Source organism: Salvia miltiorrhiza, chromosome 8 (assembly GCF_028751815.1).
Source record: "Salvia miltiorrhiza cultivar Shanhuang (shh) chromosome 8, IMPLAD_Smil_shh, whole genome shotgun sequence".
Classification (NCBI taxonomy): Eukaryota; Viridiplantae; Streptophyta; class Magnoliopsida; order Lamiales; family Lamiaceae; genus Salvia; species Salvia miltiorrhiza.
In genome coordinates this window covers 34,579,533-34,651,330 of record NC_080394.1, presented here as the reverse complement: position 1 = coordinate 34,651,330, position 71,798 = coordinate 34,579,533, and the positions used below count along the sequence as shown (strand labels likewise).

General features: G+C 36.6%; 5 protein-coding genes and 2 long non-coding RNA genes across 9 annotated transcripts; all 7 read right to left on the bottom strand.

Annotated features, from left to right (window-relative positions):
• Window positions 1-5,864: 5,864 nt before the first annotated feature.
• LOC130998385 (uncharacterized) lies at window positions 5,865-7,362 on the bottom strand. The gene is made up of 2 exons (XM_057923804.1): window positions 6,290-7,362; window positions 5,865-6,216 (listed from the first exon to the last, which is right to left on the bottom strand). Exons 1-2 carry the CDS (start codon window positions 7,360-7,362, stop codon window positions 5,865-5,867), a joined length of 1,425 nt encoding a protein of 474 aa, XP_057779787.1.
• Window positions 7,363-10,408: 3,046 nt separating this feature from the next.
• LOC130998383 (GDSL esterase/lipase At5g03810-like) lies at window positions 10,409-12,445 on the bottom strand. Its single transcript, XM_057923803.1, has 5 exons — window positions 12,367-12,445; window positions 11,605-11,733; window positions 11,403-11,533; window positions 10,846-11,335; window positions 10,409-10,770 (listed from the first exon to the last, which is right to left on the bottom strand). Exons 1-5 carry the CDS (start codon window positions 12,443-12,445, stop codon window positions 10,577-10,579), a joined length of 1,023 nt encoding a protein of 340 aa, XP_057779786.1. The 3' UTR covers window positions 10,409-10,576.
• A 5,545-nt stretch (window positions 12,446-17,990) lies between these two features.
• Window positions 17,991-19,152, bottom strand: LOC130997893 (uncharacterized). Of its 2 annotated transcripts, none has more exons than XR_009093244.1 (3): window positions 18,745-19,151; window positions 18,487-18,645; window positions 17,991-18,369 (listed from the first exon to the last, which is right to left on the bottom strand). It is a non-coding gene; the product is annotated as an uncharacterized LOC130997893 (long non-coding RNA). The 2 variants fall into 2 exon arrangements; XR_009093243.1 differs by having other exon boundaries at window positions 17,992-18,369; window positions 18,487-18,672; window positions 18,745-19,152.
• Window positions 19,153-26,615: 7,463 nt separating this feature from the next.
• Window positions 26,616-28,850, bottom strand: LOC130997891 (DNA-directed RNA polymerases II, IV and V subunit 12). Of its 2 annotated transcripts, XR_009093242.1 has the most exons (4): window positions 28,424-28,850; window positions 28,214-28,306; window positions 26,715-26,836; window positions 26,616-26,675 (listed from the first exon to the last, which is right to left on the bottom strand). XR_009093242.1 is itself a non-coding variant. In XM_057923323.1 (3 exons), the coding sequence occupies exons 1-3, from the start codon at window positions 28,461-28,463 to the stop codon at window positions 26,814-26,816; spliced, it is 156 nt and encodes a 51-aa protein (XP_057779306.1). In that variant the 5' UTR covers window positions 28,464-28,850; the 3' UTR covers window positions 26,623-26,813. The 2 variants fall into 2 exon arrangements, 1 of the variants encoding a protein (XP_057779306.1); XM_057923323.1 differs by having other exon boundaries at window positions 26,623-26,836.
• A 1,679-nt stretch (window positions 28,851-30,529) lies between these two features.
• LOC130997890 (DNA-directed RNA polymerases II, IV and V subunit 12-like) lies at window positions 30,530-31,672 on the bottom strand. Its single transcript, XM_057923322.1, has 2 exons — window positions 31,562-31,672; window positions 30,530-31,444 (listed from the first exon to the last, which is right to left on the bottom strand). The coding sequence occupies exons 1-2, from the start codon at window positions 31,599-31,601 to the stop codon at window positions 31,251-31,253; spliced, it is 234 nt and encodes a 77-aa protein (XP_057779305.1). The 5' UTR covers window positions 31,602-31,672; the 3' UTR covers window positions 30,530-31,250.
• A 367-nt stretch (window positions 31,673-32,039) lies between these two features.
• LOC130997889 (uncharacterized) lies at window positions 32,040-34,504 on the bottom strand. Its single transcript, XR_009093241.1, has 2 exons — window positions 33,313-34,504; window positions 32,040-33,236 (listed from the first exon to the last, which is right to left on the bottom strand). It is a non-coding gene; the product is annotated as an uncharacterized LOC130997889 (long non-coding RNA).
• Window positions 34,505-56,737: 22,233 nt separating this feature from the next.
• On the bottom strand, window positions 56,738-61,656 carry LOC130997888 (threonine dehydratase 1 biosynthetic, chloroplastic-like). Its single transcript, XM_057923320.1, has 8 exons — window positions 60,892-61,656; window positions 60,354-60,533; window positions 59,792-60,268; window positions 58,483-58,731; window positions 58,322-58,395; window positions 58,072-58,189; window positions 57,323-57,457; window positions 56,738-57,196 (listed from the first exon to the last, which is right to left on the bottom strand). The coding sequence occupies exons 1-8, from the start codon at window positions 61,354-61,356 to the stop codon at window positions 57,056-57,058; spliced, it is 1,839 nt and encodes a 612-aa protein (XP_057779303.1). The 5' UTR covers window positions 61,357-61,656; the 3' UTR covers window positions 56,738-57,055.
• Window positions 61,657-71,798: the final 10,142 nt, after the last annotated feature.

Below are 71,798 nucleotides of genomic sequence, written 5' to 3'. Positions count from 1 at the left end.
TATCTATAATCCAGATTTAACAACTTCGAATTTATTTAAATGAATATCAATCATAAAATTTAAATATACGACGTTTCAAATTTGTTCTTACTATTTTTCACTATAAATAACATTCTCATATGTATATATGAAAAGTGAGAGATAAAGAGGGGGCCGCTCAGAAGAGTTGGGGCTTGGGAGCTAGATGTGAGAGGGGTTTGGAGAAAGAAAGAAAACACCTGACATTTAAGAATTAAGACTATTTTAATTACACTGGTGAGTGGTGAATTCCCTCAGTCCAACCTCCAAATGAATATTTATCTTTTTCACTTACAAAACTCAACTTTTGTTTTATGAGTTAATTAATAGATCAATCTATATATTTTCATTTAGTAAAAGTAGGAGGGGTATCAACAAAATATGATGGACTTGCATGCAATATATGTATTTATGCATGCAAAGTCTGTTAGGCAGTTCGAAGAGGCCGGTGCATAGAGTTTTGTAACGTTAGTTAAGCACGGTGCATGAGGAGCTGTTACAGCTGATATCTTTTATTGTTTCTTATATACTCCATTCGTTTCATAAAAACAGATATATTTTTCCTTTTTTATCTGTCTCATAAAAATATACATACTCCATTTATAAGTAATAATTCTCCCACTAAACATCACACACTACAATTTACAGAATTTCTTAAAACTCGTGTTGTCTCATACTATGCATGTTTTTATTAGATGAAGAGAGTATATTGTATCTTCACATTCTTGTGTGTGTGGATTGTGTGCTTCAGTTTTAATTTGATTGAGAGAAAGAAGAGTGAATCAGATAAAAAAAGAGAGAATATTGAGCTAAGAGATATAGCTTGAGAGTTCTTTGTTCTCGTTTGATTTGTACTTTGTATTTCTTCTTCTCCGAGTGGTAATACACATCTTTGTTTATGCTTCATGGACATAGGCTACGGTCGAACTACGTAACTCCGGTGTCTTGCGTAATTTCATTTCTATTTCTTATTTTCTTTAGTTCGTTGTTCATCATCTTGGTGCCGATTTCCTTAGCAAGTGGTGCCTTATGCAGGAATGGGGGTTAGATCAGAAAAGATAGGATGATTAAGTTCAAGGTTAAGAAATTCACGGGCAAGAATGACAATTATTCGTTTTAAAAAAAAAGTTTTCAAAAAGAATGACAATTATTCTACATGTTTAAAAAACTTATGTTTATCGAATTAATAAAAAACAGTGTAAGTTATTCTAGATAAAGTGACAATACTTATGAATAAAAGTAATAGTTATAAAAATGATAATTATCTATATATAATAAGGTTATTGGCACCTAAATACACGAACTTTGCGTCAATTTTGATTTTTTTTATGAACTTTGAAAGTTGTCAAAAAATACACGAACTTTTAGAATTGTCAAAAATACATGAATTTTGGCTCATTTTGTTTTTTCCTACAAAATATATTGTTATAAAAAATTATATAAATAATTCTTTTATAATTAACTAGCTAGCTTAATTAAATTAAGTAATGATATATGACAATCGATATGGATATGAATTGACGAAGGACCCGTTGGATATAAAGACCCAAGAATCCGACGTATATGAGTAGGCAACAGTCTCCCTAGATCGAGAATCTAGTTTGATCAACCCCTAAGGGCATGTTTGATAGCCCTAAATAAAGCAAAATAGATAAATAATCATGTTTTATCTAAGTGTTTGATAGCAATATTGATTAACAAGAAGGCCTGCATTAAGGGAGAGGCCCGCTCTTATATCATTGTTCCACTGAGAAATTTAATATCTCCTCCCCCTGGTATTATTTATCTAGGTATTATTTATCTAAGTTTTATTTATCACCCTTTATCTCAATTTTATATCAAACACACCCTAAGAGCGTAGAAACCTCGACCCGTTGGCTATAGAATCAGCCAAGAAACTCGGTATATATGGATGAACGCCACAAGACCTTGCTCAAGTGTCTTGATAAGTTCTAAAACAAGTGAAAAACTCAACAAAAGATAATTCAACTCACTAAGCAAAAATGCTAATTTTTGTTTATATCAATGGTGTGTCCAAAACATATGATTTACAAGACTATTTATAGGCTCAAAAATGACTTTTGAGAGCCTAACACTAATATCAATATTTAAGACTCTTAAATCACATAATTACACACTAAAATGTAACCACAAATGACTCTTCAACTTGGCTGCACTTTTTGGTCGAAAATTCTACTTATTTTCTCTTCAATTGGGCTTCAAAAATCATATGTGTAATGATCCCACACTTCAAGTTGGAACAAGCCCATCAACTTGAATAATATTCACCATTTGGCCCAATGTAGATTGGTCTTGGACTTGGGCTTTAATTTGAGCAACTAAAACTAACATGGACTCCTTTATTTGTTGTGTAGTTGGCCCCTTTTTTTTATTAACTCAATAACCTGACTTGTAGTCGATAAGCTGCCCGGCACTGCTCACATCAACAATTATTCATGGTGACATGATTTTTTTTAAAAAATATATTTCTTAATTAAAATGACATCATTTAAAAAAAATTAAATAAAATTACTTGGATCATTTATTATATACTCGACACTGTATGCCTTGATGATAAGCAGCTTTGCAAAACTTCTTAAGGCATAGCCGCCCTACAATGTCCGCAATATTCAGATACTCGTCAAAAGTATCCACATAAACACACATGTGGCTAGTTGCCGCATAGCCACCGTGCATTTCTGCAACGGACTGAGCGACACCCGGCCCGTAGCATCTCGCTCCATGCGGAAGTAAGCATCCACCCCTTGCACACCATCAACGATGCACAAAAATAACTCCTTCTGCATCAGAAAACGACGTCTGAAAAATATTGGGCCATACACTGGGTCGTCGTTAATCTTGTAGAAGTCGTTGATGGGCGGCCTCATGATCACGATATACAAAGCCCTTGTTGGAGATAACTCTTTGGGGTGCTTGGTTTGTGAAAAATTCTTCGACAATTTCTTGTTATTTTTTTTCATTTCCCCATCGAATGAAGAAGCAGAGATCAATGAAGCCATTTTGAGAGAGGGAAGAAAAATTGATGAAAGAATAGAAGAGAAATGAAGAAGCATATGTAGAGAAAGTGTGAAGATTAAATAGAAGAGAAAAAAAAAATCGATCAAAGGAGTCATTTCATACGTACTGTTGCCTTTTTTCAAATTTAAAATCTTATTTTTTGGTTTAATAGGCGAGTGTAATACACATCTTTTTTAAAGGAGAACAAACTCGACTCGTCCAATCGAGTCAAGCGACACTGCATTGATTGACTCATCCACTCGGGTGACTCGAGTTATCTAATGTGGATGATTTTATTACTTTTATTTGGTATTTTAATAGCAGTATAAACTCAACTCTATTGTATAATAATTATAAATTTTCCAAAAATCAACTTCATACTTCCTCCGTCCACCAATTCAAGGCCTACTTACCTTTCTAGTTCGTTCACCAACTCAAGGCCTATCTATTTTTAGTAACTTTTTATTAATTTTTTAATTGTGGGTCCCAATAAACAATATACTTTTTCTACACTCAACTAATAAACAATACATTTTGTGGGTCCATTTTTCCACTCAACTAATAAATATTACACTTTGTGGGTCCCTTTCTCCACTCAACTAATAAAAATACATTTTTCTCTTAAAACTCGTGTTTTGCCTCCTAAGCCTTGAATTAGTGGACGGAGGGAGTACATTTCACTCAATAAAAAAAACATTTTTATATTTCCTAATATTGAATTATCTTTTTTTAACATAATCATATCATATATATTTAGAAGTTCTTTCTTGATAGTTGATAGTATTTAATTATAATTAATTCCAATTAACATAGAATAAATTATATATTTTAAAGTATATTTTGATTGTTAAAGTCTGAAAGAATAATTAATTATTAATTTATTAAAAAGCTTGTTGAATAATGAATCATGATTGATGATAAATGATGAGACCGAAGTGTAGGGTGTGTTTGCTTTTTATCCCTCTAAATGAAGGGATAACAAAAATTTATGTCTTTAAATATCTCATTTTATATCTCACATTTTACACAAAAGAGAAGTTCTCCATTTTTCCTTCCTTATTTTTACTGTGAAAATAAGGAAGGAAAAATGGAGAACTTCTCATTTGTGTAAAATGTGGGATAAGAAATGAGACATTTAAAGTCATAAATTTTGATTATCCCTCATTTTCCCTATATGGGATCCTCTGTCCCAAAATATAGTGTGTACCACATGTACCACTCTTCATTTCTTTATATTTTAAAATTATTTTTTATTCAATTTTAATTTATTATGCTTTTATATAATATAAAGATAATTAACAAGGGTTCACTCATCCATTTAGGGTTTATAATTATTTTTTATTTATTTATTTGAATTAATAATAGATTATTGGGGCGGAATTTAAAGTACCCACTTTGGTTAGTTATCTTACAAAATTACCCACTCATATAAGATGTCTTATAAAACTACACACTTTGCAATTGATGGTGATAGGTTTGCATCGTTTTCCGTAAAAGTTCTTACACTTTTCTTACACAAGTACAGTTGTGTAAGAAAATGTGTAAGAGAGGTAGTTAAATATGACTCTAAATCTGAGGAAATGACATTATTTGCTAACTTACGTCATTATTTGTAACCCTAAAATGCCTTAAGTTCGAAAAAATAAGGACAGATTTTCATGTTATTAAACATCTATAAGAAAGTTGAAAAAAAATTAAATGAAGCGTATTATGAAACAAGTTTTTTTTTTTGAAGCTAATACAACAATTACCCGCCTGTTAATCGTAGCCGTTAACAGTAGCCGGTTGGAAATGGATCCCGGCGGCTACTGTGACCGGCTAGGATTAACAGGCGGGTAAATACTTCATTAGCTTTAAAAAAACTTCTAGTTTCATAAAACTCTTGATTTTAAATTTTTAAACAGACCTAATTTTTATTATTATTATAAACTTAAAGGGTGATTGGACAATTCACGGGTACAATGCAGCTTTTTAGGGTGGGAATCTCTTTGCAGTAAATTCACGAGAAGGAGATTGACAAAATAAACTCAATAAGTCTAAATTTATTTAGTTTATTTGATTGTATATGAATTAATATTGTAACACATAAAATAATAGCAAATGGTGGATAAAAAAAATTACAAAATCATATATTATGAATCAATGAAACATAATACACCTTACCACCAAGTACCCGCCAGAAATATGTAGCCGGCTGCCGTAGCCGTGGGTAAGAAATTACTCACGGCTATAGCGGACGGCTACTCATTACTGGCGGGTAAGTTATTAAATGTTTTTAAATTTTTCATATCATTTTATATAATATTCATATTTTTTTACCCTTAATTTACTACTATTTCTTCTATTTATACACGAAACCTATTTTTTTTTAATTATAAGCTTAAAGGGTGATTGGACAATTCATATGGCTACAATGCAGCTTTATAGGGTGGGAATCTCTTTGCAGTAAATTCACAAGAAGGAGATTGACAAAATAAACTCAATAAGTCTAAATTTATTTAGTTTATTTGATTGAATATGAATTAATATTGTAACACATAAAATAATAGCAAATGGTGGATAAAAAAAATTACAAAATCATATATTATGAATCAATGAAACATAATACACCTTACCACCAAGTACCCGCCAGAAATATGTAGCCGGCTGCCATAGCCGTGGGTAAGAAACTACTCACGGCTACAGCGGACGGCTACTAAGTACTGGCGGGTAAGTTATTAAATGTTTTTAAAATAATTTTTCATATCATTTTATATAATATTCGTATTTTTTACCATTAATTTACTACTATTTCTTCTATTTATACACGAAAACCTATTTTTTTTTAATTATAAGCTTAAAGGGCGATTGGACAATACATATTTGCACGATCGACGTGTGTGACCAGACCCGCCACAGAGACCACACGTTTTGGGTGCTCGTTTCTTGCTACTAGTTGATGCCTCCGCTGTTGATGTGTTTTGAGTCGGCCTTTCACCTGCGGATCGAACTCGAGTTTCCTTTGGACGACCAGCTTGTCGCCGAGAGAGATTTGGTAAAACAAGCTGAGATGCAATTTGGAAAGGAATATTCCAATTCTCTATGGGAGGCAAGTGGTTAACGTCACGAGAGTATGTGTCAACTAGTGAACTGCTCCAGTAGTAAGAGTGCACGTAATCCTCCACTGACTCGTTCGCCTCACTGCAAAAAAAAACGATTATACATATTGATCATTTAATAATGGTAATTGAGGTCATGAATAGAAATGACATACGTAATGGCTGCAATCGCATGAGAACACGGCATCTGGTCCAGGTCGAATTCGTTGCATTCACAGCTCTGCTTTTGAAGGTCAACCATATAATGGCGACCACTAGCACGAACCCTGTATTTTCTCTCGGTGGTCCTCTTGGCTGTGTAACGATGACTTTTTACAAGTTCTGCACTGAGCTTCTGTTTTGCCTCCGGAGTCAGATTTTCATCGCTCTCTTGTGCGGCCGCAAACCTGTCGTTGAACCACTGTTCGATAACTAATCTGACTGCCTCCAACATCGAGCAAATGGGAAGACGCCTGGCCCACAACAAACGTGCATTAAAACTCTCGGCGGCATTGGATGTAAGGAAACTGTAACGGGACACAGGACATTGTGATCGTGCCCACTTCTCCGGTCCTACGCGCAATAACTTCTCGTACGCCTTTGGCTTCAGAACAGCCATGGCTGACATTGCACGCGTGTAATCTGATTGCTCGTAGGCGTATGCAGTATGGCGGAAAAGCTCAGCAACACCGGGCCCGCAACCCTTGATCTTGTTCAACAAGTGGTAGTAGCAAATACCGTGAGTAGCATTTGAAAACTCGCTCTTCACAGCATTAGCGATGGAGACATGCGCATCACATACAATAAGTAAGTTATCGGGCTCGCCGCAAGCACCTCTCAGATGTGACATAAACCACTTCCACGACTCATCATTCTCGATCGGACCGACACCGATCGCCAAGGGAAAAACTGTCTCGTTTCCGTCTTTTGTCACGGCGACAAACAAAATGCCACTATTTTTTCCCTTCAGGTGTGTGCCGTCAACCACAATCACTGGTCGAAGGTGAAAGTAGAAAGGTGAGATGGAAGCCGCAAGAGCAACAAACAAATGTTTGAACCGGCAGTCTATGTCTACTTCCAAACCAATCAAGGTGTCAGGATTCGCTTCCTTCAGGGCATACAGATATCTTGGGAGCAGGAGGAACGAATCATCAACTCGACCGTATATCATCTCCATCCCGAGATTTCTTGCACGCAGCGCGACATCATATTTGATTTTGATGCCGAAATCGCGTACTAACTCAGCCATGATGGATTTCGGCTTAATGACCTCTCCATCATCGCGTATTCTGTTTGCCACAAACGCTGCAACCACCTTCGAGTGCGCCTTGATTTTTTTAATTAGCTGTGCGCAAGTCCCCTTCGCATGAATGCTCTTTCAACTTATGCACTCTCCACATCCCTCGGCCGTGACTAGACGCACGAAGATCGAAATTGCAGTTGTCAGAGTGCTTGCACGAGAAATAGACTCGTCCCGGATCTGAACGGACAACTTTTGTCTCAGTGCCTCGCTTCATGTTCCACAAACCAACAGCAATGATCAGGTCGTCTTTGCTGTTGTAAAAAGAATTCTTCTGCAGATCATCAACTCTAGAAGGGTCACTCTCGCGAGCAACCAGCGAAGCCGAGGCGTCCACTGGAATCAAGGGAACTAACCAATTAGTTAGATCACCGGTCTCGACTGTCGGATCTCCGTCACGTGTTGTACTTTGTCGGATCCAATCTGCTCGCTCGGTCTCCGTGAAATTGATTAGATCGTTGTCTAATAAATCCCTAGAGGCATCAGAAGCAGTGCCCACCTCGAGCGCAGGGTCAAATTCTTCGTCATCTTCCTCAGAATCATCATCGTCTCCTGATGCAACCGAGGCTTCAGCTTCGTGCTCAGGTTCATCATCTGTCCGCACATTGTTCAATCTCCCACATACTTCATTAAGCCTTTCGGTTTGATTCCATGCAGATTCGTCTAGCGGTTGTCCATCCCATGTAAAATATTGTCGTGGAGGCGAGCTCTGGACACCATGAAACGACGTATGATGATACGGCGTCTCATACTGACTGCATTGTGCTTCATCTACGTGTCCCGAAGGTTCAGCAAAATCAAAAGTAGGGATGTAGGCTTCTGCTTCAATCGGACCGTTGTAGTGCTCAACGTACACCATGGGATAGTCGACAGTTGCCAACAAGGCTTCCATGTCATCGTCTGTGGCCAAGCCACATTTCGTCTCCCTACCAAATAGATTGGTCGCCAAATAATACAATTGGTAGCTCGAGCTCAACGAATGCGTCCTCATAATATTGTTGATGCTGCACATCAGGCTCTCAATAGTTTCGTTGACGAGGGGAAGGACCTCTGTAGCCCCACCAACATAGTATATACCATCGACGAGTCCGTTGTATCTCACATATATGTATCTAACGAATTCCATCTATAAAAACACATAAAATGTGGTATTAAAATATGCATAAACGCTTTAAAAATTCTCATAAATATAACATAAAACATTCAAACTATTAATTACACAAACAATATATGAGAAAATCACCTCTTCAAGTAGAATTTGAACACCAATTGCACCAACTATCGCACAAACCACTTCTCAAATCTTGAGGGTTTCAATTTCTCAATTTTTTAACTGAATACTCTTTCTACGAGTATTTGGATTTATGTTTTCTCATTCACAAATGCAGCCCTATTATAGACTAATATTAGATTCCTTTGTACAAATTCACGTGAAATGTATTGTTCATTCATTCAGTACACTTCAATATATTATTCAATGTGCAATCAAATGCATGCAGAAAGTGAGCATTAAAGCCTCATTACAATCCAAATTTGTGCAGTCACCTTATCTCTTATTTCATGTGGACATGTACTTTTTTGACTAAAACATTAACAAAAAAATAGAAATACACAAAAAAGGGATACATATGTTACTTTCAAACATTCATAACAAGGTAAAATATTTTACAACCATATGTATTACTTCAAAATGATTTTTTTGTCCCAAAAAAAATATTAGCCGCCACGAAATCGTAGCCGGCGTCACTAGCCGTGGGTGAAAAATTTCACACGGCTAGTACGACCGGCTATGAAGTTCTGGCGGCTAATTGTTTTTTAGAGCTCAAATATTTTTTTGTTCAAATTCCAGGAGTTTCAAGTGTTTTCTTCAAAAATAGCCTATTATTTTATGTGTTTACTGTATTATTTTGTGTTCAATCAAATCATGCATAAAGTGAGTATTATTACCCCACTATAATCCAATTTTTTGCAGATTCAGTATCTCTCATATTTCACATCAATGTATACTTCTTGTAATATAAAAAAAATAAAATTAAAAATTTAAATAAAAACTCTAAAATAAGGTATTCGTGTTATAATATAACATTACTAAGAGGGCTAAAAAATTCACTATTATGTATATTATGCAACAAAAAAATATTATGAAACAAATGGCGTAATTAGCCGCCGGAATTTCATAGCCGCTGTACAGTAGCCGTGTATGTTTTGGACCGGCGGCTACTGTTCACGGCTATGAATTTCCGGCGGCTAATTATGCCATTGATTTCAGAATATTTTTTTGTTGCATAATATACATAATAGTGAAATTTTTAGTCCTCTTACTAATGTTTTTATAACGCAAACGTAAGCTAATTTTTTTATAACTTTTCAAACATACAGTATACATTAGATTGTGAAAGTGACGTGAGTTGGGCAATTATTGTCTCTTCATCAGATTTTTAACTTGTGAAAGTGACGTGAGTGAGACATTTTACAAAAAACGAAGCATGTCAGGCTTACTTTTACAAAAAACCAAGCATGTCAGGCTTTGACTTTTTGACTTTGGCTTGGGTGGGTAGTTTTGTAAGACAACTTATAAAAGTGGGTAGATTCGCCTATTCACAGTAGATTATTTGGGTTCATTAATTCAAAGTTGGGGTATATAACTTTTTAAATTTTAATTTTTCAATGATAAATACTAATTACAGTTTATAATATAATAATAATTTTTATTTTTATAAAAACTAATTTACAAAACAAAGAAATGAAGAGTGGTACACGTGGTACACACAATATTGTGGGACAGTGGATCCCATCTGCATTTTCCCATCCATCAAAGTGAACACACCCTTATACTATAAAAGGAAGAATTTTGATTTAATTGATTTAAAAATGTCGCGCACCATTTCCTTACTCGCTGAATAATTATGGCATTAAGATCTGCTCATAGATTATAGTTATAGAAGAAGTAGAGCCGAGAGAGATTAATTCGATGATAGTAGCTACTTATAATTAACAAACATATATCATCTTATTGAGGAGGCTAGCAACACATACATACACAAGTGGAATTTTTTTTTTTTTTTTTTTTTTTTTTTTTTTTTTTGAGGAATACACAAGTGGAATTAATATCACATTCTTGTTGATAACCAAACTATGAAAACAGAGTTATGGTAGGTAGTAATTAAGATATAAGGTCAAATCCCTGTTCCAGAAGAGCCTGTGCCAATTTCTCATTAGCTGCTTGGGAGGGGTGAAACCCATCCCAGAACACATACTGCGTCGCGTTCGAGCATGTCCCCATCGATCCTGCGTTGCACAGAATCGATGTTTCAACCGTACCTGTTCCACAACATGCTCTCCTCGCTTCAAGGAATCCTGCAAATCACCACATTAACTCCACTTAGTTGTTTCCCAGATGAAAAAATGATTATGATATTGTAATTTACACACCAGCGTCGCTGGGGTTGGAAATCAAGTCTAGCAGAGGCTGGTAGATGTCGAAGACCACGAGTTTGAGGCCAGGCAAGCTGGCCTTGAGATTCTGAGAGGTGGAGTTCAATTTGTGGTTAAAGGCAACGGCGTCGTTGTTGAGCCTCGCCACGCACTCATTGCCTCCTCCCCCGAATAAGGTTATTGCCGCCGGCAGGCATCCCGCCGGTGGTAGACTCGTGACTCCGATTCTTCGCACTCCGAGTTTGTACAGATTCTGTATGAAGGAAGAGTAGGATTTCAACAGGATGTTGGAGAAGTTGTCGGGAGAGTAGAGTCTGTTGAGGAAGGGATTGATGTAGTAATTCTGTATGAAATCACTGCTCCCTGCGCTCAGGAGGTGGATTCCGCCTGAGAATATGTCGTCGGCTTTGCTCCTTCCCACCATGTTCACCACCTTGCTCTGCCACTCCTTGTAGTTTTGCAGCTGCCGCGTCAATGTTACAGCCCTCTGCAACAAAATTCAACTCAACTCTTTTGACTTTGTGTGTACTATTATGAAGGTGGAAGCAACATACATATAGCTGGGCTGTTCTGTCATAGTAGCCGGAAGCAGCCGACGCGAAGTTGACGCCGGTGAGGACCTTATTCCCTGTGGCTTCATGGCTGAGGTACGCCGGCGGATACGAGCTGAAGCCCAAGTACTCAGCTGCATGCACACAAATTTAATTAATGAGAGAGAGAGAGGGGTAGCGGTGTGGTTGTGGAAAGTAAAGTTACCAGTGAAGTCAGTGGCGAGCTTGCCGTTGCAGAACCTTCCAGTAGGGGCATGGGTGACATAATCTCTTCCATAAGGAAGGAAGTTTGCTTTGATTAACGTATCCAAGTTGTTGTTGTTTCCGACATCATCTTTAATGAATCAATCGGTTTGTGTCTGTTGCAATAAAGCGAATTCAATTTGTCATTATCAGGATGACATACAACTCCTACACACCGTGGCGTATCACCAAAATAAAGTTCAGTTTCAACTTTTTTTCTTATTTTGGACAAGTTTGTTTATGGGTTCAAGATTTAAGCAAGCCGTTTTTAAGCGAGAGAAACAGAATTCCAGTGCAAACGCAGCCAGTTGCTTTGAGCTACTTCTAATGATCGGTTGATATAGCCTACAATTCAAATTAATACTCCCTTGGTTCTAACTATGTAAGCTGATTGAGTTTTGCACACAGATTTAAAAAGTTATTGAATAAGAAAATTATACAAGTAACTCTAAGATATGCCCATATTTGTTATTTGATAATTCATTAATACTAAAATTAATTAAAGAGTTGGATAAAAGTATGTTAGTAAATAAATTAAAAATACATCAATTTTATAGAAACCAACTTATATATTTTGCACATTTTAAAAAGAAAAAAAAGCAAAATCTTTATAATTAAGACAAATGGAGTACATTTCTCTTTATTTATTTATTTTTTCTTTGACAGATAATTCAAGTGTTATGATACTCCCAAAATCATCGCATTGTGTAAGAAGAAAGGTCACCCGTGTGCATGTGTTGGCCTAGCGGTAGGACGTTAATGTCTAAGATCCGACTCCGAGGTCCTGAATTCAAGTCATTCATTGCGCAATCTTTAAATTTTTTTATTTACTTATGTAATTTATCAAAAAAAAAATCACCCAAGTTGTGATTGGATCAACGGGTATAGAATCCACTAAGAATCCACTAAGATGATAATTTAAACTTTATATTAATATATATGTGTGTATGTGTGTGTGATGAAAGTAACTTAGTAGTATTATTTTGTTAACTAATTTTTTAAAAAAATTGTAGCTTAAGTGTTTCTCTCCTTTATAAGAATTAGCATAAATGATGTGCATTCACACAAAAAAAGAAATTATTTTAATAAATAATCTTGTATAAGTGTAAATTTATATTTTATAAAATATCATTAGAAAATAAAACATATTAGAGTATTTCCACGTCAGCTGAGGAGTTAGTTAGCTAAAGTTGTTAGTTGAGAAAGTTAGAAGTTAGTTAGTTGTTAGTAGCTTAATTTATATCTATTTGTATCTATGGAGTTAGCTTTAGCGATGGTTGTATATATACGGTTGTAGTTCTTTATTCATGTAATTTCAGTTTTCATATTTTTTATAATGAATTCAGAAAATCTCTCTCAATCTCTCTGGCTCAGCTTATGCTAACATGGTGGTGTTTAAAGTCAAGCTTAATCCTGATTATACTCTTGACAACTTAAAAACTCGATTGGTGGCAAGGGATTTTTTGAACAGCTGGCAGGTGTGGATTTCTTAGAACCGTTTAGTCCAGTGGTAAAGTCAGCTTAGATTGGTATTTTCTTTGACAGCAACTAAAGAATGGCAGATCCAACAATTAGATATTAATAATGTCTTTCTCAATGGGGGCACTAACATATACTCCCTATATATGGCCCAGCATGTAGGATTTGAAGATCACATCCAAACTATGTTTATAAATTGAAAAAGGCTATATATGGCTTGAAGCAAGCTCCTCGTGCCTGGTATGACACTCTAAAGGCTGAAATTTGCTCTCTTGGTTTCATCAGGCCAGCCTCTGATTTCTCTATATTTTATCAAAACAAAGGTGATTCCCTTACCATCATTCTAGTGTATGTAGATGACATACTTATTACTGGTAATGATCCTGCCTTTGTCAGTTCTATTATCACTCATTTGCATTAGAAATTCTCTGTAAAACATCTCGACACTGTCAATTACTTTCTAGGCATTGAGGTCCAAGATTCTACAGGCAGCTTTACACTATGTCAACAGAAATATCTTCATGAGCTGCTTACAAAAATCAAAATGCTTGACTTTAATCCCTGCTCTACCCCTATGAACCCAACTATTAAACTCTCTAAGGCCACTGGTTCTCCATTTGAGGATGCTACTTTGTATAGAAGCACAATTGGTGCATTTCAATACTTAACTCTCACCAAACCTGATATAGCTTACTTAGTTAATAAGCTCAGTCAATTCTTGGCTGCTCCTATTGATCAGCATTGGAGTGCTTGCAAATGGCTGCTCTGGTATCTCAAGGGCACATATTCTCTTAAGCTTTATTTTCATCCTGCTTCTTCATCACAGCTGGTCAGTTACCCTGATGCTGACTGGGCTAGTTGTGTTGATGATAGAAGATCTACTGGTGGACATTGCATCTTTATAGGCCCAAATCGGCCCAAATCTCCTTACTTGGTCAGCTAAGAAACAAGATGTTGTTTCTAGGACTAGGAGTAGTGTTGAGTCCAAGTATCGCAATTTAGCTATAGCCACCACAGATGTTGCTTGGGTACAAGCTCTTTGTTCTGAACTTGGGATCAAGCTATCTAGTATTCCCAAAATTGGTGTAACAACATAAGCGCCATTTCTCTTACTAGTAACCCCGTTTTCCACGCTCGAACAAAACATATTGAGATTGATATTCATTATGTTCATGAAAAAGTGTTAGATGGCACAATAGAGGTTGGTCATGTGCCTTCTTTGGATCAGCTTGCTGATATTTTCATCAAGCCTTGTGATGACTCTTGGTTTAAACTGCTTCGAGCTAGCTCGGTTAAATCTGCATGATTCTAGCTTTCCAAACTCTAACACCAGCTGAGTTTCAAGGGGGTGTATTAGAGTATTTCCACGTCAGCTAAGTAGTTAGTTAGCTAAAGTTGTTAGTTGAGAAAGTTAGAAGTTAGTTAGTTGTTAGCAGCTCAATTTATATCTATTTATATCTATAGGAGTTAGCTTTAGCAATGGTTGTATATATACAGTTGTAGTTCTTCATTCATGTAATTTCAGTTTTCATATTTTTGATAATGAAATAAGAAAATCTCTCTGGCTCAGCTTATGCTAACAAAACACGACCAAAAAGAAAAAAAAAATTGATATGAAATTCATGTTTAGTTTTTAGGTTTCATCTTTACATAATTAATTTTAATTTATGGATTCTAGTCAAACTTAACTTCTTATAAAGCTACTCCATTCGTCCGACAAAAGTATGTCACTTTGATTGGGTACATGTTTTAATAACATGGATGTTGATTTTTATGTAGTGGAGAAAAATGGTTGCACCATTGTATGAAATGAGTGTTTTTTTTTTTTTTTTTTTAATAAGGGCTATTTATAAGGATAAATGATAAGGAAAAAGTGCGGAGACATGTTTTAAAAACATAAGTGTTATACTTTTCACGAACGTTAAAAATGGCAAAAGTGACATACTTTTGGCAAACAGAGAGAGTATTAAATAAATAATTTATTTTGTAATTCTAAATTATTAAGTTTATAGAGTGAAAAATACTGACCAATGTGGATGAAGAGTTCTAATGGATACTAGTACTTAAATACTCCCTTTGTCCCCTAAATAACTTCCTAATAGGGGACGACACATGTTTTAAGAAAAGTTGTTAAGTGTATTGATAGTGGAGAAACAATATATAATTAGCATTCAAAATGGTGAAAATGTGTTATAATTAGTATTGATAATGGTGAAAGGTTGAAAAGTAAGAATAAATAAGTGGTGGGGTAATGTCCCAAAATGGATAGGAAGTTATTTGGGAGATGTCCCAAAGAAGAAATATATGAAGATATTTAGGGGACGAAGGAATTATGTTGGGTCCTGGAAGGTCACTGAACTGGTGTATGGGGGGAGAAATACACCAGTAGGTTATTTTAAAACTTTTGCAATAACTGAAGTTAGTATCTCAACTGATACTAAAAAGTGTTGACTGAAGTGAGTCAGTGAAAAGTAAGATCAGTTAAGAATAGGGTGAAGACTGATATTGATAGTATTTCATCACGCCGGGTTTCCAAAATACTAAACATACTTGATTCATCACGCCGGGTTTCCAAAATTTAATAAATATTTGAAAACTAAAATTCTTAAGTCAAGGACACCAACAATATCCTTACTCGATTTTCTTTATTAATTGGATAACCAATTAAATCATAAATACTTTTATTGCATAATGCAATGCAATTTCATGTCATGCTTAAAGCATATGATAAGTAATTACTTAAAATATACACATAATAATAATATAATATCATTACGTAAATTATCTTTAAAATAATTAATCAAACTAATATGATAGTCTAATTAAATAAAATGATGCAGTCCCTTTAAATGAAAATCTGCACAGCCCAAGCTAATTAAGCAATAACAGGGCCCATCTTTTAAATAACTGAAACTAAATTAAGGCCCAGCATTTTCTTTTTTAAAAATAAAAAAAAACGGCCCAAGTGGTTAAGCCCAAAGCCCATCCCAACTCCAAACCTTATTAACACCTTTCTTCAACACACCCACACACACACAAACACACGCACCCAGCGGTTGCGCCGCCCAGCCTCCCTCTTCCTCCTTCTCTCTTCCGGCAGACGACGACAGCCACCGCCGGACACGCCGCCGCCCCCTGACTCTCCTCTCCCTCGCCTCTACTCTCTCTTCCTCTGAATCTCCGGTGCACAGCAGCAACAAGCCACTGTCACCATCAAAGGACTCCCTCTATTTCCAAGCAACGACGATGAGACCGCCGCCGCTCTGAGCCCTAGCCCCCACATCGCCGACTCTCCTGCTCGATTCCCGGCGACCGCAGCTCCTTCCACGGCCGCAGCCCTCAACCACTCTCACCCCCGACCTATCCTCTTCCTTTGACTCCGGCGACTCAGGGCAGCGAAGGCTGCCGCCGACCGCGTCTCCCCTCTCTCACCGAACCCGGCGAAAACAGCCTCCACGTTGCCTCCGCCTTCCTCCTTGGCGACGGCGAGGCGCCGCCGCCTCCCTCGGCTCTCTCAGCCTTCCCCTGTTCACAAACCCAGCAGCCCAGCAGCAGGAGTTAACTACCGTCACCGGCCGCCGCGCACCACTCTCTTTCCGAAACATCCGGCGATCAGCCATGACAGCCTCCGCCGACGACACACCCTCACCCTTCCCGACTCAAACGCTCCAAAACACCCAGATTTGACAAGCAAAAATCAAAACTCAAGACTCCATCTTTTATCCTTTTTCTTTCGTATAAAATTGACATGCTTCATGTATATAAGTATATATATAAACAGAGATGTATATGTATTTCTTGTATTGGCTCAGTGTGATAATGTTATGCTTGGTCTGAAATGAATGGATGAATGCATATGTTTCTCCGATTGGAGCTTTTGACTTTATTAAAACTCAAGAAGTTAACATAAGTTGAAGATAGAAACCTTTTTGAAAGAATTCAGCTGGTTTGTTGCCGGGGAGAAATCTGCCGATGAAAAATTGTTGCTGGGTGAGAAATTTGGTGAATGGGGGCTTCTTTTGAAAGAATAGATGGGAATAGTAAATGGCTACGTAGATACACCCTTTCCACACATTTTTTTTTTATCAAAATTAAATATCCAGGAGGTTATTGAATGGATTGGGCTCAATAGTGGCTCAATGGGCTTCATCCTCACCACTTCATAGCAATTAAAACTAGGTAAAAAAAAAATATGAAATCAAAGCCCAACACACATAAATGATTAAAGTCCACTATAGACTTTAATTTAAATCTTGTAAAAATTCATACAATTATATGTAAAATATTTTAGATATTCACATACTCATATTTAAATTAATATGCAATGCACACAAATTTAAATAACTTAAATATTTACAAAAACTTTTGTAAATCATTTTTGTTGGAAATAAATAAATTCGTTTTCTTTATCCGGCGTGAATCACCTTAACTACTAAGTTCAAAATTTACTCTAAACTTAGCTATAAGGAAACGGGGTATTACAGTTAAACCAAGCTAGCAAGTAGCAACAATGTTCATCCTCAAAGCATTTAATAGTTAATACACTTGCATAAATAAATATTGTGTAGCTCGGCGAAGGCAGGATTCTTACAGTAGAGCCATTAAATATTAATTCTCAATATATCAATAATCACTTAAATTCTCATAGTCACATCTTGGTGCCTAAAGATAAAATGCTATCTCTTTCCGTTAAAAGATTCCGTAACGTCCCAACTTTGTAAATACATGAAACTTATAGTATAGAACGTTCTACAATGATCAAGATAGTGATTTTGACTATATTTAAAATTATAATAGAACTGTTATACATAGATACTCAATAAATTAGTATCCCGACTTGTGGCATAAAGATAAAATATTACTCTTGATACGAATTTTAGTTAACAGATTCTTGTCGTCCCAAGGCTATTAATTCATACTATTAATTTGGAGTAATAAAGTAGTCACATTGCCACAGAAAGATAAATTACTACCCCATAAATTAATACCTATTTCACTTCAAACACTCAGTCGTCCAACCCCAAATTGTAGAACTTATACCACAAATTACAGAATTATTGTATGTACCATGATTTAAGATGTGAAATCGAAACGATAAGAGAAACGAAAAACAGGCAACAATAAGGCAGAATAAGAAAAAGGGAAATAGTAATACTTCTGCGGGTGCGTTTCTTGTAGAGGATGCGATAACCACATTCACGGCACTGGATCACATCCCCTGGCTTCAGCGTGTTCTCCTGCCCACAATCTGCAAAGCCCATAGTTCAATTTTGTCATTCAAACAAATCAAAGGAAGCGAATAAAACAAAAATTAAACGCATGGAATTGAAACAAACGAGAGCCCCTATTCGAGTAATAGGATCACCTCCGCAGATGTAGTTTACGGGTTCGGGCTGCGGATCCATAGTGGATTGAACGGAAATGTGGATTTAGGTTTTGAAGTCGTCGCGCGCTGAGCAGAGAATGAGAGGTGGGTGGGGTTTAATACCAAGTCGTGCCCTGGCCTAAGGGTTTAATCACAAATCTGCCAAAATAATGCCAAAAAAACACACTGACAAGAAACATCCACATTAACAAGCAGACAAATAATTATATGGAGGACGCTAGAATTTAAGATGCATACTAGGGAAGAAGCCGAGATCTGGAGCCGTCGTTTGAAACCCGGACGGCGGCGGCTGGATACGGGCTATGTTGAAGGAGGCGGCGGAGCATTCATTGTCGGCGAGGAAGGAGGCGACGCCGCGTGGAGCGACGCAGTGCCTAGATGTGAGGGCGGAGTGGGTGGATTGGGGATGTAGGGCTTTACCGCCGTTCTGTCGCGAAATCAGATAGGTCGAGGGAGATGGGATTAAGAAATAGAGGGTGAGGCAGAGGGAGAGAGATGAAGAGGGAGAGCATCGGCAGCCGTGGCTTGTGGAGAATACTTGAATTGTAGAAAATGTTTGAGGCGTTGAATCTGGAAAGTGAGAACGGCGGATCTGTAATGAGATTAGGGTAGAATTTTGGGAGAAGTGGAGAACACTCTAGAATTCAAAGGCAACGGCTGAAACCCTAAAAATGAATGCCTCTCTGCATTTATATTATGCTGTGTTTATTGAATAATAAATATTGTGGTTGGGGCTCTCGAAAATAGCTTTTATATTGAATGTTGTATACTCTATATCTGCCATATATTAAAATGTTAATAAATAGTAGGATAATATATTTAGTTGGGTTCGAAAATTAGTTCGGACTTTCCTCTTAAGTGTGGCCCAAACAAAAAAAAAATTACACTTTTATTTAGTGGAGTTCATGGAGTTTGCTCTAATAAATTTATTTTTCTATATTTTTTCTTCAATTTATTGATTGAATTAAGAGCATCCATAGTGAGTGATTGAGTAAGCTCTCTTTACAGTTTACTCTATAGAGTAGGGGATCATTTCTAAGTAAGGAGCCCACAATGGAATGACTCATTCTTTTTAGTTTTAATTTTATATTTTTCATTTAATTTTAATTGTACAAATTTAAATAACACAATTTACTTCAAATTAAAATTGCATTAATTTTAAAAACCTATAAATTATATAAAAAAATTACATAAAACTTAAAAATTTAAAAACATAGCCTAAAATTATTAATATATGCAAATTTGAGTAAAAATACCGATTTGCTATATTAATTCAACCAAAATTGCCACCAAAACTGTTACTCCAATTCAAGTTCCATTTGCTATATTAATTCGAATTTGGGTAAAATAGGTGAGAAATTGGAATCAGAGGTGGAAAGTAATAATGTGACCGTTTAAAAAATTTGAATTTAACTTTTTATTTTTATTTTAATTAAAGCGTGCACTACACGCACTCCACAATAGGGAGAATGAGCCTTACTCAAAAAATCGAATAATACTCGAGTCTATGCCAATCCACAGTGGACTTACTTGATCTCTCCCTTATTCGAGTAATGAAGAACGAGTCACCATTGTGGATGCTCGAATGGTTTTTATGTGAATTGATATGTTTGTGAAGTAATTGGCTCAATGTATTCTAAATTGTTTAGAAACTGATATTTATATTCTTTCTCTCCAATTGAGTTATTAATTGTATTTAACTCATATATAAAAAATGTGTACCTATTTTTGTATTAAAATAGGGAATTCTACATGGAGTTAAATTATGAACATGTATCCAGTTGGATTTAAAAATAAGGAGCTACACATTTGGATTTAAATTATACTCCCTCTATCTGCGATGTGGTTTTCAAATTGTGGACGACGCAAATTTTTTAAAAAATGGTGAATAGATAATAGCGGATATTGTAATTAATGGAGTTTGGGTTTCACTATTGTTGTGAGTGGAAGTTTGTGGATCCTACTTCTATAAATGAAAGTGGAAAAAATATCGCGGACATATCAAAATGACAAATGTGGAAACAATATCGCGGACGGAGGGAATAAATGTTTGCAATTTCTCGTTAGTAAATAATATTAGAATTCTTTATATCATGTCATAAATATTAATATGAGTATAATATGTAAATATAATTTAGAATGCTTTATTGGATGTGTAGAACCACTTTCGGATAATGCATCTTATATTATTTACTAATATTTACTAATTTCAACTTCTAGACTGTTGATTTGAGTTTCTTTTTTTATGAAGATCTAAATCTATAATTTGTAATTTAGTTGTATATTATATTTTTTATACAAGTATGTACTCCATTCATCCCACAAAATCTTGATGTATTTCTAAATATAGTAACAATTAGTTAAAAAATAAGGATTCTTAATTACCTATTTTATCACTTTAATTATTATCTACAAACTTTTCTACTTTATCACTTTTTTACTTTATTACTTACACACTTAAAATATTAATCTACAATTTCTTAATTCTCGTGCCAAAAATAAATGCATCAAGGAGTATTAGTTATAGCATATTTAATTTTTAAATATGTTAATTATACAATATTTGCTAAGTACTTTTTTGTAGTTTTACATTATTTTAAAACATTTTTTTAGTAAAATTGACTTGTGACTGATCCAAAAAAGAAAAATTGACTTGTGATTAAGTGGCAGGGGAAGTGAAGGAAATTTGCGGGCACGGCTGGGGGATGGGGAAACGTGGGGAAGACAAATTTGTGTGGTTGTTTTTGGGGTGGAGTGGTGGGGTAGGGTGGTGGTGTAGGTTTGACCGTTTGAGTTAATTTGTTTGTTGTTAGGTTTTTTATTTAAATTTTTTTCAATTATACTTTTTAAATTTTATTTATTTATATTTTCATTAAAAGTAAAGTATATTTATGCAAAATTTTATTATATTTAATATAATTTTATTTATGTGGCTAACATTAATCTTTTATTAAATAATATGATTGTTTAGAGATATTAACATTACATATGTGTGTATGTCACGTGCGCGCGCGTATCATATGATTTTGTGATATTTTAATTAATTTTAACATTATTTGTACATTAAAGTATATAACTATAACTATTGTTTAATTTTTTTTATCCATTATAAACTATTATATTTATTTGTGATATTTTAAATTTATATTTAAATTATATAAAATATTAGTTTACTCAAATTAATTGTGATATTTCTCACTAGCAGTATTATTATATACATATTTTGCTGCATGAGTATGTGATTTCTTAAATTTATGATTGACTTAGTATGCTTGGTAAATTTGTTAAATCTAAATACAGTTGTTAACAAAATTATAATTTTTGCTATTTATATTTGCAGGTCATGAATGTGCTTCGTCATCTGATATTATTGAGAATCATGAAGATAGTCTTGCTGATGATGCTGAAAATACCATGGAACCTATTATTATTGATGATAGTAGTTCAAATTCTAACGCACGAAAATATTCTTTTGTTGGATCTTCATCTTCACGTTTTAATTATATTGTTCGTTGTATGAAGTCAAAGAGAGTTGATAGCGAAGGTTGTTGTTTATTGTTAAACTAGCATTTGCATCTTCAACATGCACATAAAAATATTTTTTAGTTTTATATTTATATAAAATTAATACTAATTTAATTATTATACTTATTAATATAGTAAAAAAATATTTTTAATTAAATATATACTGAATTGAATATTGAAAAAATAAAAAAAAATCACAATTATAAAATTTGATATTATGAAAAACAAAAACAAAAAAATAAGTTAAAAAAATTAAAAATAAAATACTAATTAAAAAGAACTAAGAATATATTTATTCAAAAAAGATGAGAGGGGAGAGAGAAATTTATAAAATTTTAATATTTAAATAAATTTAATTTTTACATTTCAAATCAAATATTTTCATAAAATAGTATCATATTAAAGCTCTTATCGTGATCTTTAATTTGATATGCATATTAAATATTTTATTATTAATCGAATTTCAAAATTTTGGAAAAATGTAACAACAAATAAGAAGTTAAAGAAAATGAAAATAAGAAGAAAAATATATAGTTCAAACATAAACCTTCAATTTTATTATAACTACAAAATTGCCACTCAATTTTGAAATTGATTTCAAACTGAAAACTCCCCTTTAAATATATTACCATTTGTTACGAATTATATGTTATGTAGAAATAGTGCATACAAATAATATTTTCTAAAGTTTCAATATTTTCTTTTGGGACTGTGCAGATAGTGCTGTGGCCAGTGTTTTTTTTTTTTTTTAAAGAGTACTATGGCCAGTGTTGTGAAAAGCGCTAAGAGGCGGCAGAGATCAAGCCTTGATTTTACGCTAAAGGGTGGTGTGAGCTTTTTTGAGGCGGTTATGTAACTTCCACTATATTTGCATTATAATACATGTATTTTTTTTTTTCAAAACGCCAATCAAGCTGCAACTTTTAGAATACTTGGGGCTCATGAGGCGCAACTTTTTGAGGTTTGAGGATTCCTAATCCTCATTAAATATATTAATCTATAAGTATAACTTTGCATGATTAAAATAACCAGTGACCGAACCAGTTAATGGACCGGTTAATCGGTTAACCGCATTAAACGATTAATTCTACATTTCTGAATTTGTTCGAACAAACACATTGCAAATTTTATCCAACAGGGTTACGAATTCATCCAACATGATTACGAATTGTGAAAAATAATTTTTTGCTACCTTTGGGATTCGAACTCAGGACCACGAATTCATCCAAAAGGGTTACGAATCAACCGTAGATCTTGATGATCTAAGGGCTGAAAATCATTTATATTTTATATACTTAAGAGTGTTTTTATTATAGCCCTCCCCTATATATATATATATATATATATATATATATATATATATACACAAACACACACACATAGAGACAGAGAGAGAGAGATTTTATTTTCACCAATGGTGAAAATAAAATCAGGCCAGCTCACCGGGTTTCGGGGTAGCTCTATCGGATTTCGGGTTAATCGGGTGTGGGCTAATCGGGCTGAGGATTTTGTCGAATTATAAATTTTCAATCCTAACCTTAAACGTTTGGGTTTCCGGCTAGCCCATCGGGCTAATCGGGTTAAAAGCGTAAAGATAAAATAATCTTTTTTATTTTGTTATTCTTAATGATATAATGTATATAATATACATAGAAATCAAATATTAAATTATATAGCAAGCATGAAATGCAAAAATATAAGATGTTGAAGAAAAAAAGTCGAGATTACATAACATATAAAATAAGTTAGTGACAATAAAATATTTCAACTTTTTTTTAAATAATAAAATATCCATCAATAATTTGAACTCATAGAATCAACGCATCTCAAAAATACAAAAAAGTAAAATGATGTGACTTTATTATATTTTGTCATTTTTTAATTTTTATATCTAAATATTTTATGTTACGTATCCGGGTTTCGGGCTAGCCCATCGGATTAGTCGGGCCGACCCTACCGGGTGTCGGACTATTCGATTGCGGGCTAATCGGGTTGTAATTTTTATCAGGTTGAAAATTTTCAACCCTAACCCTCTCGAGTTGACGGGTTAATCGGGCTAGCTCACGGATTTCGAGCTGGACTGACATCCCTATTCACCATCCAAGTTAATTCTTTTATATATATACTATCATCTAAATTATTATTTTTTTTAGTAATTTTCACCATCTTACATATATATCTACGAATTACACAATATATTTTTTTTTATATACTTAGAGAGAGAATAGCGAAAACTCCTAAAAAGGCACTAAATCACACGCTTTCTCGCCAATTTGCAATTAAGGTAACAATTGTTTGGTCTTATTATGAATGTGAGATAAATAATTATGAACGGTGTATTCACTGTTCCAATCCATGAAGAAGATATCTGCAAATCTTCATGGATGAGATTGTATATAAAATCTTTCATTTTTTCTCATATAATTATTCAAAAACTTTGCAAATTTTATACCGAAAAGATACATCTTGCCAGCGGCATCGCCATTCACCGGCGACAATAGCACCACCACCGCCCTTTCTCTCCACTTCTGCTTCATCTGACAATAGTAATTCCACCGTCGTTCGATGGTTACAACTGTAAAAAAGAGGTTCTTTTGTCTTACTCGCATGAACTATTTTAACAGTAAATTGACTGTTGAGATTATATTTGCATTTATGGACTTAAGAATACAATTTTTTTTAGGGCAAAGAGACTTTGGCTTCAAGACTTTGTGTATACACACACGCACACACATTATTGTTATTGTATCTGTAATCCGAAAAGGAAATTAGACATTATTAATGGGATGAAGGGAGTATAAAAGAATTAATTTAAATGATAATTTGTTGAAGGTTGGTATTTTTTTATTGAAACTATTTGAGACTTAATAAATTCGAATGGTAATGAATTAAAACTTATTTAATGATTAATTATTTATTAATTATAATATTTATTTTGTAGTTGATTTGTGATGGTATACTTTAATTAGTGTCTATAAATAATTTATAAAGAAATAAAATTATTTTAAAAATCATCAATATTGTACAAATAGTTTCAATAAAAAAAATATTTGCATTCAAAAAATTGTCATCAATTTTTTTTGTATTAGTTATTACTGTATTTGCTATTACTAATATATTAGCGTGTTTTAGTATATTAGTTAGTTAAGTTTAACAATTTACTGTGATTTGTTCTATTATTACATTAAAAGTTTAACAATTTACAGTGATTTGTTCTATTAGTTTGAAGTTTATGTTATTTTCGTCTCATTTTTGTTTCTAATTAGATAAGCTTTAATATTGAATTTGAGTCAATCCTCGCATTAAAGTAAATTACGAACTATTAATAATGAAATTAATTTATTTGTTTAGAAGATAAAACAATTTCTAAAATAATATGCATGGAAGTATGTCTTTATATGCTTTTAACATACTTGCTATTGAATTAATGAAATTGCAAACAATTAAGTGATTAATTCTAATTCTAAACTCATTATGGTTCTACTTACATATAAATACGAACGAGCATAATGCTCAAAAAAATTGGCTCAGGGGTGCCCCCGCACCCTTATGTAGATATTTGCATACGTCGTACTTCAATAAATTTTGTAACTCCTAATAACAAATGCTGGATCCGCGACTGTTTATGTTGTACTATCTTATAATCTAATTGTATGATATGAAAGTCTTTTGTTTTTTCTGTTTCCATATTTTGTATTATGTAATGTAAATTTTCATTTTCATTTATTTACTTTGTATTTTGTGTTATATCACTTAAATATATATTAAAAATTATATATTGCTATTATTATATATGATAAATACGTATTAATAATCGGACCGTGCGGAGCACGGGTATAATACTAGTTTTGGTGAAAGCCTCAACCTTAATGGAAGTAACCTTGAGAGTGGTGGTGCTGAAATTGAAATCGATTAATCATCCATCACTACTTCCAACACCTCAAATTTTAATCTTCTGACTTGTAACCCAGCGCTGTGCATGTTGTGCCTTTACTTTTCTTTATGTAAATTGAAATATAACTTGAATTTTTATGTACTTTGTTGCATGGCAGGTAAATATGTATTTATTCAGGTTTACGATTTGTATTTCTCTATAATTTAATGTTTATCAATTAAATGTAGTTAGTTTTAATAATATGTTTTGTCTCTCTCACATTGCATAGGTCTCACAGAAATTGTAATTTACCATTAAGAGCCAAAACTACATTCTCAAGAAAAATATGATGGAAAGGTGAAAACCTTGAAATTATACAGAAACCTCATTGGGATTTAACGCAATGACGAACATATCTATGGCACTCTCTATCCAATAAAACATCCCCCAATTATCAACTCTATCATCAAAAGTGCTGCATATTTTATTTTTTTGGAGACGAGAGGGTAAAATTAATCTGGATAAGGTATTACGAGCGATAGCACTAACCCCAAAGCTTTTATTTATTTCAAAAGTGCTACATCATGCACAAACATTTATTTAGTTTTGAATACAAAGATAGTAATAAGGTTTCTGGTTTTACGAAAATTGGTGTGTTACATGAGTTGATAATGTCATAATGGTACCTAGCAATCACATCATTCCTATCTTGAACAGATCGAGCAACACACGTTTTCATTTCTTGAATTCATAAAGTAACCACAAAACATGCAATGTACATCACCATATAATATATCACAATTCACAGAGATTAACAATTCTCAACAACATATCATAAAACATCGTGCAGACAACAGTAATGGGAAATTAACCAATTGATTTTACTCTATAGACCTCCGAAGTTTCTCTAGCGCGCTTCATACTGGACAACTGCATCGTTCAAGTAAAACAAACATATGTTAATCCAGAAGGGAAAAGACAGTCATACAATCAACAATTCAAGTTCACAATCCCATAAAGCACCACCAAGATCCAAGATGATGCTGCTATTAGATAGAAGTATTATAGCATAGCAATGGCCCATTATTGCATTGATTGTGTGAAAACAAAACTTTCATGATCAGCTGCATCACTGATGATGGGGGCAACAGAAAGTCCTAGCAAGGTGATGTGCATTTAATCAATTAAGATTCTTTTTCACACGGTTGAAGATCTCTTCTACAGTCATCTTTAAAAAACCAGTCTCATTCCCCATGTAAAAATAAACCTCAATCCTCAAGTGTATTCCTTACCTATTACAACTGACACTGAAATTGAAGTATTATAACAAAAACCAATCATTCTTTAACCAAAAAAACAAAAATAAAACCAGTCACATATGTATATATGTGTATGCATGTACATATGTATGTATATGGTCTTCCATTTTACTATATCATCATGACATTTGGACTCGGAACTGTATTCTAACGGTGGTCACTTATCCCAATTTTTAACTTCCCTTCAGCTTACATACAACAAACCAAGCCACAAATTAGTGAATCCTATCATACTCAAAGAGCATAAATGAGAAACTTCATGTCAAACCCAGCAAGGAAGAATGTTCATACTCAGTTTACAAATTGGGGACTTCTTGTTAAACCAAGCTAGCAAGTAGCAACAATGTTCATCCTCAAAGCATTTAATAGTTAATACACTTGCATAAATAAATATTGTGTAGCTCAGCGAAGGCAGGATTCTTACAGTAGAGCCATTAAATATTAATTCTCAATATATCAATAATCACTTAAATTCTCATAGTCACATCTTGGTGCCTAAAGATAAAATGCTATCTCTTTCCGTTAAAAGATTCCGTAACGTCCCAACTTTGTAAATACATGAAACTTATAGTATAGAACGTTCTACAATGATCAAGATAGTGATTTTGACTATATTTAAAATTATAATAGAACTGTTATACATTGATACTCAATAAATTAGTATCCCGACTTGTGGCATAAAGATAAAATATTACTCTTGATACGAATTTTAGTTAACAGATTCTCGTCGTCCCAAGGCTATTAATTCATACTATTAATTTGGAGTAATAAAGTAGTCACATTGCCACAGAAAGATAAATTACTACCCCATAAATTAATACCTATTTCAGTTCAAACACTTTGTCGTCCAACCCCAAATTGTAGAACTTATACCACAAATTACAGAATTATTGAATGTACCATGATTTAAGATGTGAAATCGAAACGATAAGAGAAACGAAAAACAGGCAACAATAAGGCAGAATAAGAAAAAGGGAAATAGTAATACTTCTGCGGGTGCGTTTCTTGTAGAGGATGCGATAACCACATTCACGGCACTGAATCACATCCCCTGGCTTCAGCGTGTTCTCCTGCCCACAATCTGCAAAGCCCATAGTTCAATTTTGTCATTCAAACAAATCAAAGGAAGCGAATAAAACAAAAATTAAACGCATGGAATTGAAACAAACGATGGCCCCTATTCGAGTTATAGGATCACCTCCGCAGATGTAGTTTACGGGTTCGGGCTGCGGATCCATAGTGGATTGAACGGAAATGTGGATTTAGGTTTTGAAGTCGTCGCGCGCTGAGCAGAGAATGAGAGGTGGGTGGGGTTCCGATCTGAGAAGAGAGTCGAGAGAGAGAGACTCGAGGGAGATGGCAAGGCACGGCGGCTTTGCCGCTACCTTTCAGCCACGGTGAGAGAGAGATGGACGGAGGCGGTGATTCTCTGTTTTGAACCGAGAGAAGGGAGAACCGAGAGGTAATGGTTGCCGCCGCTTGCTCCGGCGAGCTCCAGCGGCCGTGAGTTCGAGCAGTCGAGAGAGACAGTCGAGAGTTGAGGGAGAGTGAGAGAAACTGATGTGAAGGTGTGTATGCGTGTGTCAGTGTGTGCGGCTGATAGGGGGGAGAAGAAGGGAAGGGAGTGTTGGGCTAGGGTCTTGAGTGTTGGGCTCCTTATTTGGGCTTTGTTTCAGTGGGCCGAGATTTGCTTTAATTTTTCAGTGGGCCGATTTCTTCTATTTATTCAGCTGGGCCTGGTTGTTTTTAAAAAGAACGAAGGGAAGGAAGCTTGGGCCAAGTATTTTATTGAATAAATGTTTTGGGCCCTTATTTTATTTAAGGACTTTGGACTGCCTTCAATTTATTTAATTGGGCTGTCTTATGTTTTATTAATTGAACTATTATTGGTTTGATTAATTTATTTAAAGGATAATTTTCATAATAATATTATATTATTATTATGTGCGTATTTTAAGTAAATTACTTATTATATGCTAAGCATGACATGAAATTGCATTATATTTTGCAATAAAGTATTTATGATTTAATTGGTTTTAATTATAATTCCAATTATTAAAGAAAGTCGAGTAAGAACATTGTTGGTGTTCTTAACTCAAGAGAAATGTTTTCAATTATTTATTCATTAAATTTTGAAAACCCGGCTAAGTGAATCATAGAATATTAAGCACTTCACCGTGACTTGAGTTTAGATTTAAGAGACCTATTAAGAATAGATTTCTTGTAGGCCTTGAGCATCAGGAGGATTAGCACTGCTATTCCGATTCAGAGATAAGGTTAAACGACAGGCTTTGCCTAGACAGGTGGGCTTATTTTCCAAATGTATGATTGAGCTAATGATTTAAATATTCGTGAAATATAAACTGTTTATCCAATAAAATATTTTTGTGCACTCTACCATGTTTAAGGCTCGTGCAGTTAATCAATTGAGATTCTCTTATGACCTAACACGTTGTTTGAGAATTGTGTACACTTGTTAGCTGACTCGGTGGGTTGATCTCCATCGGGCACTAACCAGAGGCGTTATAAGGGTGCTCGACGGGATGTGTTCCGGAGCATAGAAATGATAGGCCTGTCTGGATTAATTTTCGAGGTTTATTTATTTGGCTGGGTTACGCCCTCAGTTCAAGTCAGCGGGAGACAGAGATCCGTCGGTGGCTAAAAGGTCCGGGATCACAGCGAGTAACAGAATGGAGTGTACAAATGCGCGCAAAATAATTAAGTATATATATATGAAATGTTTTAACATGCATAGAAGTTATTTCTCTTTAAAAACCTTCTATGTCATGTCAGTAAGATTGGATAAACTGTTCTTCAGATTATGAAATGTTTTAAAGTTGCAGCCCACTAAGTACATTAGTACTTAGCCCAAAAATACTTTCAAATGTTTTTCAGGTTAGCGGCAGGTGATGACGGGGCAGAGCTGAGGCTAGAGTTCAGCTCCTTATTTTGATTTCCGCTGCAAAACTAGCCAGTATCTGTCTTTTGTTCCTTAACTTAACACCTATTATGTTGTGATTCTAAACAATATCTTTTGTTGAGCCTAGACTATTGACTCTCAAGTATTTCGATCAGTGAATGTTGGTTATCTGAAGCATGACACTAAACTTGTGATCCTGAAGTTATTATGTTTGTTGATTGATTCGTATAACTTGAATACTTGTCTTTCTTCATCCAAAGGGGCTAAGCCCGATTGTTATCCCTTTTATTCGGATTTCACAAGGATTTTCCCTTGTTTATTTAGATGATTAGTCGTGCCCCAGTTATAGTTATTGTTTCAAGAATTGGGGTGTGACAACTTATCCCAATTTTTAACTTCCCTTCAGCTTACATACAACAAACCAAGCCACAAATTAGTGAATCCTATCATACTCAAAGAGCATAAATGAGAAACTTCATGTCAAACCCAGCAAGGAAGAATGTTCATACTCAGTTTACAAACTGGGGACTTCTTGTTAAACCAAGCTAGCAAGTAGCAACAATGTTCATCCTCAAAGCATTTAATAGTTAATACACTTGCATAAATAAATATTGTGTAGCTCGGCGAAGGCAGGATTCTTACAGTAGAGCCATTAAATATTAATTCTCAATATATCAATAATCACTGAAATTCTCATAGTCACATCTTGGTGCCTAAAGATAAAATGCTATCTCTTTCCGTTAAAAGATTCCGTAACGTCCCAACTTTGTAAATACATGAAACTTATAGTATAGAACGTTCTACAATGATCAAGATAGTGATTTTGACTATATTTAAAATTATAATAGAACTGTTATACATTGATACTCAATAAATTAGTATCCCGATTTGTGGCATAAAGATAAAATATTACTCTTGATACGAATTTTAGTTAACAGATTCTCGTCGTCCCAAGGCTATTAATTCATACTATTAATTTGGAGTAATAAAGTAGTCACATTGCCACAGAAAGATAAATTACTACCCCATAAATTAATACCTATTTCAGTTCAAACACTCAGTCGTCCAACCCCAAATTATAGAACTTATACCACAAATTACAGAATTATTGTATGTACCATGATTTAAGATGTGAAATCGAAACGATAAGAGAAACGAAAAACAGGCAACAATAAGGCAGAATAAGAAAAAGGGAAATAGTAATACTTCTGCGGGTGCGTTTCTTGTAGAGGATGCGATAACCACATTCACGGCACTGGATCACATCCCCTGGCTTCAGCGTGTTCTCCTGCCCACAATCTGCAAAGCCCATAGTTCAATTTTGTCATTCAAACAAATCAAAGGAAGCGAATAAAACAAAAATTAAACGCATGGAATTGAAACAAACGAGAGCCCCTATTCGAGTAATAGGATCACCTCCGCAGATGTAATTTACGGGTTCGGGCTGCGGATCCATAGTGGATTGAACGGAAATGTGGATTTAGGTTTTGAAGTCGTCGCGCGCTGAGCAGAGAATGAGAGGTGGGTTGTAGTAGCCCGCTCTTTTAATTATGATTAAAACTAGTAAATGAAATTTTTATAAATGAATCCAGTTTATGGTCCTGATTTTTTTTATCAGAAACGGAGTTATTATTTTAGCTTTATACTTTTATAACGTATGAGAAAAACGCGACGAGCATTATTGAGCCATTCAATAATTATTATTTCCAAGTTATAACTGACTTAGCAAAGTCATGTTATTTATTAATCGAAAAACAGAAGCAGTTATATTTTATTAGTGCTACTAGAAGTCGAGGAATTATTCCGACTGCAACGCAGATTAAATCTACGGATTTAATTTAAGTTATATTACAGTTTATCAAGTTAGCAGGTAAGAAAAAAGATATCAAGCAGATACAGAAATGCGATGATTTAAAATCGAAGCCAGTATTTATTTACAGTTCACAGATTACAGTCTAGTTCCCAGCTTGGGGAAAATCGTCTAGTATACCACAAAGATTGTGGACTCTACGTGGCCACTTAATCCCACTCACTAAAGTATTGACACAAAATCAAAATAAAATATGCATAGTTTTACAAAATCAGCTCCTTTTCTTTAACTTTGCTAAAGTCATGCTTTCCACCATCTTTTTCTCCCCACCAACTCCACAACCACCAACTCCCCCACCATACTAGTGCAGCAACAACTCTTCCTTATCTTAGTCTCAACTTCAGCCAAGCAACGCAAGACTCACTATCACTTTTCACCAAGAATCTCCCAAAGAGCAGGGGAGCCTCCATTTCAACCTGCCAATGTTTTCAAGTTTCAATTCATTCAATGCACTACAACCGAAAAGTGAGAGAAATCACTCATTCACTCTCTGCCAGAAACATTAAGGTAAAAAAATTAGTATTGATTCATCATCTCCTTCCAATTACAACTTACAGTTATTGAAAGAAACAAGTTTGATCTTTCAGTTCAGTCATTCCAGTTCTTTTAACTCAACATCACAGCAGCCAACCAAGCCCAAAACATTCGCAAGGTAATTCACAATCTCAAATATCCTTTCCAGTAAACATTCATATTAAAGCATGGGCATGATCAGTTCAATCATAGAAGACCTTATAGCATCTTGAACTTACTAAGCAACCAACTACGCTTTCATGAACAAGTAGCAGTTCGTATGTAGTTTTAAACGAGCATAATTTGAGTTTATGCAAAGCAAGAAGAGATTACACTTTATTCTTGGCTAATTCACGTTAAGAACCGAGATAATTGAGTAAGAAAAAGACTTATCTTGAGAGGAAGGGCTGACTGCCCGATGACGACGACGATGGTCGGAACAGGGCGAACTCGCCAACCTCATCGGAACCCCAAATAGCAGCAACGATCCGGCGGCTGGACGGCAGCGGCGGCTGGACGCGGGGCTGGAACAGAGGGGGCCAAGTCCGGCGGCTGCTGTTGCTCCGCCGGAGGAGATTCGAGGGAGAGACAGAGGCGACCCCGGCCAAGATCGAACCAAGGCAGATCGTAGAGGCAAAGCAAAGGCACGGCGGCGAACCCGGAGCGGCAGATTCAGCTTTAAAAGAAGGGGAAACGAACGGCGTTGACCTCGCCGATTTTAAGGGCGGCGTATGTCTGCACCAGAATTTAGAGATTCAGATGAGTGTAGGAGGTGAGCCGCGACCTCGCCGGATTTCAGAAGCCGCGGAGGAAGGCGGCGGGTTCCTGGAGTGTGAGGCGAACACGATGAGAGAGAGAGCGGGGAGAGAGGGAGAACAGCCCGACGCAGCCACGAACGAGACGCAACCGCTCTGTTCGACCGGTACCGAGCCCGAGCAGCGGCTGCTCGGCAGCGGCGACATTCCAGATTCTAGGGCTCGATTGGGTTCTGCGGATGGACGAAGGAGCAGAGAGAGAACGCGGCCGGGGTTTCACGAGTCGGCAGTCGAAGCCGACCAAAGCAGATGCCGGTTGAATGGCCGGAAGAAGTGCAGACGCGGCGGCGGAGCTCGTGTAGAGCGGGCGAGAGAGAGAGAGATGTCTTGAGCGGCTCTTCCAGAGAGAGAAAGGCGAGATTGAATCTTGAGAAAGAGAGAGAGACCGAGAATTAGAAAAGAGAGAGAGATTGGGCTATCAGTTGGGCCGATATATTTTAATTGTTTGGGCTTTTCCCTTTTAATTTTCGGGCTTGAATTTTAATGGCTTGGGCTTCACATCTAAATTCGAATTGGGCCTTTATCTATATTATTTGGGCCGAATTATTTGAGCTTGGGTTTGTTTTATTCTAAAGGAATTGAGCTTCCAATTTAATTGATTGGGCTTTCATTAAATTCGAACTGGGCCAGTCTTTAATTTTAATTGGCCCTTTTCATTAATTCTATTGGGCTTGATTTATTTAAGGAGTTGGGCTGATGCATATTTTATGATGGGCTATTATTCTAGTCCCATTTATATTTCGTTGGGCCAGTTTAATTCATCATTTTGGCCGATTAAATTGCCTTTCTGGGCTAAGATTAATTCTTTTCAGTCCACATTAATTATTATTTGGACCCCTATTTTAATTGTTTTGGGTCGAAGACTTTTTAAGTTGGGCTTTAATTCTTTTAAAGCTTGAGCTGAAGTTACTCCTTTGAGCTAAGCCTAGCAGTATCAATTTTTGATGGAGCCCAATTATTTATCAGTGGGTGAGCCGATTCGTATTCAGTAAATGAGCCGCCCAGTTTATTTAATATTGTTTTTGGACTTCAGACTTTAAAGCAAGCCATTACTGTTTATTTCATTAAGGCCACTGGTTTATTTAATTAATTGGCTACTCTCTTTTGAGCCTATTAATTATTTGAGGTTTAGTAATTATGTTTCTATCGAAAAGCCCGACAGTCTCCACGAGCTCACATCTTGAGACAAGCCTAGTTAATTCTTTTATTTCGAACGAGTACAAAGGCGAGATTTATTTCACGACTAGAATATTCCGATAAGGAAGAAAGAATCACAGCTTTATTCGACCGCGTTATATGAGAATTAATTAAATCTATTAACAAGGATTAATAGTAGAATTCCCGATTATCTCAGAATAATAGTTCATGCATACGAGATTCATGCATAGTTAAATTACGCTTTCTCATTAATTGAGAATTTTCCTCGAGGCAATGTCTTATTTTACATTCTCATGATTAAGGTCAAGAGCGAGAGTAAGAACTATTCAAGAAGTCACAGTACTTTAGCAAAACTTTGCTATCAGGTGGGCAATTTCTTACGCGTAAATAAGATGTTATGCAAATGTTATGCTTTAAAATGCAAATTGGATCTTCAAGTATGGTATGCTTTATTACGTTTAACTGAGTTAAGCTTTATTATGCTGCACGTTAAATGATTTACGCTATGCTGTTTATACTATTTACGCCCTATGTAATTTACGCTTGATTACACCTATTTACGCTTGAATGCTTTACGCTGATAAGTTTATGCTTATGTTTGATGCTTGCGTCTGTTGGGGGAGGCCTCCCTCAACAGTACGATGCCGTGTCCGTTGAGGAGGGCCTTCCTCACGGCGCGATGCCCGTGTCCGCTGAGAGAGGCCTCTCTCGCGGCGCGATGCCAGTATGCCAGTATGCCAGTGTTACAGCGTCTATTGGGGGAGGCCTCCCTCAATAGTACGATGCCGTGACCGCTGAAGGAGGCCCCCTTCACGGAGCGATGCCCGTGTTCGTTGGGGAAGGCCTTCTCCACGACACGGTGTTTGTTAATGAAGATTGATGTGCTATTTATGAATTTGGAAATGTTTAATGAGCAAAGGATATGAAAGAAACTCATGCCTCTTATGCGATATTGTGAAATTGTTAATGATGTTATGTTATATGCTTGGCAACTGCCCACTAAGTACTCTTGTACTTAGCCCTTCGATGTTTATGTTTGTGCAGGTTGAGCTGTGATGGGCGATGAAGTGTTGTTGCTGAGTAGAGTTTTTGTCGAACTTAAAGTAGGCTCAGAAAGGATACATGTCTTCATACATGTATCTCAGTTATGCATTCCGCTGTAAACACTGATTATTTCAGTTACGCCTTCCGTTGCAAACTTTGATAATGTTTTAGCCAAGCCCCTAACGATGCCTTTTTCCTTTTTAAGGAATATTTAACGCGTATTCAAGCTCTTTGAGTATTCTTTTATGCACCCCTTTCTAATCCCGCTTCTTAATTTCCCTTCCCCAGTCATGGTTTTCCCGGATTAATTATCCTTAATTAAGGCCGGTCGTGACATGGGTGGGGTTTAATACCGAGTCGTGCCCTGGCCTAAGGGTTTAATCACAAATCTGCCAAAATAATGCCAACAAAACACACTGACAAGAAACATCCACATTAACAAGCAGACAAATAATTATATGGAGGACGCTAGAATTTAAGATGCATACTAGGGAAGAAGCCGAGATCTGGAGCCGTCGTTTGAAACCCGGACGGCGGCGGCTGGATACGGGCTATGCTGAAGGAGGCGGCGAAGCATTCGTTGTCGGCGAGGAAGGAGGCGACGCCGCGTGGAGCGACGCAGTGCCTAGATGTGAGGGCGGAGTGGGTGGATTGGGGATGTAGGGCTTTACCGCCGTTCTGTCGCGAAATCAGATAGGTCGAGGGAGATGGGATTAAGAAATAGAGGGTGAGGCAGAGGGAGAGAGATGAAGAGGGAGAGCATCGGCAGCCGTGGCTTGTGGAGAATACTTGAATTGTAGAAAATGTTTGAAGCGTTGAATCTGGAAAGTGAGAACGGCGGATCTGTAATGAGATTAGGGTAGAATTTTGGGAGAAGTGGAGAACACTCTAGAATTCAAAGGCAGCGGCTGAAACCCTAAAAATGAATGCCTCTCTGCATTTATATTATGCTGTGTTTATTGAATAATAAATATTGTGGTTGGGGCTCTCGAAAATAGCTTTTATATTGAATGTTGTATACTCTATATCTGCCATATATTAAAATGTTAATAAATAGTAGGATAATATATTTAGTTGGGTTCGAAAATTAGTTCGGACTTTCCTCTTAAGTGTGGCCCAAACAAAAAAAAAATTACACTTTTATTTAGTGGAGTTCATGGAGTTTGCTCTAATAAATTTATTTTTCTATATTTTTTCTTCAATTTATTGATTGAATTAAGAGCATCCATAGTGAGTGATTGAGTAAGCTCTCTTTACAGTTTACTCTATAGAGTAGGGGATCATTTCTAAGTAAGGAGCCCACAATGGAATGACTCATTCTTTTTAGTTTTAATTTTATATTTTTCATTTAATTTTAATTGTACAAATTTAAATAACACAATTTACTTCAAATTAAAATTGCATTAATTTTAAAAACCTATAAATTATATAAAAAAATTACATAAAACTTAAAAATTTAAAAACATAGCCTAAAATTATTAATATATGCAAATTTGAGTAAAAATACCGATTTGCTATATTAATTCAACCAAAATTGCCACCAAAACTGTTACTCCAATTCAAGTTCCATTTGCTATATTAATTCGAATTTGGGTAAAATAGGTGAGAAATTGGAATCAGAGGTGGAAAGTAATAATGTGACCATTTAAAAAATTTGAATTTAACTTTTTATTTTTATTTTAATTAAAGCGTGCACTACACGCACTCCACAATAGGGAGAATGAGCCTTACTCAAAAAATCGAATAATACTCGAGTCTATGCCAATCCACAGTGGACTTACTTGATCTCTCCCTTATTCGAGTAATGAAGAACGAGTCACCATTGTGGATGCTCGAATGGTTTTTATGTGAATTGATATGTTTGTGAAGTAATTGGCTCAATGTATTCTAAATTGTTTAGAAACTGATATTTATATTCTTTCTCTCCAATTGAGTTATTAATTGTATTTAACTCATATATAAAAATGTGTACCTATTTTTGTATTAAAATAGGGAATTCTACATGGAGTTAAATTATGAACATGTATCCAGTTGGATTTAAAAATAAGGAGCTACACATTTGGATTTAAATTATACTCCCTCTATCTGCGATGTGGTTTTCAAATTGTGGACGACGCAAATTTTTTAAAAAATGGTGAATAGATAATAGCGGATATTGTAATTAATGGAGTTTGGGTTTCACTATTATTGTGAGTGGAAGTTTGTGGATCCTACTTCTATAAATGAAAGTGGAAAAAATATCGCGGACATATCAAAATGACAAATGTGGAAACAATATCGCGGACGGAGGGAATAAATGTTTGCAATTTCTCGTTAGTAAATAATATTAGAATTCTTTATATCATGTCATAAATATTAATATGAGTATAATATGTAAATATAATTTAGAATGCTTTATTGGATGTGTAGAACCACTTTCGGATAATGCATCTTATATTATTTACTAATATTTACTAATTTCAACTTCTAGACTGTTGATTTGAGTTTCTTTTTTTATGAAGATCTAAATCTATAATTTGTAATTTAGTTGTATATTATATTTCTTATACAAGTATGTACTCCATTCATCCCACAAATCTTGATGTATTTCTAAATATAGTAACAATTAGTTAAAAAATAAGGATTCTTAATTACCTATTTTATCACTTTAATTATTATCTACAAACTTTTCTACTTTATCACTTTTTTACTTTATTACCTACACACTTAAAATATTAATCTACAATTTCTTAATTCTCGTGCCAAAAATAAATGCATCAAGGAGTATTAGTTATAGCATATTTAATTTTTAAATATGTTAATTATACAATATTTGCTAAGTACTTTTTTTTGTAGTTTTACATTATTTTAAAACATTTTTTAGTAAAATTGACTTGTGACTGATCCAAAAAAGAAAAATTGACTTGTGATTAAGTGGCAGGGGAAGTGAAGGAAATTTGCGGGCACGGCTGGGGGATGGGGAAACGTGGGGAAGACAAATTTGTGTGGTTGTTTTTGGGGTGGAGTGGTGGGGTAGGGTGGTGGTGTAGGTTTGACCGTTTGAGTTAATTTGTTTGTTGTTAGGTTTTTTATTTAAATTTTTTTCAATTATACTTTTTAAATTTTATTTATTTATATTTTCATTAAAAGTAAAGTATATTTACGCAAAATTTTATTATATTTAATATAATTTTATTTATGTGGCTAACATTAATCTTTTATTAAATAATATGATTGTTTAGAGATATTAACATTACATATGTGTGTATGTCACGTGCGCGCGCGTATCATATGATTTTGTGATATTTTAATTAATTTTAACATTATTTGTACATTAAAGTATATAACTATAACTATTGTTTAATTTTTTTTATCCATTATAAACTATTATATTTATTTGTGATATTTTAAATTTATATTTAAATTATATAAAATATTAGTTTACTCAAATTAATTGTGATATTTCTCACTAGCAGTATTATTATATACATATTTTGCTGCATGAGTATGTGATTTCTTAAATTTATGATTGACTTAGTATGCTTGGTAAATTTGTTAAATCTAAATGCAGTTGTTAACAAAATTACAATTTTTGCTATTTATATTTGCAGGTCATGAATGTGCTTCGTCATCTGATATTATTGAGAATCATGAAGATAGTCTTGCTGATGATGCTGAAAATACCATGGAACCTATTATTATTGATGATAGTAGTTCAAATTCTAACGCACGAAAATATTCTTTTGTTGGATCTTCATCTTCACGTTTTAATTATATTGTTCGTTGTATGAAGTCAAAGAGTTGATAGCGAAGGTTGTTGTTTATTGTTAAACTAGCATTTGCATCTTCAGTACCCACGCTACACTCACGTAGGATTTCCCTGCTCAGCACAACTCGTGCCAAGACTTCTCACTCAGAGTTCAGAGTACCTTCCTGAACTCCTAACCACTCAAACACTCTTATGGGGGGGAGGTTTGAACGAGTGCCAACTATACTTACAAAGAACAAGTTCTTTGAAGCAAGTTTGACCTTTGGCTTCTGGGTAAACAGATATATGCCTAGGGTCTAAGAGAATGTGTGTAATCAGCAGTGACTGATTTTGGCTTTGGAATTCTCTTCTTCGATTCAAGCTTTGAGGCGGTTGAGCTTTAGGCTGAGTAGCAATTTCGGCAGAGCTTCAGCTTATGTCGTTGAATCGGTGAAGGTTTAAGTGATCCTCGAGCGCTATTTGTAGGAGAACTCTTGAATAGATCCGTTGGCGTAGATCGTCCTCAAGATTTCTTCCGTTGGAGAGCAATTCGAATTTGGACTAAGGCTTCAATCTTCGAGGTTCCTTGTCTGGGTGGAAACGGCTCTCTTTGATGGACAAGAGATGTGACGTCTCTAAAAAGTAACCACCAGATAGGAATGACCTCTGCAGAGATAAAGATATTCCGAGATCTCTGCATTTAATGCGACTGTACTTGTGCGTACGTGGCTTCCTCTGAACGTTGGAAGATCAGTCCTAGGAGGAATGTTCAACTGATACTTGACTTTAGTATCAGTCCTTTTGCGCGCATTAAGTAATCAGTCTTCAACTGATTCTTCAACTGATACTTCAGTTGGTATCTGCAGTCTTCAGTCTTCAGTCCTTCGTTCTTCAGTCTTCAGTCTTCAGTCTTCGACACCGCAAGCTAAACTAGAAACGAACTCTAACACTTGAGTTCAAAACAATTCTAGTCTATTACAGTTAAGTCCTATGAATTTTGGTATCATCAAAACAAAAGGTTAGGATATTCAACAAGGTTCCCAACAATTTCCCCCTTTTTGATGATGCCAAAATCACACAGCAGTTCTAGACAACAGAAAGACTGAACTCACAGTACAAGTTCTAAAACTGGGGTGAAAACAGTTCCCCCTTAACAATAGAACCTAAAAATTTGTACTTAGATTTAAGAACGAAAACAGTTCTAAAACAGAACAAGGAGAAGACAGAAAAACCATAATCAGAGTCTGGACAAAGAGTCATTGTCTTCAGGTTGAGATAAAAAAGAAGTTCTTTTCATTAATAAAAGACTGATAAGTCATCAGTCTAGGTACAGAGCAGGACTTACAATGGAGTAAAAAGAAAAACAAAAACAACATGGGAAACCCATGGACTCCAGCAGTCTGCTTGGCTGCGCCTTGAACTTCTTGATCTTCATCTTCTGTCTTCGTGTCTTCATGTTCCTAAGCTTGTTCCACTCTCACTTGTTTTCCGTTGATTTGAGGTCTTATCATCTTGGCTAATCGTCCTCATGATCATCGGATGAAATAGGATGATTATTTTGCTTGATCGTCTTCAGTCTTTTGAGAATAAGTCTCTTAAGAATTTCCCCCCTTTTTGGCAACATCAAAAAGGTGGGATTTTGACTGAAGGATGAAGCTAAGACCATTGCGTGGAAACAGAATCGCAGAATGGTCCAGAGAAAGATGCTGAGGGTCAGAGGTAAATGGAGAACGCGAAGGGTTTAGAAAAAAAAATAAAGAGTGAGGGGAGAGGGGATGAAGGAGACGAAGAAAGGGGTGGGATTAGGTTTGCATGGCTCTCGAGACTGGGAAGAAGAGCAATCATGCAAACCAAAGGAGGTTGAGGAGAGGGTTGATGGTGAAGAGAAAGAGGCATATGAGGAGAAGTGTGTGGGAAAGGAAAATCGAATCAGTGGCTATCGTGAGGATAGACACTGTCGATGTTGCGCCGGTTGACAACGAGCTCCTGCTCATTGTTGTTGCTTCGCATCGAAGCTCCATGAAAGGCGAGAGGCCTTTCGGAGAGGGCAATGAAGTCTGTCCTATTTCAGACAGGTACTTCAAGCCGATGCACCGGGCATGAGGATAGAAGACACTCGCTTCGCTGGATACAAGTGAGGGTAGAGCAAACTTTGACGTCGGAGAGACGTTGAGATCCAGTGGAAGGGTCCGGTGAAGACCAGGTGTGTGAGCGTCATTCTTCCACTCCATGACTTTGCAGTCATAGATTTCTCCTTTAGTCGGAACAATTTTTCTCCGCAACTTTGGAAAGATTGAAAGTTTTTCTCACAGTGAAGGCTGTGGAGAGTTGTTAGTTGATGCAGAAAACTCGTGAAGACAACATGGTATAAATAGACAAGATGTGAACCATGTAAGAAGATGAAAAAGTTTTTCGAAAACTGTGCCTAAAATGCTTTTGAAGAAAAATTCACGTCCGCCGTCACTGCGAGGGACTGTGTCTTCAAAAAGTTGAAAGGCATCATTGCATTCTGTCATGTCAATGAGCTTTTCAAGAAATTTTATTGCAGAGGCAAAGAGGTTGGAAAGATTTTTGGTAAAAGATCAGGACAAGTTCAATCAAAACAGATTTTTCCTTTTAAAACTCTTGTCCTTCTCGGATATTCCATTTTCCAACAATCAGTTAAAGTTTTTGAAAGAAACTGATCAGTTAGAGAAAAGATTTTGAACTAAAAACTCAAAGCTCATAACTGAAATAACTGATTTAAAAAGTAAACATCTAAATTACTTACTGATCAACTGAACATTGTAGTCAGTTGATACCACTTGATCCTGGTTGATTCATCAGGATGACTTCTTCTTCAGATGAGCGCTCGGACTTCATTGCTTTCCACGTCGGCGATCGTAGAATCAGCAGTTGGTTGACCACCAGTCAGCATGACTGTTTGAGAAAGTCTTCAAACACAGCATCACTCTTCAGGGGTTGATGAGGCCGATCTTTCCACATAGATCGTTGAACCTCTCTTCTGGAAGAGCCTTGGTCAGCAGGTCCACTCTCTGAATATCAGTGGGAATCCATTCCACAGAGATATCCTTCTTTTCGACATGATCACGGATGAAGTGATGTCGAATAGCAATATGCTTCACTCTGGTGTGATGAACTGGATTCTGGGAGATTGCAATAGCACTGGAGCTGTCGCAATAGATAGGAACTTCCTTTTCGTCGATCCCATAGTCCTTTAGTTGATGGACTAACCACAGGATTTGTGAGCAGCAGCTTCCGGCAGCAACATATTCAGCTTCAGTTGTAGAGGTGGCGACTGAAGTCTGCTTCTTTGAAAACCAATAGATGAGCTTGTTGCCTAGGAATTGACATGTTCCGGAGGTTGATTTGCGAAGCTTGCATCCACCGAAGTCTGAATCTGAATATCCGGTGAGCTTGATGTCATCGTCTGCTGGATACCACAATCATAAGTTGGGCGTGCCTTTGAGATATCTCAGAATCCGCTTTGCTGCATCCAAATGAGCTTCCTTTGGATCTGATTGATATCTTGCACATACCCCGACTGCAAATGCGATGTCTGGTCTGCTCGCAATCAAATACAGCAAAGATCTAATGATTTCTCTGTACTTCTTCGAGGAGACAGAGTTTCCTTCTGAACCTGGATCAACTTTCCAGTTTGTGTTCATTGGGATCTTGACTGATTTCATGTGCTGAATACCGAACTTGGCTATCAGTTCCTTGGCGTACTTGGACTGACTGATCAGTATTCCTTCGTTCGTCTGCTTGACTTGCAATCCGAGAAAGAAATTCATTTCTCCTATCATGGACATTTGAAATTTGTTGGTCATGATGTCAGCAAACTTCTTGCACATGCGTTCGGATTTGGATCCGAAAATTATGTCATCGACATAAATCTGAAGAAGCAAGAGATCTTCTCCTTCTTTGAGAGTGAACAGAGTTCTGTCCACAGATCTTTTCTTGAAACCTTGTTCAATAAGATACTCCGAGAGAGTATCATACCACGCTCTTGGTGCTTGCTTCAATCCATAGAGCGCTTTCTTCAGCTTGTACACCTTTTCTGGTCCAGCAACCTCAAACCCTGGAGGTTGTTCTACATAGACTTCATCTGAGAGCACTCCGTTGAGAAATGCACACTTGACATCCATTTGGTGTACCTTGAAACCTTTGTGAGCTGCGAAGGCTAAGAAGAGTCTGATTGCTTCCAATCTGGCAACTGGAGCGAACGTCTTGTCGTAGTCGATTACTTCTTCTTGACTGTATCCTTTAGCTACAAGCCTTGCTTTGTTTCTCACAACGTTTCCTTCTTCGTCTTCCTTGTTCTTGAAAATCCATTTCAATCCAATCACCTTTGCATCGTCTGGTCGATCCACAAGCTCCCAAACTGAATTCCGGTTGAATTCATTGAGTTCTTCTAGCATTGCGATGACCCACTGAGTAGACTTCAGAGCTTCTTCAATATCCTTAGGGCTCTGTAGATGATAAGAAACAGCTGAAATTCTTATCTTCGTTGATGCAGTTCTGATTGATGTCGAAGACGAGGTTGCACATTGATCTCCGAGTCTTGACGCCATCTGATGGTTCTCCAATGATGTTCTCCTTTGAGTGGAGTTCAAACCATCTTCGATACTTCTTGATCTCTTCTGGAGATGGTGGGGATTCTTCGGTCAGAATGGTTCTGAGGTGTTGAGCACCTTCTGAAGCAGGGGAGAGTTGAGCTGGAGCTGCTTCTGCACGTTCAACTCGATCTTCAGCAACTGGAGTTCCCCCTTGACTGATGCTATCTGCATTGGCTCCAGTCTGAACTTCAGACCTTTGGCTGATCTTTTGATACTGAAGTATCTCAGTATCTTCATCTTTGCCTGGTCCCCACACCAAGATAGTAGAGGGCTCGGTGTTGTGGATTTCAGCTTTAGAACCTTCAGTGTTCTGAACACACTTTTCAGCTTCTTGTTCCCTGAAACCATCTGTAGATTCATCAAAGATCACATGAGGTGTTTCTTCAACACAAAGAGTTTGAGAATTAAACACTCGATAGGCTTTGCTTGAACGTTCTGTTCCAGAGTATCCAAGAAAGACTCCTGGATCAGTCTTGCTATCGAAAGTGTTTAACCTCTTCTTATCATTGTTGTGTATGAAACACTTAGAACTGAAAGCATGAAAGTAGGCAATCGATGGCTTTCTGTTCTTCCATAGCTCGTATGGAGTTCTTCCATGTCTCTGAGTGAGGAAGGAGCGATTCTGCGTGTAGCATGCGTTGTTGACTGCTTCGGCCCAAAACTTCAAGGGGAGTTTTGATTCGGCTAGCATCGTCCTTGCTGCTTCCTTTAGAGACCGGTTTCTTCTTTCTGCAACTCCGTTCTGCTGTGGAGTTCTTGCTGCAGAAGTTTGATGACTGATTCCTTGTTCGTCACAATACTTACGAATGACAGTATTGAGGAACTCACTCCCACGATCTGATCTGATGCTGATGATGTTGACTTCCTTTTCAACGCTCAGTCTTCTCAGCAGCTTTGGCAGTTCCTCCAGCGTCTCTTTCTTCTTGAAGAGAAAGATATCCCAAGTATATCGTGAATAATCATCCACAACTACTAAGGTGTACTTCCTACCGTTGTAGCTTCTTGGAGTGATCGGGCCAAACAGATCCATGTGAAGTAGATGCAGAATCCTTTCAGAGGAGTGTCCTGACTTTGACTTGAATGACATCCGCGTCTGCTTTCCTCTTTGGCATGCTTCACATTCTTGCTTCTTCTGGAACACAATAGAAGGAAGGCCTTCTACCAGTTGATGTTTAGCAAGTTTGTTGATCGTCTTGAAGTTGAGATGGTTGAGTCTCTTGTGCCATAGCCAGTTGAGCTCTGCTGATGAGGCATGTTTCTGGTGGGCTGTCTTCCCAAGAAACGACGTAGAGACTCCCTTGTCTGAATCCTTTCAGAACCACCTTCTTTTGATTGTTTCTAATAGTGAATTCATCCTTCTTGATCTTCACTGTGAAACCACTATCACAAAATTGATTCACAGACAACAGATTATGTTTAAGACCAGAAACAAAGCTAACATTACTGATACTGGCGTTACCCATGTTGAGCACACCGTAGCCTTTTGTTTCTCCGATTGAGTTGTCTCCGAATGCAACTTTGGATCCAGCTTTCTCAACATACTGAGATAGATATTCTTTGTAGCCCGTCATGTGCTTCGAACAGCCATTATCCAGATACCACGTTCTGATTGAAGCTTTAACCTCTTCCTTCTTTTTGTGTTTCCTGACATTGACCTGCAAGGAAGAGTTGCTTCAGGCACCCAATCAAGCTTTGGGTCCTTTGATGTTAGCTCGAGTTCCCTTTGGAACACATATCTGCTTCAGAATTGGTCTGGCTGATCTCTTGCGCTTTGTTGATTGTCTGATTGTCGTCGTTGGCGCTTCAGCTGGCACACGAGCATTCTTCTGTTGAGAAATCCTTTTGAAGGCCTCACTCTTGTAGCAGTTCTGTCTGATGAGTGGTTGAGGTCTTCTTTGCTCGGCGAAGTATCTTCCTTGAGATACTCGAGTCTTTGCAGACTTATGGAGACTTGACTGATGTCCAGTTGCTTGTTGTCGTGGATGTCGCTTGGCTTGTCTGGACTCAGCATTGCTTGGTCTCCATGCATGTTGTTCCTTCTGAAACTGAACTGAAGTCAGTCTCTGACTGATGTGGCCTTTCTTCCCCCTGGATTGATGAGGAAGATTCTTCTTGACTCCTGATGTTCCTTCCCCGATCTTTGACTGAAATCTGCTTTCTAGTCTTCTCAGTAAGATGATCTGGTTGGGGGCCTCCTTTGCTCGTCTGTAGCTCCGTGGAGGTGGAACATTTGATCTAGCCATCAGTCTGCGTTTGCGAACTTCATCCATGTCATGATCTCTTGATTCTTCTGATGTTGTGATTTCAGAAGGATCGTCCTTCGAAATGATCATGACATCATTTCCTTTGTCAGCTGCAACCTTTCCTCCGATGCTTTTAACAAGGCCTTTCGATGGAAAGTTGCTCATCATGGGAGACTGCATCATGCAGTTCTTGACTGTTTCTTCCAGCTTGTGATTGAGCCTCTTGATCTCATGAGAACCTCTCTCACATTCTGAGTTGGATATTCTGAGCTTTTTTTCCAGTCGGCTGTTCTCCATGATTAGCTGATCAAGACACGTTTCATCCAGAAAGTAGATGATTGTCTGATTCTTAGCTCGTTCATCATTGATCTCCTTGTCCATTTTCTGATTCTGCTTGAGGAGATCTTCGAACATTTTCCTCAGCTGACAGTGATCAGTCATGAGCTGATCAAACTCGTCAGTTTCATCGGATGAGCTACCTCCAGATTCTGAGTGGTCTCCTGAAAGCATCAGGAAGTTATCAGTATAAGGATTTTTTGAATGAGAGATTACCTCTGAGCCATTCATTCCATTGTCGTAGCTGTTGTCAGCCACGCTTTCTGATTCATTGGCCAGCAGGGCTCGGCTCTCATCGTCTGAGCTGGAACTGTCGAAGTCGGATGATTCTGATGTGTCTTTGGAAGAATCAGCATCGTCAGCAACCATCGCTTTCTTCTTCGAAAGGCTACGATCTCTCTTAGCTTTCAGTTCTCTGCGCTCAGCTGGAGTCAGATCAGGGCATTCATGTCGAAAGTGCCCTTTCTTTCTACATCCAAAGCATTCCATGTCTTTGATGTCGTGAGCGGCTGACTTCCTTTCCCCGCTTCGATCTGTGGAATGTCTGGAGTTGCTTTCTCTTTCTTTTCCTTTGTAGTGCTGCTTGTGGAACCTTCTGTACTTCCGGAAACTTGGACTCCATCTTGTTGAATCTTTCAGTCAACAAAGCATATTGACTGAAGAAGTCCTCTGGGTTGAGTTCCGTTGGCTCCTTGATCTGCTTCTTGCCTTCTCTTGTTGAGGCCTTCAGTGCAACTCCTCTTGAGGTTGATGGATCATCTTCGTCTGATCCTCCAGCCTTCTTGTTTCCAAGATTTCTTAGAAGGTCGAACTCATTTGCCATGAGATTGGAGAAAAGCTTGTTTGTCGGGAGCTGACTGAATCCTGGCTTATGCTGATGAGCGACTGAGTAGATCTGCCATTCTCCACGTGGCAGTGCTCGAAGAATCTTCAGGTTGATTTCTCGTTGAGTGTATTTGTCTTTGGAAATGGATTGAACTTCATTCAAGATTTGATTGAATCTTTGTTCCATTTCCTCGACAGATTCATTCTTGAGCATGAGGAAGGAGTCGAACTTTTGGCAAGCTATGGATAGCTTATTCTCCTTGATTTCCTCAGAACCTACGCACATTATTTCCAGAATGTCCCACATCTCCTTTGCAGTTCCGCACTTGATGATCTTCATGACATGCTTGTCGGGAACGGTGCTAGAGATGATGCTTTTGGCGAGGTTGTCAAGCTCATCTTGCTTCCTTTCTTTGGTGGTGAAGTCTGCTTTTTGCTTGGGCTGGACCTCATCGTAAGGATCTTGTTGTGGACCAACAGGAACCCTTTTGACAGTTTCGGTGATGGTGATCGGTCCGCTGGTGATGACTTCCCACATTCGGCAATGTTAGGGCGGTGAGGAAGCTTTCAAGCTGAAACTTCCATATGTCGTATTTTTCAATACTAAGCATAGGTAGAGAAGATAATCTGTTGTGGTTAGTCTCCATAAAAAAAGAGAGAACAGATAACAGCAGATAAAACAGATAGCAAGCACAAAGAGAAAGTTGTTGGTTAAGGTTTCTCTTTGCTGTTAGTCAGTGTTCAGTTTATCAATGGAAATAGCACAAGTAAGAATGTAAAACTGAAAGCTGTAAACAACACAGAGACTTTTACGTGGTTCGGAAAAACCCTTTCCTACATCCACGGTTGGTTGATCAGACCAACAATCCACTCTGCAAGTGCTTGACGGGTGCACTGCAAACCGAACCCGTGTGCTTGCCTGGTGCACACAACCGTAAACTGAAGAAAGCCCTTCTTCAGTACCCACGCTACACTCACGTAGGATTTCCCTGCTCAGCACAACTCGTGCCAAGACTTCTCACTCAGAGTTCAGAGTACCTTCCTGAACTCGGAACCACTCAAACACTCTTATGGGGGGAAGGTTTGAACGAGTGCCAACTATACTTACAAAGAACAAGTTCTTTGAAGCAAGTTTGACCTTTAGCTTCTGGGTAAACAGATATATGCCTAGGGTCTAAGAGAATGTATGTAATCAGCAGTGACTGATTTTGGCTTTGGAATTCTCTTATTCGATTCAAGCTTTGAGGCGGTTGAGCTTTAGGCTGAGTAGCAATTTCGGCAGAGCTTCAGCTTATGTCGTTGAATCGGTGAAGGTTTAAGTGATCCTCGAGCGCTATTTGTAGGAGAACTCTTGAATAGATCCGTTGGCGTAGATCGTCCTCAAGATTTCTTCCGTTGGAGAGCAATTCGAATTTGGACTAAGGCTTCAATCTTCGAGGTTCCTTGTCTGGGTGGAAACGGCTCTCTTTGATGGACAGGAGATGTGACGTCTCTGAAAAGTAACCACCAGATAGGAATGACCTCTGCAGAGATAAAGATATTCCGAGATCTTTGCATTTAATGCGGTTGTACTTGTGCGTACGTGGCTTCCTCTGAACGTTGGAAGATCAGTCCTAGGAGGAATGTTCAACTGATACTTGACTTTAGTATCAGTCCTTTTGCGCGCATTAAGTAATCAGTCTTCAACTGATTCTTCAACTGATACTTCAGTTGGTATCTGCAGTCTTCAGTCTTCAGTCCTTCGTTCTTCAGTCTTCAATCTTCAGTCTTCGACACCGCAAGCTAAACTAGAAACGAACTCTAACACTTGAGTTCAAAACAATTCTAGTCTATTACAGTTAAGTCCTATGAATTTTGGTATCATCAAAACAAGGGTTAGGATATTCAACAAGGTTCCCAACATACAGTAAGAAGAACGTGTCAACAAACTGATAGTTCACGTAGGGTTTCAGTCTTTTCAGTTAAAGGATCAGAGAAGTGTTATAAATCTTACTAACTATCCAAAGATTTGTCAGTTAGACTGATAACACTCAGAGCGGAAATGATTTTTAAGAAATAACCTTTTAGTGAATCACGTTGTCAGTTTAGGGTTTCTCTTTTCTACTTATCAGTTTCAGTGAGTAATATTTGTGTACAAATATATAAAGTAAATACTGAAAGCAATAACGAACACATAGAATTTTATGTGGTTCGGAAAATAAGTTCCTACGTCCATGGTCAGTCGATCACACTGACAATCACTATGTTTGTGCTTGCGGGTGCACAACAAACCATAGTTCTGAAACACTTGTTTCAGAGCCAACACACTAGGTTGGACTTCTTCTTCTTAACTCGCAGTTGCTAAGACAACACTCGTCTAGCTTGCAGAGGCTAAGAAACTCTGAGTTCAGACAACTGTCTCGAACTCTGTCTCTCTCAAACACTCTTTTCACTCTTTTAGTAAAGGGATTTAAATCTCCAACTAAGAATACTGAGATCAGGTTCTCAAGTAATTAAGGTCTAGGCTAAGGATGAAAGAATATTTGCCTAGATGCACTAAGAGAATTTTTGTATATCAGATAGATTGATATTTACAACAATGAGTATTCTCTTCTTCGATTCAAATATTTTTCTAAGGAAAGTCGAGTCTAGAATTTGGCAGAGCTTCAGCATATGTCTTTGCATCGATGAGGTAGGAGGTTGTTCCTTGAGCTCTATTTATAGGTAGATTTTGGGGAATGGATCAGTTGGAGGAGATCCATCAACAATATCTATCGTTTGACTCATAATTTCAAATCTGGCTCAGGGTCTATGTCCTCTATCTCCTTTACTGCCGAAAGAGGTATGGTCTTTCTTATATAGGAGATGGTGTTACAGGATAAAGTAACACGGTAAGGGAAACTCTGTAGGATTAAGGACGATTCACCATATCTTCGCATTAAATGCACTGTCCTTTGCAATAAATGTGGCGTGTACTGAAAGTCTTCATCTTATCTTTTGTTAAAACCGAGTGAATTATACTTAACTCCAATATCAGTCCGTATCTGCACTATCAGTATGAGATTTCCTTCTGAATCATAACTTCAGTAACATTGAATGCTTCGACTGATCAGGTGTACTTACGTGTTTCCCTAACACTTGTACTTCAGTGCAGGTCCTTCATTAAATTCAGCATTTACTCCAGGTGGACTTCAATCTTCAGTGTATGGTGTTCAGTTTTTGCAACTTCAGTCCTTTGGTCTTCAGTCATTCGGTCTCCAGCCTTTGCCTCTTCAGTCTATACTAGAAAAATGAACTCCAACAGTTGAGTTCAAAAGAATTCTAGTCTAGTAAAATAAAATCTAAGGGTTTTGGGATCATCAAAACTAAGGATAGGATATTTCTTTTTATTTCCCAACAGAGTATATTATAAAATATATAACATAAATCATATATATTTAGTTTTATTATATATATATATATATATATAGTATATTAAATTACACAATTGACCTTAAATTAAGTATATACGAGGGATATAACATGCAAATTAAATCTTGTAAAACAAGGCTATTTTATAACAGGTATAGAATATAGATAAGTAGTTAGAGTACAAATCTCATTGCTTCATCCCCAACTCAAAATATCAAAATTTGTGATAAAAGTTCATAAAGTGGACTTTAAAAATGTCAAAATTAAAATAGTAAAAATAAAAGTTATCCATTAAGATTAAAAAAAATTAAAAATTAACTACACTTATCATTTTACCCTTCACATAAAAAACTTAAAAACTATATATATAATAGATTATGTAGCTCCCCTTAGTAGATACATCTAAATTTGAACCACACATTTTTATTTATATCGACATATAAAATCGCGACACGTGACAGAGTCCTTCTAATACAAGAAACACAAAGAGGTATTAATGTCCTGTAAAATAATCATGCACCAGAGGCGCGCCCCCGCGTCCAATGGTGGGGTTGAAGCAACCATTTTACCCTTGGTTCCACCGCCGCCACTGCTACCACTAATTGTGCCCTCCATTGCGCTCCTCTCCATATGCAGCGGTGATCGCCTATATAGGAACACCTCAATGATTCTTCATTTGATCGTGATTTCTACGCCGATGTCTTCTAAGGAAAATTGGCAGCGAGGATGGTGATTGGGAGCTTCATGCTACTGATACAGTGATCGTTAACTCAACTCAAAACACCTATTGATTTGATCCGCAATCGTACGAGGTCATTCTCGTGAAGTAATTAAGTTAACCCAAGTCGTACTATCAAGGAAAGCTAAGCAGGGCGTTCACTCGTGTTGCATACATATAACAAGAAAATAAACTGAACACTCTAAACAAAGGTTAGGTCTGACACTCACACTCCAATTAACTAATGCATAATTAAAATAAAGCGTATAAAATTATCTATGTGAGATATCAAATATTAATAAGCAATAGATGAAATAAGTATCTAAACTAGGCATAAATAATTTGTGTAATTCTAAGTTAGGGTTCTAGAGGAAAAGCAATAATTCACTAAAATTAACACGCAAAAAAGATATCAATTATCTAGGCAATAAACATAATTATTAACTAGAATTAATGTGACAAGAGCATAATAAAGAAATAAGAAATACTGTAAAATCATAAATCTTGGTTTAATCAAGAGCAATAAGAAATTGACTTATAGTAATGATAATCCAAAACAATGGAACAAGAATCTCTGACTACTGTATTTGAATTATTCTAGGTGAATGGTGTTTCGAATAAAATAATCCTAAACTAAGATGAATGGTGTTTGAAACTATCTGTCTAGAATGGCGTGCCCTCAGAATAAAATAAGTTAGCTATTTAAAACATGGGCAAAAGTAGTGAAAGCTACGACCGCGGGCAAAGGAGCGGGCACGGAGTAAAGTTACAGTCTTTTGGGAATTGAAAAAGAGTAAGCAAGCACAAAGCAACGGTTGTGGCCTAAGACGCGGTCGTGGGGGTGCTTGGCAGGATAGAGAGCGCGCGAGGAGGTAGAGGTGCGACCGTGAGGTCAAACGCAACCGCATGGAGCAGCAAGGCGCGCCGGCAGCCAGAGGCGTGGTCGCGGGGTGAAGGGCATTGACCAGGGAGGTGTTGGCTGAGTGTTGGGTGCGTTGGCGGGGAGTAGGGCGCGCAAGCAGGCTACTCTGGGCGTGGGCGTGGGCGCTGGTCGCGCGTGGACTAGATTGCGCGGTGTTTTTGTTTTGGTCTGTTCTCCCTCATTTTAATTCCGACTTTGGATCCTTTTTTACCCACGAACTCCTATTGAGACCAGCTTCAATTCGTCTTCAAGTTTTCAACTCAATTCTGACTCCATATTTATCCACTTATTAATCAATTAGAGCATCAAATTTCGATACAACAAAATTAGCACAGAAGCTCAAATCAATCAACTCTTGAGTGAACAAGACCAAAATATAAACCTATAGCACACCTAAACACCTAGAAAATCATCAAAAAATAAGACTAAACAATCATCGGTCTCGCAAATGAAAAATTTACTACCGACAAAAGTGAAGGGTGATGGCCGCGGTGCTGGTGTGAACGATGCAAGAATCAAAACTTATAATTTTAAAACATAAAGAATGAGTGTAGATAGGCCTAGGGTTGAGCATCTATTCAAAATCGAACTGAATCGATCCCCTTTTTTCATAACTGAAACTGAACCGACCGTTGCATAATATAAATTGAGCTAAACCGATATTGATTCAAAAACCGACCAAAATCGAACTGATGAAAATCGATCGATTTTGGTTAATTTTTGAACCGAACCGAACCGATCCTTATAAAACACACACATTGATTCTAAATTACTAAGGTCGAAAAATTGCTCTAATAATTAAGGAATTTATGTTATAGCATCATGTAGCAACACGAAAATAAGGTCAAAAGCAACAAAAACGTTCTTGAATCACATTAGAACCAACCACAATAAACAAAAGATTTGATTTGTTTACTTGTTAAAGCATGAAATGAAGAATGTTTCAACTTGGCCTTTCAAAATACTTTTGTTGGCGGCGAAGGAAAAAAAAAGTGTGAGGGTGGCACACTTGTTGTGGCTACGAAGGGGAGGTCGAAGGGGGAGGGTTGCCACACGGTGAAGGAAAGGTCGTGTGGCGGGCGCTCAAACTGCGAAAGCCGAAGGGAAATGGAGAGAAGAGGCAACACCGTAACTAGAGGACAGACGAGAGGTAGTTGATGGTCGCTCCTGTATTGTGTCAAGCTTGTGGGTTGTGGGTGGGGTGACCGCGCAAATCTCAAATGAGAGAGACAATTAGGATTTTTTTGTGGGTCAAGATTTTGTGTATAATATATTATTTATACTCCCTCTATCCCCCATATTTATGCATACCTTTCATTTTTGGTATGTCCTCCAAATTTATGCACACTCTATTTTTGAATACTACCTCACTCATAATTTTCACAATTTTACCTTGTGACTTACATTATTTACCCACAATCTACTTTACAATACCCTTAATGTCGGATCATTTTTCCACTATCACTACTCAAAACAATTTTTCATTAAAATTCGTGCCGAAAGTAGCTATGCATATTTATGGGGCATGTAGGGAATATAGTACAAAAATGTACTCCTTCCGTCCCTCAAACATCTTCCTAAGGGAGGGTGACACATGTTTTAATAAAAATTAGTCGTGTATATGATGAATGGAGAATGAGTCCCACAAAAAGTGAAGATTGTAAGAGTAATAGTTAGTGCAATTATTTTCAAAAGTATGTTAGGAAGATGTTTTAGGGACAGACCGAAATGAAAAAGAGGAAGATGTTTGAGAGACAGTGGGAGTATAATATATGTATGTAATGTTCGGTTCGATTCCCGACTGACCCATAATAGGAAAATCAAAATTGAACCGAATATTAATCGTTTTTTTCTTTAGAAAATCTAATCGAGAACTGACTTTTATTTTTTTAGTCGAACTAAACTGAAAATGATTGATTCAATCATTTTTTTGGATCGTTTCGGTTCAATTTCTACACACAAAAATAAGCAAGGGAAATAGAGAGACATGATTGTATTGAAAAATATATGGCAAGGACAAAATTGTCTTCTTACACAAAAATTGGTTAATTTTTTTATTTTTTTATTTTAATCAATTTTTTTTATTATATCATATTGGATAATTTTGTATAGGGCTATCGTCTTGTAAATACTCGAACTTAATCTCATATTGATGACAAACGTATCTGCTTCATTATGCACTTCAAACTTTCCTCTCAATCCAGTTTCCATATCACCAACGATTTATGGGTAAAAAAAAATTGAGTGTAAAATAAAAAAAAATACAAAGTTTAGATATTTATAAATAAATTTTAAAGTTGGAGTTCAAATAAAAAATAAAAAAAATGCAAGTATTTATAGACCAATACCCTTTCTATGTATGGACTCAAATTATTATTCTCTTACATGTGTGTGTATATATATATATTTTGAGGGTGCTCTTACGTGTATATTTATTACATCATTCGGTACTTTTATGTGCATAATCCTCCGAAGTGTATGATTACGCATGACACGAAGAAACGGGTCCATCATGAAGGGATTTGCTTTGTATATGCGCATGCCTTGGAAGTTGGAACCTAAAACAGAGATGACAATTCCTTCATTCAGATGCTTGAGAGTTGAGACCATCACACCTCACCTCTATTCATCCTTTCACCATTTATCATTTTAGTCCACTGTCCACCTTCGTTTAACCAAACATGTGTCATCTCTAAACTTTGAGTTGTATTATTCCGATAACGTGCCATTCCTTCATTACTATTCATAATAACAATAAATCTATGCAACCACGCTCTCGTCGCCCACAAATTAATTTAATTAATTTTATTTTTATTTTTTTAAATAAAAATAAAATTTAGTTATCTTATTATATTTTTTGCATTATATTTATTTCTTTTAATTTCTTCTATATTTTTTATTTTATTTTTAATAAAAAAATTATAAAAAATAACTACAATGTAAAGAAGACAATAAAATAATTAAATTTTATTTTTATTTTAAAAAATAAATTTGATGAGGAGTAAAATACGCACCAGCGCTGTGCAGAACATGGTTGGAATATTTCTCTTTATTCTTATTATTATTATTGTTATTATTAATATTTGGTGCAACTCTGAGTTTTAATTGGGAGTTATCGTGGCAACTTAGCCCAGATCTCGACTTGGCAAGTTCAGCTCTGCCTTCCAACTATGTTGCGCCAGCTCTGATAGCACAATTACAAGACGGAGATCAGAACAAGATTGAGCCTACTTGAGTTAATGGGCTCAAGTGCTAGCTAATGGACCTAAGGGCCTTAGGTGTACTCTAGTACCTATAAATATGAGTTTTATTACTAGATTAGGAGATTTTTTTGGGTTCATTAATCTCTCATTGTAAATTGTAAACTCTTCAGTCATAGTGAAACCCCGAAAAATCCACTCGTGGATATAGATCTTAGTGATCAAATCACGTAAATCTCGTGTTCTTATCGTTTTCCTTCATTATGTTGATTTTTGTTTCATCAAAGTTAAATAAATTATTATTTTTTATTTAAATAATTTGTAGATGGCCACAATATAACTATTTAGCATCACTCTAATAATAATACTTTTCTTTAAAGTGAACGATACTTTATAATTAGGTGTTAAAAAATAAATGTAATTATTTTTTTCAATATACTCGTGCATATATCCCCATAAGAGTTTTTACGTTATACAATACTAAAATATATTACTTTATCCGTCCTACTTTAATAGGCTCATTTCTTTTGGGTATGAAAATAAAAAAGTTTACTTTTTAAAAATGGTGTGGTCCACACCATTTAAATAGATTTTTTCATTTAAAATAAAAAAATAAGTCTGGAACAATTAAAAAAAAATGAATCTATTAAAATGGGATGGATGGAGTAATAAAGCGCGCAAGGAATACTCAACTCATACGCGAAAAAGAAAAAGTTAACAAGTCCTCTCATTCTTTAGAATATACACTATGATGTCATATACTACATAATATGTGGCGTGCAATTTACACTATTCTTCACAAATCTTTACATTTTCGTATCTGCATCATACATTAGCTTTTCCTAGAAGCAAGTTTTGTATAAAACCCATACCAGAAAGCTACAAAATATTATCACCTTATAACTGCATCTAGATAATTACAAGGGTTTGGAGGGGCTGACAGGAAAAAAGACAAATAAATCTAATCTGCGTTTATCTCAACAAAAAAAAAAAGAACTTATCTGCATTTAATTCAGAAGTAAGCATATACCACTTCAACACAGCATTAAATTGCGACCGGATCCAGTTCATTGGCAGTATGTACTAAATGTTAGTAGTTCAGACTTGAAGAAGAGTTTTTTTTTTTTTTTCCTGTGTCTGGAAGAAGATAGATACAAGAAGTGGAACTATGGCATGCACATCAGTGAGATGCGGAAATTGAATGCACAGGAATACAACAGAAGAGCTTACACTAGTAATTTAATTAAGTAGCAGGATAGCATCACTGCATTGTCATATTTTGATACATTATTACACAAAAGAAACAAGTCGTATCAGACTCTTCTAAATTATGCAACTCTAAACAGTTCAAGTGTTGGGGGCATCCTATTACATATAAATGCTATGTTCAGTAGAAATGGAGCACTGAGATTTGCTTGGGCCATATCTTGATGTTTGCACCATCACAGAATATACTAAAATACATGATCATGCTCCAATAACACACTTCTGACAACTTATAAGCCCTTAAAAGATAAGTCGCTCGCACCTTCACCGCATTAGAAGCGGGAAAGCTTCATTTTGGCTTTCCATTTCATACTCGTAGCCAAGACTGTTTGCACGCTCCCGAAACTCGCTCATCTCAGCATCGGAGACTTGGATGCCAACCAACACATTGGCACCGGTTTCCCCCTGAAGATGGAACACAGAGGTAAGTTTTCAGTGGAGATGCAGGAAATGGAGATTGGATACGTCTAAGATATTGACAAACATATGCATATGTATTCAGTGAAGAGACGGTTTGGAGGAGATCATAACCTGTCCGCGGTAATGGAACAGACTAATATTCCAGCGTGGACTAAGGGCGTCTAAGAACTTCACTAAGGCACCTGGCCTCTCAGGGAAAACAAAGCGGCACAGTAGCTCATCTTTGACATTTGATCGGCCACCCATCTGCCAAAGATTCAAAAATGAATTACATAGAGAAAAGGTTAAGTATGATGTACTCATTTTTTTCATCCAAACCTAAGTGGCCACTAGTTGTATTAAGCCCAACAGTCAAACAGAAACAGAGGCTGCATGCTACATTGACAAAAAATACTGTTTATACTATATCTAGCGACTGGAAACTTCTATTTCATTTCAACAACTACAAGTACTTCTTTCCATAGCTGATGACACACAAATGAAGCTGCGGGAAATCAGAATATTTAACTTGTTGCTGAACTGCTCGAGTGAAGTATTTGGCCATTCAGGCCAAACAATTCCACCAGTTGTAAAGTTTCAAAACAAATATCTAAAAGAGAAGTTAAAGAAGAGTGAGATATTTTGGGTAGTAGGTTTCCTGAATTTGTTCACATTGTGTGTTACTTTTATCTTGGATTTCTCCCAAGAGAATCCCATCAACGTCAACGGTCAACCATATCCTTCCAAAGGAAATAATTGGTACTTCATTTCTGCCTTTCGCAGAAAATATCAAAACTCAAATTCAGGTGTCAACATGTGGATTGAAGTGAGCTCAAGCCAATAATACAGTATTTCCTTTTAATAAATTTACGTGTCCTTACCAGATGTCGCAAATGATCTTTAACCAAGTCATTCTCTGTGAGATTAATAGTATGTAGTTGGGACAGCTTCAGTCTTTCCACCATTGCATCAAGTTCTGCTTCTGTGTGAAGACCAACACTGTATAAAAGAGACAGCAAAAAAGAAAAGGGTAAACAAGATAAGTTGCTCATGCATAGTAGTCTAAAGAAGGCAAAGAATGTTCGTATTTTTTTTTAAAATTAACAGAAATACGTGAAATGTATCCCTTGCCTGTATAGTACTAAAGCTTTTTCTTTATCTGAATTGAATCTGTATTTGAATTCAGTGATATTCATAAGCCCGACCTGCAACCAAACACTATCCAAATAATAAAAAGGAGGACGTTATGGTGATAATAGAAATGACAACAGAGATTACAAAGAAAATCGCACAAGCTCACAGAACCGCTTAAAGCTTCCCAGTTCCTCTGGCATGTAAGTAGCCAATACAGCTTCACGGCGTCTACCGACATCTGCTAGTTCAGTTACCAATCTCAGTCTATCAAAATTCATGTTAGCGCCACTTGTCACAGCTACTACATTAGCACCCTTGAGTCCATAGTACTTGCAATAAGCCTCAGCTCCAGCCAGGGAAAGGGCACCTGCAGGTTCTAAAATACTCCTTTTCTCCTCAAACATGTTCTGCAACATAGTAGATTAATGGTTAGTAGTTAACAACCCAATATCAAAGATGAAGGTATTCTATCAACATTTAACGTTGCAGGAGGTTCATTGGCATGATACTTTTCAACCTTGAGGACAGGCCCGAAAATAGTGGGTAACTAAGAGATGAAACTATGCATACTAATGTGATTCTCAGCTATAAATTCACTGACTCACATGTAAATAATAAAGAAACAGAGAGTGTTGATGTTTCCGGTCTGAATAGGCATTTCTAGGGATAAACACAATGTGAAGTGGACTATGAAAATTAGTTTTCTGAATTCATGAATTATGTATCACTTCTGCAAAACCACTAAGCTGTCACAAGTATCACGAGTCCAAAAACACCATAGTGGCTGTCATTATTGCAAAACCATAAGAAGACACTTACAAATGTGTCAACTGCTGCATGGAAAGAAGAGAAGTTGTACCCAATTGACATTTTGCAATCTTTTGTTTATCTAGTATTCTGGATACAACTTTACAACATTTTCCCCAGCTTAATCTGTTCACAACTCGGAATTATATCAAATGGTAAAATCATAATGCATCCCCCCGGCACCCTAGAGGAGAAAACAAAAGGCAAAAAACAAAAAGCAAAACCAAGACCTGCTAATACTACTTGAGCAAGGGCAAAGGCTGGATGGCATAATGCCAAGAGGCTAGAAGAGAAAACACAAAGCAACAAGAGCAATGCTCCTAAAAAACAAAATGAGAATGAAGAAGTAGCTGAGTTCTAATTCAAAAATCAAGACAACTATAAAAAAGGTCATCTTTATGAACGCACAAAACAAATGAGATACTGTTAAAAAGGATCAACTCTATAATATATTCCCTTGATAGCTTCCTCATTAGATACTGCTATCCAGAACATGAGAGCAGTTACCAGACAATATAACTGGCTAGAATATATATATGCTGCTGTCCAAAAAAGTAAAATACAACCTAAAACTAGTAGGTCCCGAACTAAGGCATCAAGAATGTGAAAAGAAAAGGAAAACAGAATTTTAATCCAGGCAACCAGGAAAAGGCAGCTGACCTTTATTGATGCACAAATAGCATCACGGCTAACAAGAACAACCCCATCTATCAGTTCCCTGCAAAGACGAAAAGTCTCTTCACCGACGACCCTGACTGCTACACCATCAGCGAAACCTCCCACTTGATCCAACGCTACTCGCCGGCCATGGTGCAACGATAATGCCATTGCATTGGCATCAAAAGGTTCCACTCCAATAATTTTCACTTCTGGAGAGACCCTTTTTACGTAGGCAGCAATGCCAGCTATAAGTCCACCACCACCGACAGGCACAAATATTGCCTCTATCGGGCCTTTCATCTGTCGCACAATCTCCATGCCAACTGTTCCCTGCCCTATTATTACATCAGGGTGATCAAAGGGAGGAACAAATGTGCGGCCCTCCTCTTCAGCCTGCTTTTTGGCAAAAGCCTGGGCTTCATCATATGAATCCCCCACAAGCACTACAGTCCCCCCCAGTCTTTCAACCGATCTCCACTGCCATTATCAAGTGAAGAGATTTAGAAAATGTATGCAAAATTTCTAGAAAAAATAAAGATAAGGTTATGAATAAGCACACCACCTTTATTTCTGGAGTAGTAACGGGCATTACAATCACAGCATTGCATCCCAGTTTCTGGGCAGATAATGCCACGCCCTGTGCATGATTTCCAGCTGACGAACATATCACTCCTCTTTCAAGTTGTTCCCTTGAAAGCTTTGCCATCATATTATAAGCCCCACGAAGCTTGAACGAGAAAACCTATAAAGCAGATTATCAATACTTTTACTCAAATGTCAAATCTCTAGTAACACAGAAAGGTAACTTCACTTTCTCCTGGTTTTCATTTCCCCCTTTCTTTTTCCCAGTGGAAATCTGTGTCTACGAAAGACACCAAGTTTTCACAAAAATCAACCAAATTTTGGATGTTTGGCTAAAAAGCCTAAAACAGAAAAAATTACTCAAACTGGAAAATATGATGAAGAAAATTGAGGGGAAAAAAACAATGTCTCGCAAAAGATGATAAATAAACAAGCTTCACGCAAACAATAGCTTAACGAAATGAGGGACACAATTACCTACGCAAAGAAACGAGATATACATCAAACTAAATACATACAGGCTGGAAATCCTCTCTTTTGAGCCAGACGTTGGTTCCCAACTTCTCCGACAGCTTCGACGCCACCTGCAATGGCGACTCATACGCCACGTCATACACCTTCGACGACAGAATACTAGTCAGATATTCCATTGCATTCAATGAACCGACTCCAGCTGCACAGCTGCCAGAATACCTATTCGGCACCAAATACCCGCTCTCGCACTGCAGTGAGCTCGGCGGAACCACCAACAACGGCTTCTCCGGCGCCGGAGGTGGAGGAGGAGACAAAGGCGCAGCCAAATGGAGCTCCTCAACGGTCGGTAAAGTCGGCGCCGGCGCCGGCTTTGACAGCCTGGCGACCGCAGAAGATCTCGGTCGGCAGCAGCTCGGGATAGTGGCTGAGGAAGCCTCCGTGAAGTCTCTGCCGGGAAATGTGGCGCGGCGGAGAGGCGATTGCGTAGGGGCAAAACGGAGAACTTCCATTCGTAGATTGGAATTTACGTGAGGCTCCTGGCAACGGAGTGGCAGGAAATGCGAGGGAGATGAAAACCTTTTATAGTCACCTTCACCTAAAGGGTTTTGCTATGCCTATGCCTATGCCTATGAGTGAAAACTATAGGGTTAGCCGCGGGTGACGGGAGGATCCAATAATAATTAGCACGTTTCGCTATGTCAAAAATAAATAAATAAAATAACTAGCACGTTTGGTTTGTGATTAGTGCCGACCGAGTTCGGCCAGCGTGGAATCCATTTGAAAACCTATGGACTAAATTGCCCGAGCAAACAAAATCAGTATACCTACAAAAGAAAGAAACAGATTAGTAGATTGTATTTTGTGGGAGCCATGTAAATTACCAAGACCATCTCCAGTAGAGAGGCTTCTATGGAGTCGTCTCTTTCTTATTCTATCAAAAAAAATTGTCTAGACTATTTTAAGATTAAAAAAATACTCCATTAAATTTTAAAATTTTAAAATTTCATTAAATTTAAATTTAAAAAATACAATAATTAAAATTACAAGTAAAATATATAAGTATATATATAGGGTTAGGTTTTATTGAGAAGCTCAAATGTGTTGAAAAGTTGATAAACAATCCAATAGATAAACATGTCAATTAGTTTTTATGAACGCGGGTTTGATATGGGGTTCGATCCTTGGCAGTGATGTATTTTTTAATAAATTAAATAGATTCGTATGTTCGTCAGTTATATTTGATATGTTCAAAGAATTTATTGATCTGATGTCTAATTGTCATGTTCATCAAAATGTAATGACATGTTCATCTATTAGATGCTTCTCAACTTCTCAACATATATATATATATATATATATAAATATTAATAGTAACGTAATTTCGCAATCTACGTTCACTATGTATAGAGTATAATTAGTATATATAATAAAATAAAGGTAGATTATGTTGATGTCAATAAATAGAACGGTGATTTTGACGGAAAATACAGAATGCTATTTATAACAATGATTCTCTCTCTAGATATATATATTCAGATCATTTATGCAAAGCAGATGTGCAAGCAATAAATTGCACTGAAACATTTCTTAAAAAACTCATAACAGGGTCCAGTTTTGAAATTTGATCACCACCTAGTAGGTATCAGTTTAAACCGCAATACCTATTATGGAAATTAATGTTTTCCGGCTCAAGTGATCCAGCTATCAAAATAGAATTGCCCATCTTTTAAGAAGTTTGATTGTTAGTTAGATTACAAATTATATGGCTAATTATACCTACTTTTTAATATTTTAAGTATTTTTAAAAATATTTCAAGTAATTAGAATGAGATTCAGTGAGAACCACATCTTTTATGATAATTAAAAAGGGTAGTGATAAATTTACATAATTGGATTTTTTAGGTGTTTTACATTAAAACCAATTAAAGAAATTTTAAATAAATTAACATTTTACATAGCTACCCTTGTGCCATAATTAAGGGAGTGATATTAGGATTGAAGGTATTCTCGAATCTAAACTCTATTGAAAAGGAAATTTCAAATTTGAAATTAATTTAAAATGACAATTTTGTTATTAAAAATAATTTTGATGTCAATATTTAAGAAGTTAACTAGCATTTGCATCCCGTGCAATGAACGGATTTTTTTTATATATATATTTCTATATTAATATAAAATTGATACCAACTCAATTATCATATGTATAAATGTTGGGAACTTAAATATCAGAGCATCCACATTGGGGTTACATGATAGCCTACATGATAGCTTACTTGATGAGGGGGACCACATTGTGTAAAGAGGCCGTATTGGGGTTACATGATAGCCTACATGATTAATTTTTTTAGTTTTGATTTTTCCATTTTTCATTTAAGTTTAATTGCATAAATTTAAATAACACAATTTACTTCAAATTTAAATTGCATTAGTTTTGAAATTCTAAAAATTACATAAAACTTAATAAAATCAAAACAAATCCTAAAAATAACTATTCCGACCCTAGAGGTCCGAAACGTGCCCAAACATGCTCCATCAAATCACGTTGGAGCGCGGCGTGCAACTGCCTATATCGAAGAATAGTATCTATTTGCACATATTCCTCGAAGAAAACCGGGGTTGCTCGACCACTCTCCGTCGAGTCACTGCTAGACGCCCCGTGTCCTGCGTCGTCATCTCTCCAATTGGTTGCTCTTTCACCTTCGTGCTCCACAATCATGTTCTGGAGAATGATGCAACACAACATGATGTCCCTGAGGTGCTCCATGTACCAATTACGCGCCGGACTGCGAATGATTCCCCACTGAGCTTGAAGGACTCCAAAGGCACGTTCGACATCCTTCCATGCCGATTCTTGCATCTTCTTGAACCTCGCCTCCTTCTGATTGATCGCCATCGGTGGACTCTTGACGAAACAACGCCACTCCGGATATATGTCGTCGCACAAGTAGTAGCCCATCTGGTAGTAGCGATGGTTCGCCTGAAAGAGCACGGGCGGCGCCGTTCCTTCCAATACGTCAGCGAATAGAAGCGACTGGTTGAGAACGTTGATGTCGTTGTTCGAACTAGCGACACCGAAGAAGGCATGCCAAATCCACAGATCGTGGGATGCAACGGCCTCCAAGATCAAGGTTGGCTCCCCTTGATCACCGCGAGTATATGTGTCGTGCCACGCCTTTGAGCAATTCTTCCACCCCCAGTGCATACAATCAAGACTCCCGAGCATCCCGAGAAATCCGTGTCGCGCCTCGTGCATCTGAGTAAGGCGTGTGATGTCCTCCGGTGTTGGACGGCGCAGATAATGGACTCCGAAAGCCCGGATGACAGCCTTGCAGAACTTCTTGAGGCATAGACGCCCGGTCGAGTCGGCAACTTTGAGATACTCGTCAAAAGTATCCGCACTGACGCCGGTGGCTAATTGGTGGATAGCCGACGTGCATTTCTGCAAAGGGGAGAGAGAGTCCCGACCTATTGCATCAGTGTTCATCTGGAAGTAAGTATCTTTACCTTGAACAGCCTCGACAATGCGCAAGAATAGCTCCTTCTGCATTCGAAAACGCCGTCAGAAAAATATAGGTCCGTACGTCGGATTATCGTTGAAGTAGTCTTGCATAAGACGTAGATGGGCATTCTCACGATCACAGTGGACGTAAGACCGGGGACGTTTCACATGTCCCAGCTCCAGCGCCGGGTAGGTGTAGATGTGAGCAAGCAATTGTTTCTGCAACTCTATTTTCTCCATGGTCGCGTGAGCTACACCGTCGGATGAATCAAACGAAGAATCGTGGTCGGATTCCGCCATTGTCGGAAGAAAAAAGAATGAAATATTGAAAAGTGTAGATTGGAAGAGTGAAAGGGGATAATTGTTGAGTGAAGAAAGTGATGAAGAATAAGAAGGAAAAGAGAAGATAAAAAGAAAAAAAAATTCAAACGATCATAGAAGGCACGCAAACCAAAGCAGTCAAAGCTGCTTTCAAAATTCAAAATTCGAATTTTTTTTAATGGCGCGTGTGAAACACGCCCCTGAATTCAATGGGCTATCGGGCTACACGTTAGAACGTGTAGCCCTCGTGTAACATGAGGCTGCATCGGCTTACATGATAGCGGCTCTACGCGAGTAGGCCGCATCGTGTAAGCGATGTGGATGCTCTCATATCCCTAGTTTTGATGATACCAAAACTCTTTGTTCTTTCTGTAAGATGTGAGATAACATTTCCAAAAGAGGCTGAAACTATAAGAATTTCCTTTGATGATCTACCATCCAAGATGCAACATGAAGTTAACATTAATGTCCGTGAAAGATTTTACCCTAAGACCTCCTCGGGGCTCGTGCGCACAAACTCTATTCCAAGCCACATAAGAGCGACATGCCGATCTAAGTCATTAAGAAGCTTCGTAGGCCATTTGTAAATGAGCATGTTATGGGTAGCGACACTGTGAATAACTGATGAGACCAGGTACAGACAACCAGCCATAGATAGTTGAAGCCCTTGCCACTTAGGGAAGTGGGCAATGATTCTGTCACGGACTTTGAGAAGCTTAGAAAAGGTGATGCGACCAGAGAAGATTGGAATGCCTAGGTAAGTAAAAGGAGTGAAAGTCGTGGCAAATCCAAGACTTCGTTGAATACGCCTAGGGCTGTAAACGAGCCGAGCCGAGCCGAATACAAGCAGGCTCGAGCTCGGCTCGTTTAAATATTCAGGTGTTCGAGCTCGGCTCGAGTTCGATTTGAGATTTTATCTTGATGATCGAGCTCAGCTCGTCACCTACATACTAAGCTTGAGCTCGGTTCGAGTTCGGCTTGGGTGATGCTCGATAATGTCGAATTTGAGCTTGAGTTCGAGCTTGGCTCGTTAGATGTTCGTATATATGATGTTCAAGCTCGAATTTGTTATAAATTTAAGAAAATCTTCTTAATAATATGTTATTCGAGTTCGAGTTTAACTCGTTTAAGGCTCATGTACTAACTCGATTGAAGGCTCGACTGAAGGTTCGTGAACAGGTTAGCGAACATGTTCGCGAACAATTGAATTCGAACATGTTCGCGAGCTCAACGAGCCGAGCACTGTCAGGCTCGAGCTCGGCTCGATAAAAATTTTGAGTTCGAAATCAAGCTCGAGCTCGACTCGTTTATTATCGAATCGAGCTCCAAACGAGCTTTTTTCGAGCCGAATCTCGAATAGCTCGCGAGTAGCTCTGTTCATTTACAGCCCTAAATACGCCATCGCAGAGAAGTAGAGACGCCCTTACCAAAATAAATGGTAGATTTCTCCTTATGGCAATGCTGACCAGAAACTGAGGCGTAGATCTGTGAAACAGAGTCAATTATAATGCAACTCTTCTTAGAGGCCTTACTAAAGAGGAGGACATCATTAGCATAAAGAAGATGAGAAGGGAAGCCAAAGGTCTGAGACATATTCATCGATGAAATGTAGTCGAGATCCGAGGCCTCTAATAGAAGGCGGCTTAAAACATCCTCAGCGATACCAAATAAGATAGAAGACAAAGGATCTCCTTGTCTGACGCCTTTGCTGCAACTGAAATAACCATGGAGAGAACCATTAAAATGAATCGAGATCCTAGCAAAATAAAAAATGATCTGAATCCAATGTCGAAAGACATGAGGGAAGCCAAAGGCCGCGAGCACATCATCAACAAAATCTCAATTAAGAGTATCGAAAGCCTTCTTGATGTGCAATTTAAGGGGCATATTCTTGCCCCTGGGCGAACGATCCATGCAATTCACACCTTTAGAAGCCAGGAGGATGCATTCATGGATAGATCTACCATGAATAAACCCAAATTAATTTGGAGAAATGATGGCAAAAATAATTGTGTTGACCCGAGAAGTGAGAATCTTAGTGGTAACTTTAAAGAGAAAGTTACCCAGAACGGTAGGCTTTATCCGTGATTTTCATAGTGTCCGTCTTTTTTCGGAGAAGACTGAGGAAGTTGGTACTCAACCCATTCGGAAGATAATGATGTGTAAAGAATCGTTGGACTGTGATGGTGATATCAACACCGATAATATCCCAAGCAAATCTCAAAGAAAACCGCATTAAATCAATTCGGGCCGGGAGCACTATTACGGTCCATAACAAATACCGTAGCTTGAACTTCGTCGGGACAAGGGCAAGTAGTCAGGTAAGAAGCCTCTGCATGAGTAATCGACTACGGGATGTAATTGGAGATCCAAGTGCGATCCACTAGAGCCCCACTCGGCTCGGAAAACAGGTCTTCGTAAAATTGGAGAACGTGAGTAGCCATGGTCGAATGGTCGGAAATGACATTGCCATTGACAATAAGTTGAGTGATATTATGGCGAGCCTGACGAAGTTTCACCATACTGTGAAAGAACCTAGTGTTTCGGTCCCCATCAGAAAGCCACTTAATTTGACTCTGTTGATGAAGAAGATTGGCTTGGCAAGAAAGTATAGTGCTAATAGAAGTTTGAATTTAAATTTTCTGATCGAAGAGTGAATCAGTGTAGCCGGATTCATCAATGGAAACCTGTAAGTTGCTTAGCCTGTAAGCCTGTAAGTTAAAATCCCCAAAGCCTTCTTTATTCCAGATCTTCAGAGCTTTCCGGAGAGTTTTAGCTTATGCATAACACAGACAATAGGACATGAAGCCTCAATAATCTATGTCCTGGAATCATTAACCATGTTCAGAAAACCCTCATCAGACCACCACATATTAAGAAAACGGAAATGGCTTCACTTAATGCATTTTCATTTATTTATGTTATATAATTTTTTATGTTATTACTTACCAATTAAAATATTTGATTTTATGAATATATTAATTTTTATTTGACTCAACTCTTGGCTAAGTGTCGGGTGATGGGCGTTGGGCACTCCTTATAGGGTGTTGGACGCCCCTTGTTGGGTGAATGTGTGATACTATATTCTCACCATTATATCCATTCATATAAATATTTTAATATTTATTTCCAATCTCACTAATAAATTTATAATTTTATTGCACTATACTATAGTTTTATGAAATAATCAAACAATATGATCAATGTGAGACACTATTCTCACCATTTTATCATTCCTATTATTTTGTTTAATCTTTGTTTATAATTTCACTAATACATGTATTATATTTTGATGAAATAATGGAACAACATGGTCACTGTGTGACACTATATCGATTTATATTAATTTTCTAACTTTTATTTTCAAATTCGCTAAGTACATTATTTTTTTGCACTAGATTCTTTAAATAATCAAACAACATGGTTAGTGTATGACATTATTCTTACCTTTATATCGATTTCTATTATTTTTCCAATCTTTATTTCCAATTTCACTAATACCTTAGACATTAAACAATGTGGTCAATTTATGATATTATAATACATTATTATCACAAGTATACTTTATCATAAGTATGCTCCTTCATTTTTATAATTCATAGTGTTAATTGCACTATTGCATTATAATTTTGAATACTCTAATATAATATAATATATGTAAATTTTCATGATTAATAATGAGCTTTAATCTTGAAAATAGCATAATTAGTGAAAATTATATATCATCTCCCAACTAAATAGAATTAAGATTATCCATCATCCAATTTTTTTTTTAGAATTATAAGATTACAAGAGATATCTATTATATAATCAGATAAGAAACTCGCACGCAGGTGGGACCTCTGCACCACACAAAGGTGGAAAAACTACTCGCACGTAGACGGGACCATTACCCACACAAATTAAGGTGGAAAAACTACCGACACGCAGGCGGAATTAAACCCAATACCTCTCATAAAGGAGAGTTTTTGGATGCTTCAATTTTGCCACTTGAACTAGACCTCATTGGCATCCACCATCCTAAAATTTGCCATCGTTAGTTCAACAAAAAATTTGGTGCATATAGGGGAGTGTTGTAAATATATATAAAATATATATTTCCCTATTAAATGACTAACCCTAAAAATATGCTGCCTCATTAAAACCTTGCTAGGAAAAATTCAATGTGACAAAAACCTAGTCTAAGGAAAAAGAGTACAGCTAGTTGAAATTTTTTAGGATTCAATCAATAATTTATTTTATAAAATAAGTGTGTTAATAGAGGGTGAAAAAAATCGATCATTATCAAGAACTGAAAGGAATCGTTCCTTACGTAGTTACATAGGGATAAATTAGTCATCAAATTGTATCATTAATATTTAATTCAAAATTAAAGGGCATTATGTATATACATATTAGAGTAAAAATTTAAAATGCCCACTTCCTTATCTTTTTTTGTAAAAATGTCATCTCTTATTATACAAAGCATTATATGCCCTATTATTTAAGTACCCTTTGATTTGATAGGTTTGCTTGATTTTTTGTGAAAGTCTTACACATTTGACCGATTTGACAGCTATCAATCATAAAAGTCAACGATTTGACAGCTATCAGTCAAGAGTACATATGACCGGTGGGTGGCTAGATCATGTGTCCGGCCGGTGAAAACATGTGTCCGGCCGGGCGGACACATAATTTCACCGGCCGGACACATGATCCGACCGATAAAATCATGTGTCCGGCCGGTAAAATCATGTGTCCGGCCGGCTGGACACATGATCTAGCCACCCACCGATCATATGTACTCTTGACTGATATATAGTTGTCAAATCGTTGACTTTTATGACCGATGGCTGTCAAATTGGTCAAATGTGTAAGACTTTCACAAAAAACCAAGCAAACTCATCAACATCAAAGGGTAAATTAGGCACTTCACATATTTAGGGCATAGAATGTTTTCTATGATAAGAGATGATATTTTTCAAAAAACACATAAGGGATGGGGCATTTTTGCCCATTAACACTACATATTACGTAAGTTTATCTTTTTCCAATTAAAAATCATGCACAGATACACAAAATACATTAACATGAGATGGTTAAATTGTGATTTGTGAACAATTATAATACATGAGCAATCACATTAGTTGATTTTCAGTCTTGTATATATGTTATATTTAATTATGTACTATCTAGTTGTCTCTTATTTATGTATTTGTTCATGGTTCTCAATTCTCACAAAAAAAAATATGATTCTTACCTTATCTTTTACATATTTTGATAATATTTACTTCTTTCATCCCATTTTTTTTAATACTGCTAATTGCACCCATTTTTAAAAAATGTTTCAATAATATTTATTGTTTCCATCCCATTAGTAGTCCACATTGTTTTTAGACACATATTAAAAAATATAATTAATAATTTTTTAGAAAATATAATTTATATATATATAATTATTCTATTTTGACCTTATTTATTGTTCCACATATCATCTTCACAAATATTCCCTTCGTCCCAGCTGAAATGTCCTGTTTTCCTTTTTGGGTTGTCCCACTTGAAATGTCCTGTTTCCTTTTTTGGCAATACACTCTCTCTATATACTTAATATTTAAATCATTTCCACCAACCCACTTTATCTACTTTATACACATTTCTTAATCTCCGTGCCGAAAAGAAATAAGACATTTCAGCTAGGACGGAGGGAGTACTAAATAAGATTATTTTAATAAAAAAAATATAATTTAAATTTAAAAAGATACTTGTCATACCAAAAGAGCTGGGCAATTGTACATCATCTTCATTAATGTGTTAATAGGCAAAAGTACCCCATTCCTTATTCATATTTTGAAAAATGCCCATCATTATCATGCAAAGCTATCCATGCCCTAAATTACTAAATAACCCTTAAGTGGGTCAACATCTTAAGTAATCATTTCGGCAGTCTTACACCTTCTTACACATTTTTAAGTTCCAATGCATTTTTGTACAATAATTTGGGATGTTGACCGAAATGATTACACATTGAATGCATGCAATAATTTTTTTTACACTGTATATATATATAGTGTTCATATGTTTAAATTGTAAACATTATCGACCTGACACTAATTAACACTTAAACAATATATTAAATTAAATTCAGCAAAATAGTAAAAATTAATATAAAGATACAAATAGATAGAATAAAAACTTTTATGTCGATATAGCATCGATCCGGCCGGTGAAATGGCCAGAGAAATGTATCCGACCAGGTACATTTCAGGTAAACAATGACCCGGACGGATACATTTTTCCTTGACAATTACCGGCCAGATAGATATTATTTAGGTATAAAATATTCTATTTTATTCAATTTCATAAAAAAAAAAGTCAAGAAGCTAATAATATATATCCATGGGTATCTATCTTAATTTTTTTATTTTTTTCCCTTTAATATCTTAATTTCAATACATATATTCTTTGAAATTATTTGTATATATATATATATATATATATATATATATATATATATATATATTGTGTTATTCTTGAATGTTGATATATAGTATATAACACTATATATATCGTGTTAATTAATCCATATCTTTAAATTTAAAATATATATATATATATACTCAAAATCCGTCCCAAATAAATGCATGCTTGTTACCCAAAAAAATCATGCATGTTACCAATTGAATTATGCAAGAACCGATACATAAAGGACAAAAATATCTCTCTAAAAAATTTGTGTTCGACCGGAACAAATATGTGTCCGGCCGGTAAAACCGTGTGTCCGGTCGGACAGTTGTTTTTCCCAGTCGGACACATGTTTTTTTTGTTCCAATGTGTGTTTTGCATGCTAATATCGATTGTGTTAATTTTTAGTATTTATTTTCCATTGATTAATTAGCGTACGATTTAGTTCTAAAACCTTCGATTTTAATTCAAAAATAAATAAATACTCCCTCCGTCCACGAAAGAACTTCCTATCTTTTCTTTTTTGGACGTCCACAAAAGAACTTCCTACCTATTTTTGGACTATATTCCACCACTTATAATCCTCTTACTTTTCACTTTTCACAACTCCCAATATTAATTATAACACATTTTCACCACTCTCAATGCACTCAACTATCTTTTATTCACTCTCAATACACTCAACAATAT

Bases quoted from the DNA above. Each gene is read 5' to 3' on its own strand.
- LOC130998385 (XM_057923804.1), bottom strand. From the start codon at position 7,362: ATGGCTGAGTTAGTACGCGATTTCGGCATCAAAATCAAATATGATGTC. The intron at 6,217-6,289 runs GTATGTCATTTC...TTTTTTTTGCAG, and splicing joins CATGCGATTGCAGCCATTAC to TGAGGCGAACGAGTCAGTGG.
- LOC130998383 (XM_057923803.1), bottom strand. From the start codon at position 12,445: ATGAATGACTTGAATTCAGGACCTCGGAGTCGGATCTTAGACATTAAC. The intron at 11,734-12,366 runs GTGACCTTTCTT...GATTCATTAAAG, and splicing joins AGGCCAACACATGCACACGG to ATGATGTCGGAAACAACAAC. The intron at 11,534-11,604 runs GTAACTTTACTT...GTGTGCATGCAG, and splicing joins GCTCGCCACTGACTTCACTG to CTGAGTACTTGGGCTTCAGC.
- LOC130997891 (XM_057923323.1), bottom strand. From the start codon at position 28,463: ATGGATCCGCAGCCCGAACCCGTAAACTACATCTGCGGAG. The intron at 28,307-28,423 runs GTGATCCTATAA...TGGGCTTTGCAG, and splicing joins CGTAAACTACATCTGCGGAG to ATTGTGGGCAGGAGAACACG. The intron at 26,837-28,213 runs GTATTACTATTT...TGAACGATGCAG, and splicing joins CAAGAAACGCACCCGCAGAA to TTGTCCAGTATGAAGCGCGC.
- LOC130997890 (XM_057923322.1), bottom strand. From the start codon at position 31,601: ATGGATCCGCAGCCCGAACCCGTAAATTACATCTGCGGAG. The intron at 31,445-31,561 runs GTGATCCTATTA...TGGGCTTTGCAG, and splicing joins CGTAAATTACATCTGCGGAG to ATTGTGGGCAGGAGAACACG.
- LOC130997888 (XM_057923320.1), bottom strand. From the start codon at position 61,356: ATGGAAGTTCTCCGTTTTGCCCCTACGCAATCGCCTCTCCGCCGCGCC. The intron at 60,269-60,353 runs GTGGTGTGCTTA...TGATAATGGCAG, and splicing joins TTACTACTCCAGAAATAAAG to TGGAGATCGGTTGAAAGACT. The intron at 57,458-58,071 runs GTAAGGACACGT...AATCTTTGGCAG, and splicing joins AAGATCATTTGCGACATCTG to ATGGGTGGCCGATCAAATGT.